Here is a 72,089-nt window from a genome sequence, read left to right on the forward strand (position 1 = left end):
CTTTAACTTATCCTCTCTACTCTGTTTTTTTTTTAAATGTTGTTTAACCTTGATATATTAAGAAACCATTTAACAGTATTAATTATAAGAACTACTGTATTTAACCGCGGTTGTAAAAAAAAAAAAGTTAAATGTGAATTTTATAATTTTTCTAATAGAAAATCAAGTTTTGTACAAAATCAAAAAATTAAACAAAAAAACATAGATTTGAGCAATCAAGACCATGAGCAATTGTCTGATGTATTTGAGCAATGTGAGGATTGTGTTTTGCGATAATGATGCTTGCCCGGAAGTATTTACCCTTCTTAAGAAATATTGTTAACGTGGATAATATATATTTTAATCATACCTTATTATACATGAGAGCACCTTCAAATAACAAAAAGAAAATAATCCATATTTTCATCTAAAATATTAAGTTATAATTGTCATTGGTACACTATTTTAGAGTGCCAGCTTGAGAGAAAGAAAGATGTAAAAATACATGATTTATCATTGTCTTAGGCTCTTTGTTGAGGCCAGAAAATAAAAAAAAGTAAATTTAAGTGAACAACATACATCATATCAACTACAATACATAAGCAAGAAATAAGCAAAACTTTTAAATATATGAGAATATAAGGCACCAAGCACATAATAATAGTAATAATAATAATAATAATTCTAAAATATTATACAACAATCTTTTTTTAAATGCTATAGAAGTTACTACTAACAACATAAGGGTGAAATTTTTTTTGTAGCCATAATAGAATAATTCTTTTATGTACTTAGCCCATGAAAAAGGTTTTTATTTTATTATATTGTCTGACTTGGTCGTGACGATCTCACACTTCAAGTACTTACTAAGTATGATACATCTTCTTTTACGTTAATGTGTAACTGGAATGACTGATAATGTTTGGAAAGTGCTGCATTAAAAATATGTAATGTATTTAATAACAGAAAAAGAAATGGCCAAACAATAAGGTAGAGAATTTATAAAGCTAATTTAAAAAATAATGAGTATAAAATTATGAAAAATAGAAGGTAGAGAAGTTTTCAGTTTGGCTTCCACTAATTCTAATATACATTAAAGTTTTCTACACGAAAACTCATATATAGAGTTCATCAATTAATCCAGTTATAAGTTTCTTAGTCCCATCATTCTCTTGCAATTAGTTGATCATCTCAACAATTGATATGGAAACACCATTATTGACACCATAGAAATTGACCAAAAAATGAAAATTTTAGGGCAGAAGCTACAACAAAAGAACTAACTTTGAGAAGAGGCAGTATTTGCTTTTTAGCTAGAATGTTTTTGGCAGACTAACAATTAACAAACGATACAAAAAAAGTTAGAATTATCAAAAATATTTCTAGAAAAATCAAACTTTACAAGTGTCACGATCCGAAATTCCAACCTTTGGGACCGTGATGGCGCCTAACATTTCACTTGCTAGACAAGCCAACGTTAGAATAATTTTAACCTTTTTTTAACAATTTAATTTAATTAATAATAAAGAAACTAATAACTGGAATAAAATCTGAAATAAAGTGAGTAAACCATAATAATAGCTATGTCTAAATATCATCCCAGAACTGGTGTCACAAGTGCACGAGCTACTAGAATAATACAAATAAGGGTCTGAATGAAAATAAAGTTGTCTGACATAAATACACAGCTAAAATAAAGTAGATGGGGACTTTAGAGCTGCGAACGTCGTGCAGCTATACCTCAAATCTCCCGTGGATAGCTGAATTCGAACAAATCTATTGTATGTCACTGGGACCAACTTCGGTATCTGCACAAAAAGTGCAGAGTGTAGTATGAGTATAACCGACCCCATGTACCCAGTAAATTCCGAGCCTAACCTCGACAAAGTAGTGACGATGCTAAGGCATGTCATTTACACTAACTTGTATGCAATAATAATAATAACAACAATATAGGAGAACGTGAATAGAAATTAAACCGGTAAATCATATCAATAATCAAGCCAACTCGGAAGTCATAACCAATTATTACTTAAATCACTTTCCGTTGCAGCGTGCAATCCGATCCTACAAATATATTCATATTCAATTATGTTGTTGCGTGCAACCCGATCCCACAATATATTTATTTTTATTTAATTTTGTTATTGCGTGCAACCCGATCCCACAATATATTCATTTTTATTTAATTCCGTTACGACGTGCAAACCGATCCTCAATATATCTTTTCAATCAATTCTGTTGCGGCGTGCAACCCGCTCCTCCAATATATTCACTTTCAATCAAATTTTGTTGCGGCGTGCAACCCGCTCCTCCAATATATTCACTTTCATTTCTGTTGCGGCGTGCAACCCGCTCCTCAATAATATAATTTACCAATTCTTATAAAAGAAATTATTCCAATAAATGCAACAATTAATATGAAATTGTAAGACAACAAGCATAGAATAATTATGATTTATTTAGAAACAAGTGATGACAAGTAGCAATGAATTCTGAAAATTAAGGAGGAAACATGCAATTTAATATTTAGTATGCTAAATGTCAAGTAACAATTAAGTCACATAAATCAAATAAGCATGTAGCAAATATAGCATGGATTCAAGGCATAATATTGAGCAAGGAATATGAGAGAAATAATTAATATAATAATTAATTCATAATTTAAAATAATTTATGATTTCCAGATAAATTTGCAAACAATCAATTTGACGACGTATAGGCACTCGTCACCTCGCCTATACATCGTTACACATGAAATTCATGTAACAATAATTCAAGGGTTCTATTCCCTCAAGTCAAGGTTAACCACGACACTCACCTCGCTTCGCAACCAAATTCAAGATTCCAATAAATCTTTGCCTCGCGAATTGATGTCCGAAAGTTTCAAATAAAATAGTCACAAATAATTCAATATTCTCAACACGAATCGTAGGAATTAATTTCATATGAAATTACTAATTTTACAGATTAAAATCCGAAATTTATTTCAAAAACCGACAGTGGGACCCATATCTCGAATCCCGAAAAAATTCACAAAATCTGAATACTCGTTCCGATATGAGTTCAACCATACAAAATTGTCAAATTCCGACATTGGATTGGCTTTCAAATCATAAATTTTTGTTTTTGGAAGATTTAATAAAAATCTGATTTTTCCTCCATAAATTCACGGATTAATGATGAAAATGAGTATGGAATCATGAAATATAACTAATTTCGGATAAAGAATACATACCCAACTCAAACTAGTGAAAACTTTCTCTGAAATCGCCCAAAACCGAGGTCGAAAACTCTAAAAATGAACAAAAATGTCGGACTCCAGACATATATATTTTGTCCAGGCAGATGCGACTTGTCTCAAAATTTTCAAGCCAAATATTGATGTACTATCCTTCAGTAAATTGATCATAACTTTCTGTACAAATGTCCAAATGATGAATGCTTTATCTTTCTAGAAACTAGAATCAAAGAGCAACAACTTTCATGTTTTGATATTTTTTAGTTTATTTATAGATTGTGAGATATAAGCTTTCAAAGTCATCCCGGTGCATCAGAAATTTCTGGCGGTGCACACTGACAGGCAAACAAAAATTGCATTACCAGCCTTCAGTCAATCAATCATAACATTCAGTACAAATATCCAAATGATAAATGGTTCATCTTTCTGGAAACTAAAATCAAAGGTCTACAACTTTTATATTTTGATAATTTTCAGAATCTTTATAGATTGCGAGATATAAGCTTCCAAAGTCAGATATGCGCATCAGAAATTTCGCACACTGCTGTCAAAAACCAGCAGTTAAAAATTACCTAAAAATGATCTGAAACCACTCTGAAACTCACCCGAGCCCCTCAAAACCCCGTCCGAACACACCAGCAAGTCTCAAAACATATTATGGACTTACTCAAAATCTCAAATCACACATAACAACGGCAAAACTACAAATCGCGCGTCGATTCGGACTTATGAGTTTATGAAATTTTGAATTCTATAACTCGCGCCGAAACATGCCAAATCAATTCGGAAAGAACTAAAATTTTGCATGCAAGTCATAAATGACATAATAGAGCTGTTCTAATTTTCAGAATCAAAATCCGACCCCGATATCAATAAAGTCAACTCCCGGTCAAACTTTCCAAAAATCTTTTATTTTCCAACTTATGCCAAAATGCACAGAATTGTCCTACAGACTTCCAAATCCAAATTCGAACATGGGCCTAAGTCCGAAATTACCATACGAAGCTATTGAAATCATAAAAATTCTATTATGGGATCGTTTGCTCAAAAGTCAAATCTCCGGTCACACTTTAGAAATTCAAACTTTATAAAATCAAACCTTTTATTTATTTTTTCAAAAACTAACGAAAAACGTGCCTACGTACCTCAGAATAACTTCAAATTTTGTACATAAGTCATAAATATTGTTATGAAGCTTATCAAACTCTCGGAATCTAAATCGGAACTCGTATCAACAAAAACCCAATTATGACTAAATTTAGGAATTCTTAAACCTTTAAATTTCTAGTTTCTGTTAAATACCGATAATTTGAGCTAGGCTTCGAATTCGATTTCGGACATACGTCCAAGTCCTAAATCACGATATGGACCTATCGGAACTGTCAAAATACTGATCCGGGTCCGTTGGCTCAAAACGTTGACCAAAGTTAACTCAGTTGAGTTTTAAAGCTCTATTTCACATTTTAATTAATTTTTCATACAAAAACTTTCCGAAAAATTTACGGACTGTGCACGCAATTCAAGGAATGCTGAATAGTGCTCTTCGAGGTCTAAAAATACAGAAATGAATATTTAAAATTAAAGATGACATATTGGGTCATTACATTCTCCACCTCTAAAACAAACGTTCGTCCTCGAACGGAATTAGAAAAATACCTGAGCTGGTGAAAAGGTAGGGATATCTACTCCACATGTCCGGCTCGGACTCCCAGGTAGCTGCCTCAATTGGCTGACCTCTCCATTGCACCCGAACTGAGGAATAACTTTTAGACCTCAACTGTCGGACCTGCCGAGCAAGGATAGCTATCGGCTCCTCCTCATAAGTCAAATCTTTGTCCAATTGGACTGAGCTGAAATCTAACACATGGGACGAATCACCATGATATTTTTGGAGCATAGATACATAGAACACCGGATGAACTGCTGATAAACTAGGTAGTAGTGTAAGCTTGTAGGGTACTTCACCCACCCTTTCAAGAATTTCAAAGGGTCCGATATACCTAGGGCTTAACTTGCCCTTCTTTCTGAATCTCATTACACCTTTCATAGGTGAAATCCAGAGAAATACTATTTCTCCAGTCATGAATGCAACATCACGAACCTTTCTGTCGGCATAACTCGTTTGCCTAGACTGAGTTGTGCGAAGTCGATCCTGGATAACCTTGACCTTATCCAAGGCATCCTGTACCAAATCAGTGCCCAACAACCGAGCCTCTCCCGGTTCAAACTAGCCAACAGGCGAACGACATCGTCTCCCATATAATACTTCATACGGAGCTATCTGAATGCTCGACCGGTAGCTGTTATTATAGGCAAACTCTGCAAGTGGCAAGAACTGATCCCAAGAACCTCCAATATCTATAATACAAGCGCGAAACATATCTTCCAATATCTGAATAGTGCGCTCTGATTGTCCGTCACTCAACTCAACCCCCGTGCCTAACTCACGTTGTACAGCCTTCCAGAAGTGTGAGGTGAACTGCGTACCTCGATCTGAAATAATAGACACGGGCATACCGTGAAGGCGGACAATATCACGAATGTAAATTTCAGCTAACCGCTCTGAAGAATAGGTAATTGCCACTGGAATGAAATGTGCTGACTTGGTCAACCTGTCCACAATTACCCATACTGCGTCGAACTCCTTTTGAGTCCGTGGGAGTCCAACAACAAAATCTATAGTGATACGCTCCCACTTCCACTCAGGAATTTCTAACTTCTGAAGCAAACCACCAAGTCTCTGATGCTCGTACTTAACTTGCTGACAATTCAAACATCGAGCTACATATGCAACTATATCCTTTTTCATTCTTCTCCACCAATAATATTGCCGTAAATCTTGATACATTTTGGCGGCACCCGGATGAATAGAATACCGGGATTGTGGGCCTCTTTAAGAATTAATTCACGAAGCCCATCCACATTAGGAACACAAATACGACCATGCATCCACAGAACTCCATCATCTCACACAGCAACCTGCTTGGCACCACTGTGCCGCACCGTGTCCTTAAGGACAAGCAAATGAGGATCATCATACTGTCGCTCTCTGATGCGCTTATATAAAGAAGTCCGAGCGATTGTGCAAGCTAAAACCCGACTAGGCTCCGAAACATCTAACCTCACAAACTGATTGGCCAAAGTCTGAACATTTGCAACTAGCAGCCTCTCACCAACTAGAATATACGCAAGGTTGCACATACTCACAGTCTTTCTACTCAAAGCATCGGCCACAACATTGGCCTTTCCCGGATGATACAAAATGGTGATATCATAGTCCTTCAACAGCTCCAACCATCTTCTCTGCCTCAAATTGAGATCTTTTTGCTTGAATAGATACTGTAGACTACGATGATATGTGAATACTTCACATGACACGCCGTAAAGGTAGTGCCTCCAAATCTTCAGTGCATGAACAATGGCTGCCAATTCTATGTCATGAATAGGATAATTCTTCTCGTGAACTTTCAACTGCCGCGACGCATATGCAATCACCTTGCCATTTTGTATCAATACTGCACCAAGTCCAATACGAGATGCATCACAATACACCGTGTACGATCCTGAACATGTGGGCAACACCAACACTGGCGCTGTAGTCAAAGCAATCTTAAGCTTCTGAAAGCTCAACTCACACTCGTCTGACCATCTGAATGGAGCACCCTTCTGGTCAGTCTGGTCAATGGGTTTGCTATAGATGAAAACCTTCCATGAACCGGCAATAATAACCTGCCAGACCCAAAAAAAACTCCGAATCTATGTAGCTAAAGTATGTCTAGGCCAGTTCTGAACTGCCTCAATCTTCTTAGGGTCCATTTTTATGCCTTCTGGCGATACAACATGCCCCAAAAAGGCAACTGAGTCTAACAAAAACTCGCATTTTGAAAATTTGGCATATAATTAATTATCCCTCAAAGTCTGAAGCACAATCTGAAGATGTTACTCATGCTCCTCTCGACTGCTGGAGTAAATCAAGATGTCATCAATGAATACAACCACAAAGGAATCCAGATAGGGCTTGAACACCTGGTTCATCAAATCCATAAATGCTGTTGGAGTCAGCCCAAATGACATCACTAAAAATTCATAATGCCCATACCGAGTCCGAAAAGTTATCTTAGGGACATCAGATGCCCTAATCTTCAACTGATGATAGCTAGACCTCAAGTCAATCTTCGAAAATACCTTGGCACCCTGAAGTTGATCGAATAAGTCATCAATTCTTGGCAACAGATACTTGTTCTTGATAGTAGCCTTGTTCAACTGTCGATAATCTATACACATCTGCATTGAACCATCTTTCTTCTTCACAAACAACAACACTGGTGCACCCCAGGGCGAGACACTAGGTCTAATGAATCCCTGATCAAGCAAGTCTTGTAACTGCTCCTTCAATTCTTTCAACTTCGGCGGGGCCATACGATATGGTGGAATAGAAATAGGCTGAGTGCCCGGAGCCAAATCAATACAGAAGTCAATATCTCTGTCGGTGGCATCATCGACAAATCTGCAGGAAATATTTTTGGAAATTCACGAACAACTGGTACTGAGTCCATAGAAGGAACATCCGCAATGGGATCGCGAATATAAACCAAATAGGTTAGACACCCCTTCTCGACCATACGTCAAGCCTTCATATAAGAAATAACCCTGCTGGTAGAATGACCAGGAGTTCCTTTCCACTCTAATCGAGGTAACCCCGGCATGGCTAAGGTCACCGTCTTGGCATGACAATCCAATATAGCATGATAAGGTGACAGCCAATCCATAACCAGGATGACGTCAAAATTAACCATGTCGAGAAGTAGAAGATCCACACTAGTCTCAAGACTCCCAATAGTAACCACGCATGAACGATAGACATGATCTACCACAACAGAATCTCTCACCGGCGTGGACACATATACAGACGCACTTAGAGAATCACGAGGCACAACCATATATGAAGCAAAGTAGAAGGACATATAGGAGTAAGTAGATCATGGATCAAATAGAACTGAGGCATCTCTATGGCAAACTGGAACAATACCTGTGATCACAGCGATGGATGACTCGGCCTCAGGCCTAGCTGGGAAAGCATAGAATCGGGACTGGGCTCCACCAGTCTGAACTACATCTCTGGGATAGGCCATAGCTCGCTAGCCTCCACCTCTAACAGTCTGACCTCCACCTCTAACAGTTTGACCCCTGCCGTTAGTTATTCAGGCGGGCGGTGGAGCAATCGGTGCCGGTATGATGGCACGAGAATTATGCTGAGATCTGTTGCTCAACAACCTAGGGCAATGCCTCCTGATATGACCAATGTTCCCATACTCATAACAACAATCATGTTGTCATGACTGCTGAAGCTGAAGCTGACCCGAACGGGTCGGATAACCGCTATAGTGACTCTGGAGTGGTGATGCACTAATAGGAGATGAATGTGCACTGAATGCTGGCTGTCCAGGGTAAGGAACATAAGGACCTTGACTCTCTGAAGCACTGCGAGAAGTCTGAAGTGCTGAATAAAATAGCCTGGGAGAATGACACCTACCATAAGTACTCTTTCCTCCAGATGAGGCACCTCTGAAATTACCAGAATGACGGGGCCTCTTATCTGACACTGGCCCTCTCTCCTATGAAAGAACCATCTCGATCCGCCTGGCAACATTAGCAGCCGTCTGAAAAAAAAATCTCAGTCCTGGTTTCCTTGGACATCTGTAGCTTGATAGGTTGAACGAGTCCATCAATGAACCTCCTTACCCTCTCTCTATCGGTAGAAAGCAGAAGAAGAGCATGACGGGCTAGATCCACAAAACGGGTCTCATACTGAGTGACTGACATACTGCTCTACTGGAGACGCTCAAACTGTTTGCGGTAATTCTCTCTCAGTATGATAGGAAGGAACTTCTCCAGAAATAGCTGCGAGAACTGCTCCCAAGTAAGTACAGGCGAACCAACTGGTCTAGTACATACATAATCTTTCCACCACCTCTTGGCGCAACCAGTCATCTGAAACACAGCAAAATCAACCCCATTGCTTTCGACTATCCCCATGTTCTGCAATACTTCATAGCAGCGGTCACGAAAATCCCGTGGGTCCTCAGAAGGTGTACCACTGAAATGGATTGGAAATAGCTTGGTAAACTTGTCCAACCTCAACAAAGCCTCAGAAGACAAAGCAGGCCTATCACCGACCTGTGCTACAACAACTAGTTGAACTACCCCAACTGGATGGGCTACTAGAGCCTGATACTGGGGAGATGTTTGCCCCGGAGCAGGAGTAGTGGGAGTTTGTGCTCTTCCCCAGCCTGTGAGAAGGCTGGTGCCACTGGAAATGTACCATTTTGGACCACACCCTCCATAAGACTCACCAAACGGACTAGAGCGTCCTGAAGTACTGGAGTAGCTATGAATCCTCCCGGAACCTGAACTGGTCCAACATGTACCGTCTGAGATGGAACCTCTGCTTCTAAATCCACCTGAGGTTCTACAATAGGTGTTGCTGCTCGAGCTCTAGATTGAGATCTGCCTCTGCCTCTACCTCGGCATCGGCCTCTGCCCCCTCTGCCCCTAGTCGTAGTTGTCACTGGGGGCTCTGGCTCCTGTCCGGCTGTAGATGCAGTGCGTGTTCTCGCCATCTACGAGAGGACAAGAATAGAAGAGTTCAATCGTCAATGATAGAATAAAATCGCATGACAAAGTAGAATATAAGTGAAATTATTCCTAAACTCTGTAGCCTCTGAAAGATAAGTACAGACGTCTTTGTACCGATTCTTCAGACTCTACTAAGCTTGCTCGTGACTCGTGAGACCTATGTAACCTAGTGCTCTAATACCAACTTTTCAGGACCCGAAATTGCCACCTTTGGGACCGTGATGGCGCCTAACATTTCACTTGCTAGGCAAGCCAACGTTAGAATAATTTTAACCATTTTGTTTTAACAATTTAGTTTAATTAATAATAAAGAAACTAATAACTGGAATAAAATCTGAAATAAAGTGAGTAAACCATAATAATAGCGATGTCTAAATATCATCCCAGAACTGGTGTCACAAGTGCACGAGCTACTAGAACAATATAAATAAGGGTCTGAATGAAAATAAAGTTGTCTGACAGAAATACACAGCTACAATAAAGTAGATGGGGACTTTAGAGCTGCGAATGTCGTGCAGCTATACCTCAAGTCTCTTGTGGATAACTGAATTCGAACACATCTACTGTACACCGCTGGGACCAACTTCGGTATCTACACAAGAAGTGCAGAGTGTAGTATGAGTACAACTGACCCTATGTACCCAGTAAGTGTCAAGCTTAACCTCGTCGAAGTAGTGACGAGGCTAAGGCAGGTCACTTACACTAACTTGTATGCAATAATAATAATAACAACAATATAGGAGAACATGAATAGAAATTAAACCGGTAAATCATATCAACAATCAAGCCAACTCGGCAGTCATAACCAATTATTACTTAAATCACTTTCCGTTGTGGCGTGCAACCCGATCCCACAAATATATTCATATTCAATTCTGTTGCTGCGTGCAACCCGATCCCATAATATATTTATTTTTATTTAATTCCGTTGCTGCGTGCAATCCGGTCCCATAATATATGAATTTTTCATTTAATTTCATTGCGGCGTGCAACCCGATCCTCAATATATCTTTTCAATCAATTCTGTTGCAGTGTGCAACCCGCTCCTCCAATATATTCACTTTAAATCAATTCTGTTGCGGCGTGCAACCCGCTCCTCCAATATATTCACTTTCATTTCTGTTGCGGCGTGCAACCCGCTCCTTAATAATATAATTTACCAATTTTTATAAAAGAAATTATTCCAATAAATACAACAATTAATATGGAATTGTAAGACAACAAGCATAAAATAATTATGATTTATTTAGAAACAAGTAATGACAATTAGCAATTAATTATAAAAATTAAGGAGGAAATAGGCAATTTAATATTTGGTATGCTAAATGTCAAGTAACAATTAAGTCACATAAAACAAATAAGCATATAGCAAATATAGCATGGATTCGAGGCATAATATTGAGCAAGGAATATAAGAGAAATAATTAATATAATAATTAATTTATGATTTAAAATAATTTATGATTTCCAGATAAATGTGCAAACAATCAATTTGACGACGTGTAGGCACTCGTCACCTCACCTATACGTCGTTACACATGAAATTCACGTAACAATAATCCAAGGGTTTTATTCCCTCAAGTCAAGGTTAACCACGACACTTATCTCGCTTCGCAGCCAAATTCAAGATTCCAATAAACCTTTGCCTCGCGAATTGATGTCTGAAAGCTTCAAATCTAGTCACAAACAATTTAATATTCTCAACACGAATCGTAGGAATTAATTTCATATGAAATTACTAATTTTCTGGATTAAAATCTAAAATTCATTTCAAAAACCGACAGTGAGACCCACGTCTGGAATCCCAAAAAACTCACGAATCCGAACACTCGTTTCGATATGAGTTCAACCATACCAAAATTATCAAATTCCGACATCGGATTGGCTTTCAAATATTAAATTTTTGTTTTTAAAAATTTTTATAATAATCTGATTTTTCTTTCATAAATTCACGGATTCATGATGTAAATGAGTATGGAATAATGAAATATAATTAATTGCTGATAAAGAATACTTACCCAACTCAAACTCGTGAAAAATGCCTCTGAAATTGCCCAAAACCAAGTTCCAAAACTCTAAAAATGAACAAAAATGTCGGACTCCGGACATACATATTTTGTCTAGGCAAGTTGCATCTGTGAGATGCGACTTGTCTCAAAATTTTCAAGCCAAAAATTGCGGTACCAGCCTTCAGTCAGTCAATCATAACTTTCTGTACAAATATCCAAATGATAAATGGTTTATCTTTCTGCAAACTAGAATCAAAGAACTACAACTTTCATATTTTGATAATTTCCAGATTCCTTATAGATTGCGAGATATAAGCTTCCAAAGTCAGCCCGGTGCATCAGAAATTTCTGGCGATACACACTGCTAGGCAAAAAAAAAAACTGCATTACCAACCTTCAGTCAATTGATCATAACTTTCTGTACAAATATCCAAATGATAAATGGTTTATCTTTTATGGAAACTAGAATAAAAGGACTACAACTTTTATGTTTTGATAATTTCTAGATTCCTTATAAATTATGAGATATAAACTTCCAAAGTTAGCTCTGCGCGTCAGAAATTTCGCAAACTGCTGTCAAAAACCAGCAGTTAAAAATGACCTAAAAATGCTCTGAAACTCACCCGAACCCTCGGGACCCTGTCCGAATACACCAACAAGTCTCAAAATATATTATGGACCTACTCGAGGTCTCAAATCACACATAATAACGACAAAACTATAAATCGCGTGTCGATTCAGACTTATGAGTTTATGAAATTTTCAATTCTATAACTCGCGCCGAAACATGCCAAATCAATTCGGAATGAACTCAAATTTTGCATGCAAGTCATAAATGATATAATGGAGCTGTTCCAATTTCCAGAATCGAATTCCGACCCTGATATCAATAAAGTCAACTCCCGGTCAAACTATCCAAAAATCTTTTATTTTCCAACTTTCGCCAAAATGCACTGAATTGTCCTACGGACTTCCAAATCTAAATCCGAACATACGCCTAAGTCTGAAATCACCATACGAATCTATTGGAATCATCAAAATTCTATTACGGGGTCGTTTGTTCAAAAGTCAAATCTCCGATTAAACTTTAGAAATTCAAGCGTTATAAAATCAAACATTTTAATTTTTTTTTTCAAATTCTAATGGAAAATGTCCCTACGTACCTCGGAATAACTTTAAATTTTGTACATAAGTCATAAATATTGTTACGAAGCTAATCAAACTCTCAGAATCTAAATCGGGACCCAGTATCAATAAAAACCCAATTATGACCAAATTTAAGAATTCTTAAACTTTTAAATTTTTAGTTTCTGTTAAATGCCGATAATTTGAGCTAGGGACCATCGATTCCAGGCATACACCCAAGTCTCAAATCATGATACGGACCTACCAGAACTATCAAAACACTGATCCGGGTCTGTTGGCTTAAAACGTTGACCGAAGTCAATTCAGTTGAGTTTTAAAGCTCTATTTCACATTTTAATCAATTTTTCATATAAAAACTTTCCGAAAAAATTTATGGACGGCGCACGCAAGTCAAGGAATGCTGAATAGTGCTTTTTGAGGTCTAAGAACATAGAAATGAATATTTAAAATTAAAGATGACATATTGGGTCATCACATTCTCCACCTCTAAAACAAACGTTCGTCCTGGAACGGAGTTAGAAAAATACTTGAGCTGGTGAAAAGGCGGGGATATCTACTCTGTATGTCTGACTCGGACTCCCAGATAGCTGTCTCAATTGGCTGACCTCTTTGTTGCATCCGAACTGAGGGATAACTTTTAGACCTCAATTGTCGGACCTGTCGGGCTAGGATAGCTACCGTCTCCTCCTCATAAGTCAAATCTTTATCCAATTGGACTGAGCTGAAATCTAACACATGGGATGATTCACCATGATATTTTCAGAGCATAGATACATGAAACACCGGATGAACTGCTGATAAACTAGGTGGTAGTGCAAGTTTGTAGGCTACTTCACCCACCCTTTCAAGAATTTCAAATGGTCTGATATACCTAGGGCATAACTTGCCCTTCTTTCCGAATCTCATTACACCTTTATGCCCTTAAATAGTTAAATAATTTATTAGAAGATATCAGACAAAATAATAATATATAGACTTTGCCTAAATAGACGTTGAATTGAACTAAACTTCAGACTAACATGAAATTGTATGGCCTTCTAATATCAATCCACTTTGGCTTTCTATACGTAAAACAAATAACTACAAAATTAGTTTTTTTTCTCAAAGAGCGCTAAGTTCATCATTCCAAAGGGTTAGGAATATTGAGATTTGGCACTAAATTTCCGCAAAGCAGATGTACTCTATTCATCAGTCCGCCTAAAATATGCTAAGAGATCTCTTGCCATTGGTATATGAAAACAAGATCTATTATTTATATTTTGTCGTTCTGGCTTTAATCTTCTATGTCACATTGACAATGTGATCTCACCCTGCTGGTTGTTATGAAGTTTGCTTATCTTAATTTATACAATTTGCAGTTCAGAATATAACTTGGATGATATGATGAATTGACTTTATTATTGCAGGTTCTAATTAGTGTGATGGTTGGACTGAATATTATAAGTGAAGAAACTAATAGAGGTTCTGATCAAAATTTTCTAACGAGTTATTGGCCCCCATATGAAAGTTGACAATTACAAGGTTTATCAAGGGAGGGGATCTTTGATCAATAAATAAAAGTCATAATGAAATGCTCATGGTGTGAATATATTAGCTAAACAGTTGCATCTTTGACATTTTAATAAGCTGCATGAAATCAACTTTTTTTTTTTGTAATAAGAGTTATTGCTATGTATCTCTAATATCTACGATGTCATGTTGCCCTTTTATTTTCTCATCTTTCTCTTCTTAGTTCTAAGGTTTTACTTGTGAGGCACGTACATAGAGACTAGTTATTATAAAAGCATGAATACAATGTCGGTTTACAAAAATAACCTTATAATATTAAATATAATAACTCATAATAAAAGGACATAACTGGAATTCTAGATATTAGAATTATAATCCTATTAGTTTTAGGACATAATACTACACGTTATGAATCCTACATGATTACCTTTAGGAATCCTATTAGTATAATTACTTTCGGGCGGTCTAATTCATATAAAATAGAACAAGTAAATATTTTTAGTCATACAATCCTTCTTAAAAATTTCTATTAATAAATTAATTCAAAAATATGTTATAATGTCCTATTACTAATTTAATTTGAGAATGTATTATATTGTCCAAATCCATTTAGAAAAGGGAGAGTCTATTTTATTATAAAAGCATAAATACAATATTAATATACCAAAATAGCCCTAAAATATTAAGCGGAGGAACTCATAGGGAAAGGACATAACTGCAATAATCTATTCTTTGGAATACAATACTTTCTTTGCTAATTTTTAATATTTAAGATTTTAAAATTAACAAAATTTTGTCTATTAAATTCTTATTAAAAATATGTAGGAAGGTTTAATAAAATCATAAGAATCCTCCGTATTGGCAATATATTAATGTCCAATACCAAAAAAATATAATATTAAATGGATTGCATAAAGAGTTGAAATTGAGAAAAAATACCCCCACGACAATAGATTTTTATATTATATTTGAACTATTCTCCTACTCAAATAATATTTTTTTAATCAATTTTTAGTGTAATATTGCAAAGGACAACAACAACAACGACGACGACGACGACCCAGCGAAATTACACTAGTGGGGTCTTACTATTGAAAAATACTCAATTATTAAACAACAACTAAGAAAATATTTAAGAATATAAATGTGTGAGAAAGAGAAAAAAATGGTTGGTAAGAGTCAATACCACTAATGATTCTACAAACATAATGATCTAAAAGTCAAATGTCATATCAATCTTTTACTCTTTGAAAATAAAATTTATAGTGGATAAAATTATAATTAAGATTAAATATTCAGAATAAGAGATGAACTAATATTAAGAACTGAATCAACATAGAATAAATTATTTTTTATATTAAAACTAAATAATTAAATCTTTTAATTAATTATTTAGCAAGAGAATCCAATTCAATTTTTTTAAATTCATCATATGAGTAAAATTCTTATTCAAGTTAAAAAAAATCTTAGGTGTCATGACCCGAAATACCCACCTTCAGGATCATGATGGCGCCTAACATTTCACTTGCTAGGCAAGCCAATGTTAAAATAATCTTAACTATTTTAAAGTAAATTTAATTAAATAGAAGTTAAATTACTGAAATAAAGTGCGGAAGACCATAAATACCGAATTATCAAAATACATCCCCGAATCTGGTATCACAAGTGCGCGAGCTACTAGGATAATACAAATAAAGGTCTGAATAAAATTCAAGTTGTTTGAAAGATAAGACACATCTAAGATAAGATAGAAGGGGACTTCAGAAATACAGACGATGTGCAGTTATACCTCAAGTCTCCTCTGGGTAGTTGAATTCGAGCAAGTCTATGGTACGCCGCCGGGACCAACTCCAAAATCTGCACAGTAAGTGCAGAGTGTAGTATAAGTACAACCGACCCCATATACTGGTAAGTGCCGAGCCTAACCTCGATGAAGCAGTGACGAGGCTATGACAAGACACGTACGTAAAGCACCTGTTGTAACGACCCGGCCAGTCGTTTTGAATATTATAACCCCGTTCCCCATTTACTGCTCAATTTATGCCTTGCAATTGATTTATGACTTATCGGGTTAGTTGGTTCGGGTACGGAAGAAACTCGGAGTTAAATGAGACACTTAGTCTCATAATTGAAAAATATTTAAGTTAGAAAAGTGGACCGGATATGGATCTATGTGTAAACGACCTCGGATTCGAATTTTGATGATTTCAATAGCTCTGTATGGTGATTTTGAGCTTAGGAGCGTGTCCGGAATATTATTTGGAAGTCCATAGAGGAATTAGGCTTGAAATGCCAAAAGTTTTATTTTTAAGAAGTTTGACCGGGGGGTTGACTTTTTGATATCGGGGTCGGAATGGAATTCCGAAAGTTGGAGTAGGTTCATAGTGTCATTTGTGATATGTGTGCAAAATTTGAAGTCAATCGGACGTGATTTGATAGGTTTCGTAGTCGTTTGTAGAAATTAGAAATTTTAAAGTTCATTAGGCTTGAATTGGGGTGTAATTCATGGTTTTAGCGTTGTTTTAGGTGATTTGAGGATTCGACTAAGTCAGTATGATGTTTTAGGACTTGTTGGTATATTTGGTCGAGGTTCCGGGGGGCTTGGGTGAGTTTCAGATGGTTAACGGGTTGGATTTTGGACTTGGAACTCTGCCGGAATTTTTCTGATGCTCCATCTGGTTTCCTTCATCGCGTTCGTGAGTGGAGCGTCGCGTTCGCGAAGAGGAACTAAGAGGCTGGCAATATTTGCTCTTCGCGTTCGCGAAGAGAAGCACGCGTTCGTGAAGGGTGGACTGGGTGTGCATCACGAACGCGAGAGGTGTTACGCGTTCGCGAAGAAGAGAGGAAGCAGCTGAGGACTCCAGACAATTGGTCTACGTGTTCGCGTAGTGTGTGTCGCGTTCACGTAGTGAGGAGGAACGAAACATCGCGTTCACGATGGGTTGAACGCGTTCGCGTAGAAGGCATTGAGGCAGAGGCATTTTGTGCTTCGCGAATACGAGGGTGATGTCGCGTTCGCGAAGAAGGAATTGGACGGGAGATATTTTGTGCTTCGCGAACGCGAGGCACTGACCGCATTCGCGAAGAAGAAAAAGCCTGGGCAGTGAGTTTAAGTTCTAAAAATCAGTTTTTGACGATTTGGAGCTCGGATTTGAGGCGATTTTGGGTGATTTTCAGAGGAAACCACGGGTTAAGTGATTCTAACTCGGTTTTGGTTAAATTACACAAATTTATTATTGTTTTTATCAACAAATTAGTTTTTTGGGTTGAAAATAGTAGAAAAATTCATAGACTTTAATTGAGGATTTGAAGGCCGAGTTGTGGTCAGATTTGAGTAATTTTGGTATGGTTGGACTCGTGGTTGGATGGGGGTTCGGATTTTGTAAGTTTTATCGGATTCCGAGACGTGGGCCCCATGGGTGATTTTTGGGGCGTAATTTCAAATTTTTGGAAAATATTAGTATTTTGATATGAAATTAATTCCTATAATTTTTGTGAGCTGAATCAAATTAATTGTGAATAGATTCAGAGCATTTGGAGATCGAGTCCATAGACGAGGGCATCCCGGAGTAGGATTTTTACGCTGTTAAGGTAAGTAACAGTTTTAACTCTGGCTTTGAGGGTATAAACCCGGAGAATTTGATATCGTGTGACTGTTTGGAGGTGGTACCCATGCTAGGTGACGGGCGCGTGGGTGTATACCTCGAGGGATTGAGACTTGGTCCGTCCCGTGAGGCCTCAGGGCCATCATTTATGTTTACATAGTTACTTGTTGTTGAACTTGTCTGCCTTCGTGTTAGAGATCATGCTTAGGCTTTATTCATGCTCACATTATTTGTACTCAGTCATAAAAATTATTGTACATGTTTACCTCAGTCTCTATTATTTGCTAATATGCTGTGATACTTGATGTGGGTTGTGTTCCCTTATTTGTTGATGATGGTGAGGCTAGTGAGGTACATGATTGAGTGAGGCCGAGGGCCTGGTTGTGAGGATATTAATACCATAGTGCGTGAGTTGTCCGCGTAACATGTGAGTTGACCGTGCGGGTCCAGGTATTGATACCATAGCGCGTGAGTTGTTCGCGTAGCACGTGAGTTGACCGTGCGGATCCAGGTATTGATATGATGGCACGTGAGTTGTTCGTGCTTAGCGCTTGGGCTTTGAGAGCCCCTCCGGAGTCTGTACACACCCCCAGTGAGCGCAGAGTGTTGAGTGTTTTGAGTATTGAGTGCTGAGTACGAGTGATGAGTGATGGAGTGACACTGCTGTGAGGTTGTATTTATTTGTGTTGTTGCTGCATTTATCTGTTAAATTTCTTTGTGGCATTTACTGAGTTATGGAATCTACCTGTTTATTTCTGTTTATTTTTAAAAAAAAATTGTGAAAATAAATAATTGGACTATTTTACTTAGCTCGTCACTATTGCTCAGTTCCTTAGTTATTTCTGTTATTTGCTGAGGTGGTTGTACTCATGCTACACTCTGCACTTTATGTGCAGATTCAGGTGAGTTACAGCGCGGCGATCATTGAGTTCAGGCCGACTATCTGTGGAGATTGCAAGGTAGCTGCTAGCGTCCGCAGGACCTTGTCACTCCTTTTATCATTTCGTCTTTTGGATTGTATTGACAGTTAGACAGTTTCATTTCTTAGTTCATAGATTTAGACGCTCATGACTTAGTGACACCCCGATGTTTGGGGCTCGTTTCCATATTTTCTATATTATATTTAGAGTTGATTTAGTTTATGTTAAAATATTTTATTAAATTCTTATAATCGATTTAGTAGTAATATTTTGGGAAATAGGCTTGCCTTGTAACACGATAGGCGCCATCACGACCATGATTAGATTTTGGGTTGTGACACATGTACAAGTATATACAAATACAAAGTAACAATAATACAATAAATAATAATTTATAAATTGGGAGGGAACATGCGAAGGGGAATGATATAATAATTTCAGCAGAAGAAGTATCACTTAGCAGCCATTTAATTTATCAACAATAAAATGAGCAATTGATAATATGAAAAGGGCACGGCACCACCCGTCGTGCTTTTACTCTCATTTGGCACGGCATCACCCTTCGTGTTTTTACTCTTTCTGAAAATGACACGGCATCACCCTTCGTGCTTTTAAACTCACAAATGGTACAGCAACACCCTTCGTGCTTTTACACTCTTCCTTACCATGACAATGATATTATAAATAATAAAAAGTGGCACGGCATCATCCTTCGTGCTTTTACACTCTTCCTTACCATGCAGATAATAATATAAATTTGGAAGAGCATTTAAATGCGGGGATATGCACTTATCAATCAATTCAATACCAGAATACCGACTTCACCTTCCGAAGTATTCAACAATAATTAAATGAATAATAATTTCACGAATAATGATCATATAATTAATAATAAACTAAAAAAAGAATGTCTAAATTAAATAGACAATTATTCATAATAAATAAATTCCACTCGCATGCTTTGACTCAACCACAATGCATGAGTACTCGTCACCTCACATATACGTTGTACCCGCACATTAAATCACGTAGCAAATAGACAAATAAGTCTTACTCCTTCAAGTCAAGGTTAACCACGACACTTACCTCGCTTTGCAACCAAATTCAAGAATCCAATACACCATTCATATCCGAAATCTTCAAATCTAGTCATAAACAATTCAACACACTCAATATAAATTGTAGGAGTTAATTTCATATGAATTTACTAATTTTTCGGATTAAAATCCGAAATTCATCTTAAAAATCGACAGTGGGGCCCACATCTAGAATCCCGAAAATACTCACGAAATCCGAACACCCGTTCCGATATGAGTTCAACCATATAAAAATATCAAATTCCGACATCGGATTGTCTTTCAAATCTTCATTTTACATTATTGGAAGATTTTATAAAAAACTAATTTTTCTTCCATAAATTCACAGATTCATGATGTAAATGAGTATTGAATCATGAAATATAATCAATATAGGATGAGTAACACTTACCCCAATATTTTTCCGTAAAAATTGCCCAAAAATCGTTTTATCCTAGCTCAAAATCGAAAATGGTAAAAAATGGGGCGAAACCCTATTTCCAGAAATGAAGTTTTGTTTGCCTAGATTTTTACTCATCGCGATCGCGTAGAACAATTTTTGCCTAGGTCCATTTTACTCTTCGCGATCGCGGATAGCTTTTTGCGATCGCGAAGCATATTTTGGCTGCCCAGATAATTAACTCTACGCGGTCGCGTAAATGGTCATGCGATCGCGGAGAACATTTTTTCAGCCTTAAACGATCGCGTACTGACTTGTGCGATCGCGAAGCACAAATGGCGTGCCCAGCTTCTGCCTTCATTCCTTCTACGCAAACGCGGCTTGGCCCTCACGTTCGAAATGCACTGGGAGCTAACCTTCCGCGATCGAGTGCCTATCTTCGCGAACGCGAAGGGCAAAACTCACATCTCACAATTTCCTCTTCGCGGTCGCGGGAATGGCTTCGCGATTGCGAAGCACAATGCACCAGATGACAGCTGAAGCTAAAAACTAGATTTTTTCAAAGTTCAAATGGTCTGTATGCCATCCGAAACTCACCCGATCCCTCGGGGCTCCAAACCAAACATGCACACAAGTCCAAAAACCTCATACGAACTCGCTCGCGCAAACAAAACACCAAAATAACGCCTAGAACTACAAATCGGACACCAAATCAAATGAAATTTTTAAGAAAACTTTAAAACTTCTATTTTTACAACCGAACATCTGAATCACGTCAAATCAACTCCGTTTCTCACCAAATTTGACAGACAAGTCATAAATGACATAACATAGTTATTCCAATTTTCAGAATCGAATTCGGCCTCGATATCAAAAAGTCAAATCAGTGGTCAAACTTTGGAATTCTTTAGCCTTTAAATTTCTAATTTCCGTTAAATGGCCATAACTTGAACTAGGGACCTCCAAATTAAATTTCGGGCATACGCCAAAGTCCCAAATCATGATACGGACCTACTGGAACTGTCAAAATACTGATCCGAGTCTGTTTGCTCAAAATGTTGACCAACATCAACTCAGTTGAGTTTTAAGGCTCTATTTCACATTTTAATCCATTTTTCACATAAAAACTTTTCGAAAAATTATACGGACTGTGCACGCAAGTCGAGGAATGATAAATAGTGCTTTTCGAGGTCTTAGAACATAGAAGTTACTATTAAATTTAAAGATGACCCTTTTGGGTCATCACATTCTCCACCTCTAAAACAAACGTTCGTCCTCGAACCTAATTAGAAAAGTACCTGAGCTAGTAAAAAGGTGTGGATATTTACTCCGCATGTCAGACTCGGACTCCCGGGTAGTTGTCTCAATCGATTGACCTCTCCATTACACCTGAACTGAAGGATAATTCTTAGACCTCAATTGTCGAACCTGCTGGTCTAGAATAGCTACCGGCTCCTCTTCATAAGTCAAATCTTTGTCCAATTGGACTGAGCTGAAATCTAACACATGGGACGGATCACCATGATATTTTTGGAGCATTGACACATGGAACACCGGATGAACCGCTGATAAACTATGTAGTAATACAAGCTTGTAGGCTACTTCACCCACCCTTTTACGAATTTTGAAGGGTCCTATATACCTAGGGCTCAACTTGCCATTCTTTCCGAACCTCATTACACCTTTCATAGGTAAAATCCGGAGCAATAGTCTTTCTCCAACCATGAATGCAATATCATGAACTTTACGGTCGGCATAACTCTTTTGCCTAGACTGAGCTGTGCGAAGTCAATCCTGAATAACCTTGACCTTATCCAAGGCATCCTGTACCAAATCGGTACCCAACAACCGAGCCTCTCCTGGTTCAAACCATCCAACTGGCGAACGACATCGCCTTCCGTATAATTCTTTTTATGGAGCCATCTGAATGCTCGACTGGTAGCTATTATTATAAGCAAACTCCACAAGTGGCAAAAACTGGTCCCAAGAACCTCTAAAGTCTATAACACAAGCGCGAAACATATCTTTCAATATCTGAATGGTGCGCTCTGACTGTCCGTCTGTCTGTGGATGAAATATTGTACTCAACTCAACCCCCGTGCCTAACTCACGTTGTACAGCCCTCCAGAAGTGCGAAGTGAAATGCATACCTCGATCATAAATGATAGACACGGGCACACCGTGAAGGCGGACAATCTCACGAATGTAAATTTCAGCTAATCTCTCTGAAGAATAGGTAACTGCCATTGGAATGAAATGTGCTGACTTGGTCAACCTGTCCACAATGACCCAAACTGCGTCGAATTTTCTCTGAGTCCGTGGAAGCCCAACAATAAAATCCATAATGATATGCTCCTACTTCCACTCAGGAATTTCTAACTTCTGAAGCAAACCACCAGGTCTCTGATGCTCCTACTTAACTTGCTGATAATTTTGATATCGAGCTACATATGCAACTATATCCTTCTTCATTCTCCTTTACCAATAATGTTGCCGCAAATCTTGATACATTTTGGCGGCACCTGGATGAATATAATACCTGGAACTGTGGGCTTCTTCCAGAATTAATTCACGAAGCCCATCCACATAGGCACACAAATACGACCCTGCATTCGCAGAACTCCATCTTTCCCCACAGCAACATGTTTGGCATCACCACGTCGTATCGTGTCCTTAAGGACAAGTAAATGAGGATCATCATACTTTCGCCCTCTGATGCGCTCATATAAAGAAGACCAAGTGACTGTGCAAGCTAGAACCTGACTGGGTTCTGAAACATCTAATCTCACGAACTGATTAGCCAAAGTCTGAACATCTGCAACTAACGACCTCTCACCAACCGGAATATATGCAAGACTGCCCATACTCACAGCCTTTTACTCAAAGCATAGGCCACCACATTGGCCTTTCCAGGGTGATACAAAATGGTGATATCATTGTCTTTCAACAACTCCAACCATCTTCTCTGCCTCAAATTAAGATCTTTTTATTTGAACAGATATTGAAGGCTACGATGATCAGTAAATACCTCACACGAGACACCGTAGAGGTAATGCCTCCAAATCTTCAGCGCATGAACAATGGTTGCCAATTCTAAGTCATGAACAAGATAATTCTTCTCGTGAACTTTCAACTACAGCTACGCATATGCAATCACCTTGCCATCTTGCATTAATAGTGCACCAAGCCCAACGTGAGATGCGTCACAATATACCGTATACGATCCTAAATCTGTGGGTAACACCAATACTGGCGTCGTAGTCAAAGCACTCTTGAGCTTCTGAAAGCTCAACTCACACCCGTCTGACAATCTGAATGGGGCATCTTTCTGGGTCAGTCTGGTCAATGGGCTTACTACAGACGAAAACTCTTCCACGAACCGGCGATAATAACCTGCCAAACCCAGGAAACTCCGGATCTCTATAACTGAAGTAGGTCTAGGCCAATTCTGAACAGCCTCAATCTTCTTAGGATCCACTTTTATGCCTTCTGCCGATAAAACATGCCCCAAAAAGGCAACTGAGTCTAACCAAAATTCACATTTTGAAAATTTGGCATATAACTAATTATTCTTCAAAGTCTGAAGCACACTCCGAAGATGTTACTCATGTTCCCCTCGAATGCTGGAGTAAATCAAGATATCATCAATGAATACAACCATAAAAGAATCCAAATAGGGCTTGAACACCCGATTCATCAAATCCATAAATGTTGCTGGGGCATTTGTCAGCCCAAATAACATCACTAGGAATTCGTAATGCCCATACCGAGTCCGAAAAGTTATCTTAGGGACATCTGATGCCCCAATCTTCAACTGATGATAACTAGACCTCAAGTCGATCTTTGAAAACACCTTGGCACCCTGAAGCTGATCGAATAAGTCATCAATTCTTGGCAGTGGATACTTGTTCTTGATAGTAGCCTTGTTCAACTGCCGATAATCTATACACATTCGCATTGAACCATCTTTCTTCTTTATAAATAATACTGGTGCACCCCAGGGCGAGACACTGGGTCTAATGAATCCCTGATCAAGCAAGTCTTGTAATTGATCCTTCAATTCTTTCAACTCCGGCGGGGCCATACGGTATGGTGGGATAGAAATAGATTGGGTGCCCGGAGCCAAATCAATACAGAAATCAATATCTCTGTCGGGTGGCATCCCCGGCAAATCTGCAGGAAAAAATATCTGGAAACTCACGGACAACTGGGACTGAATCCATAGAAGGAACATCCGCACAAGGATCGCGAATATAAGCCAAATAAGCTAGACACCCCTTCTCGACCACACGTTGAGTTATCACATAAGAGATAACCTTGCTAATAAAATGACCAGGAGTTCCTTTCCACTCTAACCAAGGTAACCCCGGCATGGCTAGGGTCACTGTCTTGGCATGACAATCTAATATAGCATGATAAGGTGACGACCAATCTATACCCAAGATGATATCAAAATCTACCATATCAAGAAGTAGAAGATTCACACTAGCCTCAAGACTACCAATAGTAACCACACACGAACGATAGACATGATCTACTACAATAGAGTCTCCCACCAGTGTAGATACACACACAGAAGCACTCAGAGAATCAAGAGGCACAACCAAATATGAAGCAAAATAGGAGAATACATAGGAATAAGTAGATCCTGGAACAAATAGAACTGAAGCATCCCTATGGAAAACTGGAATAATACCTGTGATAACAACAACAGATGACTCGGCCTTAGGCCTAGCTGAAAAAGTATAAAATCGGGGTTGGGCCCCACTACTCTGAACTGCGTCCCTGGGACGACCTCTAACTGACTGGCCTCCACTTCTAACGGTCTGACCTCTACCTCTAATGGCCTGACCTCCACCTCTAATGCCTGACCCCTACCTCTAGCTGGCTGAGCAGGCGGTGAAGCAACCAGTGCTGGAATCATAGCACGAGAGCCCTGCTGCTGCATGCTGCCCTGAGACCTGGGGCAAAATCTAGCAATGTGCCTCGGATCACCACAAGTATAACAGGACCTCAGCTACTGTGACTGCTGACCCTGAAATTGTCCCTGTTGACCTGAGTAACCACCCTGAAAACTCTGGATTGGAGGTGTACTGATAGAAGCTAGTGGTGTACTGTAGGATGCCTGGAGTGCTGAATGAAATGGCCTGGGAGGATGACCCCTACCAAAATTACCCCTGCCTCCAGACGAGGCACCACTGAACCCACCGAATTGACGAGGCCTCTTATCATACCCCTGCCCTCTCTCCTGTGCAAGAACCATCTCGATCCTCCTAGCACCATTAGCAGCCGCCTGAAAAGAAATCTCACTTCCGGTCTCCTTGGCCATCTGAAGCCTAATAGGATGAGTAAGTCCCTTAATAAACCTCCTCACTCACTCTCCCTCGGTAGGAAATAAAAGGAGAGCATGACGGGCTATATCCATAAAACGGGACTCATACTGAGTAACAGTCATACTGCCATGCTGTAGACGCTCAAATTGCCTGCGGCAATCCTCTCTCAATGTGATCGGGGGGGAATTTCTCTAGAAATAGCCGTGAAAACTGCTACTAGGTCAATGCAGGAGATCCAACTGGTCTGGTCAATGTATAATCTCTCTACCACCTCTTGGCGGAACCTGTCATCTGAAATACAGCAAAATCGATCCCATTGGTCTCAACTATACCCATGTTCCGCAGTACCTCATGGCAGCGGTCAAGATAGTCCTGTGGGTCCTCAGAAGGTGTACCACTGAAATGAACTGGAAAGAGCTTAGTAAACTTATCCAGTCTCAATAAGGCCTCAGAAGACATGGCGGGCCTATCATCGGTCTGTACCGCAATAACTGGCTGAACTACCCCAACTGGCGGGGCTGCTGAAGCCTGATTTTGGGGAGCCATCTGCTCCGGAGCGAGAGTAGTGGGAGTTTATGCTCCTCCCCCAGCCTGTGAGACGGCTGGTGCCACTGGAAATGTACCATTCTGGGCCATGCCCTCCATAAGACTTACCAAATGGACTAGAGCGTCCTGAAGCACTGGAGTAGCTATAAATCCTTCTGGGACATGAACTAGTCCAACCGGTACAGTCTAAACGGGAACCTTCTCCTGAAGATCTACCTGAGGTTCTACAACAGGTGTTGCTGCTCGAGCTCTAGACTGGGCTCTACCTCTGCCTTTGCCTCGGCCTCTAGCACAACCTCGGCCTTGACCTCTACCCCTGGTCATAGTTGCCACCGGGGGCCCTGGCCCTTGTCCATCGGCAGATGTATTACGTGTTCTCGCCATCTGCGAAAGAATAAAAATAGAATGGTTCAATTATCGATGATAGAATAAGATCGCACGACAGAATAAGAAAGAAGTGATATTGTTCCTAAACTTTATAGCCTCTGAAAGATAAGTACAGACGTCTCCGTACTGATCCTTCAGACTCTACTAAGTTTGCTCGTGACTCGTGACCTATGTAACCTAGTGCTCTGATACCAACTGTCATGACCTGAAATTCCCACCTTCAGGATCATAGTGGCACCTAACATTTCACTTGCTAGGCAAGCCAACGCTAAAATAATCTTAACTATTTTTAAGCAAATTTAATTAAATAGAAGTTAAATTACTGAAATAAAGTGCAGAAGACCATAAATACCGAATTATCAAAATACATCCCCGAATCTAGTATCACAAGTGCACGAGCTACTAAGATAATATAAATAATGGTTTGAATAAAATTCAAGTTGTTTGAAAGATAAGACACAGCTAAGATAAGATAGAAGGGGACTACAGTAGAACTGCGAACGTTGTGCAGTTATACCTTAAGTCTCCTCTAGGTAGTTGAATCTGAGCAAGTCTATGGTACGCCGCTGCGACCAACTCTAAAATCTGCACAATAAGTGCAGAGTGTAGTATCAGTACAGCCGATCCCATATACTGGTAAGTGCCGAACCTAACCTCGACGAAGTAGTGACGAAGCTTTGACAAGACACATACGCAAACCACCTGTACAAGTATATACAAATACAAAGTAACAATAATACAATAAATAACAATTTATAAATTGGGAGGAAACATGCGAAGGGGAATGATATAATAATTTCAGCAGGAGAAGTATCACTTACCAGCCATTTAATTTATCAACAATAAAATGAGCAATTGATAATATGAAAATGGCACGTCACCACCCTTCGTGCTTTTACTCTCATTTGGCACGGCATCACCCTTCATGCTTTTACTCTCATTTGGCACGGCATCACCCTTCGTGCTTTTACTCTTTTCTGAAAATGACACGGCATCACCCTTCATGCTTTTACATTCACAATTGGCAAGGCAACACCCTTCGTGCTTTTACACTCACAAATGGCACGGCAATACCTTTCGTGCTTTTACACTCTTCTTTACCATGACAATGATATTATAAATAATAAAAAGTGGCACGGCATCACCCTTCGTGCTTTTACACTCTTCTTTACCATGAAAATAATAATATAAATTTGGAAGAGTATTTAAATGCGGGGATATGCACTTATCAATCAATTCAATACCAGAATACCGACTTCACCTTCTGAAGTATTCAACAATAATTAAATGAATAATAATTTCACGAATAATGATCAAATAATCAATAATAAACTTAAACAAGAATGTCTTAATTAAATAGGCAATTATTCATAATAAATAATTTTCACCCACATGCTTTGACTCAACCACAACGCATAAGTACTCGTCACCTCACATATACGTTGTACTCGCACATTAAATCACGTAGCAAATAGACAAATAAGTCTTACTCCTTCAAGTCAAGGTTAACCACAACACTTACCTCGCTTTGCAACCAAATTCAAGAATCCAATATACTTTTGCCTCGCGAATTCGTGTCCGAAATCCTCAAATCTAGTTATAAATAATTCAACATACTCAATATAAATCGTAAGAATTAATTCCATATGAATTTACTAATTTTTCGGATTAAAATCCGAAATTTATCTCAAAAATCGACAGTGAGGCCCACATCTCGAATCTCGAAAAAATTTACGAAATCCGAACACCCGTTCCAATATGAGTTCAACCATATAAAAATTATCAAATTCCGACATCATATTGGCTTTCAAATCTTCATTTTACATTTTTGGAAGATTTTATAAAAATATGATTTTTCTTCCATAAATTTACGGATTCATGATGTAAATCAGTATGGAATCATGAAATATAATCAATATAGGATGAGAAACACTTACCCCAATGTTTCCCCGTGAAAACCGCCCAAAAATTATTTTATCCGAGCTCAAAATCGAAAAAGGTAGAAAATAAGGCGAAACCCAATTTCCAGAACTTAAGTTCCATTTGCCCAGTTTTTTACTCATCGCGATCGCGGGAATTCGTTCGCGATCGCGTAGAACAATTTCTGCCTAGGTCCATTTTACTCTTCGCAATCGCGGATAACTCTTTGCGATCGCGAAGCATATTTTGGTTGCCCAGATTATTAACTCTACGCGATCGCGTAAATGGTCATGCGATCGCGGAGAATATTTTCTCAGCCTTACGCGATCACGTACTGACTTGTGCGATCGCGTAGCACAAATGGCGTGCCCAGCTTCTGCCTTGCGTTCGCAGTGCACTGGGAGCTAACCTTCCACGATCGCGTGCTTATCTTCGCGAACGCGAAGGGTAAAACTCACGGCTCACAATTTACTCTTCGCGATCGCGAAGCACAATGCACCAGATGACAGCTGAAGCTAAAAACTAGATTTATTTCAAAGTTCAAATGGTCCGTAGGCCATCCGAAACTCACCCGAGCCCTCGGGCTCCAAACCAAACATGCACACAAGTCCAAAAACCTCATACGAACTCGCTCGCGCGAACAAAACACCAAAATAACGCCTAGAACTATGAATCGGATACCAAATCAAATGAAATATTTAAGAAAACTTTAAAACTTCTATTTTCACAACCGAACGTCCGAATCACGTCAAATCAACTCTGTTTCTCAGCAAATTCGACAGACAAGTCATAAATGACATAACTGAGCTATTCTAATTTTCAGAATCGGATTCCGGCCCCGATATCAAAAAGTCAAATCCGTGGTCAAACTTTGAAAATCTTTAGTCTTTAAATTTCTAGTTTCCGTTAAATGGCCATAACTTGAGTTAGGGACCTCCAAATTAAATTTCGGGCATACGCCCAAGTCCTAAATCACGATACGGACCTACTGGAATTGTCAAAATATTGATCCGAGTTCATTTGCTCAAAATATTGACCAAAGTCAACTCAGTTGAGTTTTAAGGCTCTATTTCACATTTTAATCCATTTTTCTCATAAAAACTTTCAGGAAAATTTTACGGACTGCACACGCAAGTTGAGGAATGATAAACGGTGCTTTTCAAAGTCTTAAAACATGGAATTTATTATTAAATTTAAAGATGACCCTTTTGGGTCATCACATTAGGATACATAAATTATTCCATAAAAAGAGCGCTAGAACACAAAAAAAAAATGTTAGTATATTATTAAGAATCAAAATGCTATACAAGTGACTGAGAAAGCACAATCAAGGCTAAATCCTAATCAAGAACAAGCTTTCAAGACTATATTATAAAAAGTCGACTCTGGTATAACGAGATTATTCTTTATAGATGCCTCCGACGGAATCTAAATAATATTTCTATGTCATGCATTACTTGCAAATATCATATCAAGAGGCATGCTACTGTTAGCAATAATAGCAAGTGGTGTACCAACAACGATTTTATTGTGAGGCCACCCACTTTAGATTTGATATACCTCTTCAAACAACTTAAATAACTATCACAAATATATCAAAGCAGAGCAATAGTGCTAAATTTATAAGGAAAGCAAAATTGATAATATGGGATGAAGCACTTATGGCAAAGTGTCAAACGATCGAAATAATTGTCCGGAGTTCTTATTAATGAACCATTTGGTGAAAAATTAATGGTTTGGGAGGTGATTTATGTCAAGTACTACCAGAAGTTTCAAAATCGACAAAGCAGAGACTGTAAAAGGTAGCTTGCCAAAGTTATACTTCTCGCCTCAAATGAAAAAGGTTCAACTGGCAAGAAATATAAAGTAAGAACAGATCCAGTATTCAGTGTCTTCTTGCTTCGTGTCGGAAACGAAGAAGAGCATCCAATAAAAGATGATTTGATTTTTTCTGAACACTTGGTTATCAATCCCAATGGTAATAGTGTGCATTTAACAAGAGAAATATTTCTATCAGTAGATTAAAATGCAATTTGTGCAAATCGCATGATAGAATTAAAAAGATATCTTAGCTAGCAGAAATGAATATGTTGATCAACTAAATAAAAGATTGATTGCAAGATTTTATTATAAAAATAAAATATTTTTTAGTTTTTGACTCAGCAGAAAATGATACCAATAATTACTACCAAGAAGAATACTTAAATACTTTAATACCAAATGGCCGTCTACCATACATGTTTGTTGTCAAGTTTATTATTTCTTACGTATGTTAGTGTCATCGTATATATAATAGACTAAGTTAAAATTAATCTTCCATTGTATATAGGTTAATTTTGAAAAAAAATATGTCTGTCATGCTACTGAAAAACTTAGATACGCCGAATAGCTTATATAATAGCACACAAATGGTATATAGAAGTTTTGACAATAACGTCATACATGCAAAAATTATGATACTGGTCAATGTGCTTCTAAGTATATTCTTATCCCTAAATTTAACTTTCGTCTTCCGAAACTAAGGAGTATCCTTTTAAATTTGTGTGAAAATAAATTTTAGTATGTTTATGTTTTGCAAATATAACAAATAAAGTACAAGGACAAATATCCTAAATATTAAACTATTTTTATCGCAATATATTTTCTTGCACGAACAACTGTATGTTGCACTTTCAAGGAGGATATCAAGATCGACAACAAGAGTTTTGGTTAAGGCGGAGCAACCAAAGCATTAGGAGGAAACATACATAAAAAAAAAATATTCTCCACAAAGAAGTGTTCGTTAAGATACCATCACATTAAATACTTTTAAACTATAATACATAATTATCTAACTAATATGATAAAATTGATCATTTGTGTAAGTTTTGATGATGTCCTTTTATTTTAAATTCATGTATTATGCTAATGTAATAATATTTTTCGGCATTTAAATGATTGTTGTATTATTATACATAATATTTCTCTCATTAATTAATTATTTTTGTTCCTTCATATAAATAAATGTTTAAATTATCACATGTCATTATTAACGTGCAATGCACGTTCATATATATATAGAGAGAGAAAGAGAGATTATCTGCTTAAATTATCTTTGTTGGGCACGAGACGGCAATAAAGTCATATTTGGTAGGGAGAGTTTTATTCTTAAAGTGATACTTTCCAATTCGGATCCTATTAGTCGAGCCTGGCTAATGAACAACAGATGGAACTTATATAAACTACTATTTCATTAAACTACCATTATTTTTTTCTTAAATCACTAATTAATAAATATACCGTCTGGAGTAGTCGAGTTGAATTTTTATAAATAAAATTAACATTTTCTTAATTTTCTAAAATGACATATATTTAGCATCTAATATTTAACTAAGGTGACATAAAAAATATCGATGGGAGTATTACTTACAATTTCAAGTGTTGTAACATTTTACTTATTATACTCTTCAGGTAGCTAACATATTTAATATAATCAATAATTCTTAGTTATTTTTAAGAATACTTACATGCATTTGAGGTTTACACTTTACAGTACATCAATAACGTTAGCAGCAAAAAATTAAAGCGATAACACATATTCGTTAACCATATTGAAGTTTATATATTTGATATAAATATCAAGTAGGAATAATTTTTTACCACTCTGTAACCAAGTGCTTCAAATAGTAGAAGCTTGGACATTGAAAAGTTTCTTCAAGCATACTTTTCTATCTTTTTTACGTGACGATATTTGCGTGAACATGAGTCCGTTTGAATTGGCTTAAAAAAATGGCTTTTTAATAGAAATAACTTTTAAGCAAAAAAGTAATAAGTTGGGGTTGTCCAACTTATTTTTTTGACTTGTTTTAAGCCGCTTTTAATTTATTTTAAATAATTTTTGACTTTGCCAAATACTAAAAAAAACTAAAAAGAGCTTAAAAGCTGATTTCACCAGCTTAAAAGCCAATCCAAACACCATCCATATAATTAAACTATTAACTTAACTTATATATTGGTATATGTAGTAGTGGAAAATGAAATTCAGCACAGTCTTTATACAAATAGCCGATCAGATTTATTATTTACTTTCCTAGCTAGTATTTACATATTATATACTTATTATACACGGTTACACATACATATATATATTATTATACATAAGTCGATTATTTTTAGTTTAAGCGACTGGGTGGGTGAGTGATTATTTAGGTTAATTCTTCAAAAATAAAGTTGGTTACAATAAGAAAAAATGATTAGTGCTATGGGCCAAACTTGCCCTGCTATATGAGCTAATCTTCATTTCTACCCAGGTCAATCAGGCCCAATTCTACCGCACCAACAAACCCTAGTCCTTATAAACCTGACCCCTTCTTCTCCACCTTCACACTTCATCTATCTGCAGCATCCGCTGTATTTACTAAAACCCTAGCCGTTGACAGCAAACAACCATGGCAGAGAGGGGAGGGGAGAGAGGAGGCTTTGGCCGTGGCTTCGGAGGACGCGGTGGAAGAGGCGGAGATCGCGGCGGACGCGGCCGTGGTGGCCGTCGTCCCCGCCGTGAGACAGAGGAGGAGAAATGGGTCCCAGTCACAAAGCTCGGAAGGCTCGTGAAGGACAACAAAATCCGTTCACTGGAACAAATCTACCTCCACTCACTCCCTATTAAGGAGTTCCAAATCATCGATACACTCATCGGACCATCTCTAAAGGACGAGGTGATGAAAATCATGCCGGTTCAGAAACAGACCCGGGCCGGTCAGAGAACCCGGTTCAAGGCTTTTGTTGTCGTCGGTGATGGGAACGGTCACGTTGGTTTGGGAGTTAAGTGTTCGAAGGAAGTGGCGACCGCTATACGTGGCGCGATTATATTGGCTAAGTTATCAGTGATTCCAGTGAGGAGAGGGTACTGGGGTAACAAAATTGGGAAGCCACACACAGTGCCATGTAAGGTAACTGGGAAATGTGGGTCAGTGACAGTGAGGATGGTGCCTGCTCCTCGTGGTGCTGGTATCGTGGCTGCTCGTGTTCCTAAGAAGGTGCTTCAGTTTGCTGGTATTGAGGATGTCTTCACCTCTTCTCGTGGATCCACCAAAACCCTTGGCAACTTCGTTAAGGTTCGATCCTTTTAATAAATCTTGCAACTACCTTTTATGGTGGGATATATTGAATACAGCATTAAATTTTAGTACATGTAGTGATCTTATAACATGAGAATTGTTGCGGTTGTATTTGTCTAACTTTATCATTGAACCAGGAAAGAAAATTTGGACTATACATTTTGCTAAAAATAATTCTGAAATAGGCAATGTGGTGATGATTAAATGTAAAGTATATCATTGACCATGGAATCTGCTCTAGTGAAATGTTTTGTAAATAGCCATGAACTTCTGTAGTTTCATGTTAATAAAAATTTGACCTTTCCTATAAGAAATGTACAATTATACTAAACTAACCATTATTTTACCTCAAAATTCCAAATTTTAAAATATAATATTGAGACTTTATAGAGTAGGATATAAGTAGTACTAGTATTATGTTTTACTAGTTCCAGATGGCTGGGATACAGTAAAGAGCAGTTAATTTGTGACAGTATGATTGAATGCAGTGCAAGAGAAGTCAAATTAGGGAGCAACAATATTGATTCTTATAACCATTCTTGTACTTGTGTTTATTCCTTCTAGCTGGGTTAAGTTTAAATCTTGATGTGGACATGCTGTGATGGCTCTTTGTTTTTAAGAAATTGGCGAAAAAAGACGACTGATTAAATTTTGTTTAAAAAGACCCTAAACTGTAAATTTTGCTGTAGCCATGTATTGTCTTGTAACATAAATATATTCTGATCTAGAATAAACTCTCTTATTCTATATACGTTTGCTCTTATACCATATATTTTATTGGTGGTTTAACGCCATTCTTTATATGTGCAGGCTACATTTGATTGTTTGATGAAGACTTATGGGTTCCTGACTCCAGACTTCTGGAAGGAGACTCGCTTCACCAAATCTCCTTTCCAAGAGTATGCTGATATCTTGTCTAAACCTACCAGTAAAGTTATTATCTCCACCACTGAGGAGGCACCAGCACCTGAGAGGGTGGAGGCTTGATGATTGTTTAGATGTCATGCTCCCCTCTTTTGGTTCTACTTGGTAGCTTTCTATTATGAAATGTTAGTATTCTAAATTTTGTTTTCTGTTTCGAGGGATATTTTCTGCAGTCTTCTAAAAGATACTGCTTTCTTTTTTCACATCAATATAAATGAATTTTCTGCCTGCTTGATTGATCTCATGTTTTACAGGAACATCTTTCTTATTAGCTCTAGGATAGCGCATTTCTGTACTTTTCAATTGTTCTATGATGGGAATAAAGATGTGATTCCTGGTTGATATGGTAGATCTTTTTCAAGGCGATAAGCTCACTATTTTTGTTCATTGATAGTCTGCTTTTGGCTTGAACCAAACAGTAAATCAGTGGGTTTGCACTGCGCACTTGCATGACCCGATAATACGAGATATTTGTATAGAAATGAATGATTCGAACAACCCATATGATTTAAGTCATAGAGACCTTAGTGAGGCACGGTCAAATTAATCCTACAGCCCTGGAAGAAACTAGACAAGAACAAGATCTTTAAGCAATCAACCGCAACATCCAATGTATAGACCTTGATCCTTGCAATTAGAATGCTAACAGACCAAGTTCACACAGTAGGAAGGATTTATAGAAATATAAAGAAGCACAAAATATCAAAATATAACAAGTTTCTATAGAGGTGGCTCCGGACAGGTCTCTTGCAATCGCAATGTAGAGATCCTACAATTGCGTGTCATAACTGATCCCACTGTCTTGATGATCTTCTTCAGTTTTACGATCGCAACATTAAGAGCCAGTTCGGACATAAGAATTTTTTTTAACTTGAAATCAGCGTTTGTTCATAAAATTTTCACTTGAAGATGCATTTTGTAATTTTTCGAAATTTTAAAAAACTCCAAAAAACTGTTTTTCAAAATTTTAACTTAGATTACTCACAAAACTTCAAAAACAACTCAAAATTATATTCGTGTCCAAACAAACTCTAGTTTTCAAATATCATCTTCACTTAAAAAAAAATTTCACTTTTTTTTGGAATTTTATAATTCTTATGTCCAAACGCCCACTAAGGACTGCGGAGTCGGGAATTTTGTGCAAGAGGATTAAAAAAATTACTAGGATGTCACACTTGGGATATGAACCTATGACCTAAAGAAGTTTTTGAACTCCTTTTCCACTACATTAAAATCTTCTCTCATGTGGGGATTCAACAATTTATATAAAACTGAAAATATATGAGTTTCTATGCAGTGTATTTTTCCACGAACCCTTGGCTCTGCATAGCTTCGCCCCTTATCGCAAGTCCAAGATGCTACCATCGTGAGTTCCTTTGTTTACTGATTGGTTGCCGCACTGCGCAAGGCTGCGATTATATCACAATCTCCCTTTTCAGCTCGATCTCAAACTTGTTGAAATCCTTGTCATGATCTTCTAAGATCTTGAAAGATTCTTCGAGCTTATGTCCCACATACTTTTTGGTGAAGGCTTGTAGGTCTTGAAGCTTCAAGGCCATTGATCTTGTGATATATTCTTTGGTGCCTTTAGAGTTGCCTTCACGCCTCTTTGGCAAGAGTGCATTATTCCTATCAATCTCTCCATCTTGAAAAGTTTTTTCCGCATATTGGAGTCACCTACATTAGAAAGAGATAAAGAACTTCATTAAAGTTGGTGCTCACTTGATAACACCAACAAGGTCTAATTTGTGGGCATTGTGGTCAGTCCGTTCAACCACTTGAAATAATCCATCCTTCATTATGTAGCTTGGATTTTCTTTTGTCGGGAAGTACCCAAACCAAATCTCTTTGGTGAAAGATCACTATCAAAGGATTTTCTTGGATTATTTCTAGTATGGAATGAGTCAATCATCCACTTTAGTATCTTACTAAACAAGAATGGTGATATTGTTACTCCATTTTAGTATCTTATTGAACAAGAATGCTGATATTGTTTCTTCATTAATCAAGAATTTTGATTTTTGGGAAGTATCATGATCGTTTGATAATAAGGGTCTTAATTATACGAATGAACAATTTGAAGGCCTATTGATTATAACAATTGATTGCAGTATTGATTATTCAAACCTTTCAATTCTTAGATGTAGATCTTGTATACATGAATAAGAATATTTTCGAGACTCGCCGGGAAAATAAGAAGTGAGTTAGACAAAAAAAAAATGACTTGAAGAAAAAAAAGTTGACTTTGACAAATCTTTTTTTATCAAATACTCAAACCAATCAATCAAATATTGATAAATACATTATTGTTTCCTTCCTTGCTAGTTCCTCTTGGCCACGTGTTGATTTGTTCTTTCAAGTTGAATTCGCACTTGTTCATGGTGTCTTTCATTGCTTCCACTTGTTTTTTCATCTAAATTAACATCATTTAAAGGTAAGAGAGTTAAATCCAAAGGAGCGAAAGAATTAAAATCATAGACAAATTCAAATAGTAATTTGCAAATGGTGGACCGGATAATACAACTATATGCAAATTCAATCTATAGCAAACACTCTTCCGAAGAAGCAGCCCTCAAAATATTCCTGAAGATCCTACTTTCATTATTTCCATCCATTTGAGAATAATAGAAAACAACAATTTTGTTCCCAACCTTCTCCACGAGATTTTCCAAAATTGACTCAAGAATTTAGAGTCCATATAATTAATAATAGTCATAGAAATTCCGAACAACTTACACAAAAATTGACACGAACTAATCGACAATATGAGACATGTTACGAAAATATTATTGTAGATGTCCATTTATTACTATTATCCATTTAGTACTCCATTGAAGTTTATCTATAAGCAGCTGATGCAGGCAGGTTGCAAGCAACTCAATGAAATGACTTGCGGCAGTTTTTTATTAAATAGGCACGTTGCGAGCAGCTCATACAGACAGCTTACAAGCAACTCAAGAAAAGTCTCGCAGCTACTTCCTGAAAAGCCTTACAGCCGCTTCCTGAAAAGCCTCGCAACTGCTTCCTTTCTTCTATATTTAGCAAGAGATTTCAGTTCATTATGTACATCAATTTGATATATATATCTCTCTCTCTATACTTATCTTCAGTCTTCGGTTTATTTACTTTACCGTTTTTATTTTATAACACGTTGTCAACACGAACTCTACCATTTTGAGCACTTACTTCGAATTTAATTTCTATTTCAGTGTTCATCTCCGATGAAAGGCGACGCTTTACGTCCATGGTTAAATCCTGTTCATTCTGAGCATCATAAGGCAGATTATATCTTTGAGGTGGTGAGTTTTTCTTCTTAACATTAGTGATGTAGATATCACTTACGTCTGAAGTGGCCAAATTTGTGTCAAGTAATTTGAGCATTTTGCTTATATTTGATTTAATATCTTTATCATTAATTGCTTGGCTGTATGTTACGTATACAGTACCTATTTTACTTTTTATTTCCATCCTAATTATCTTAATAAATGATTACAAAGTGGATAACATTGTTAGATTCATTTAAACTCCAACAGAGTTTGCAAAAAATATACAACCATCAGAAATGGTTGTGTTTCGTATATCTCATTGTAACTAAATTTTGTTAACCACCAGAAGTGGTATATGCATATGACCACCAGAATTGATAATTTAGGCTTGCTATGGTTACAATGAAGATAAGTTAGAGAAAATCTCTTTATATTACATACATACCTCGATTTTCTCTTGAAGTAGCAAATATATTAAAAGAGGTCAGACGCCATCACAATTTAATGTGGTTATTGCACGTTCAGATAATTATTCCATCTCCTGAAGGAAGAGAACTTTTGATAATATTAATCTATTCCCTGAAGTGAATGTGACAATATTAATAAAGCTTGTAAATATGAACGCGCTCTTAACGTAAATATACTACGATTCACCTCCAAAAGAGATAATATGATTGAGAGAATATATACTCAATATTTCGTATTTTAAATTTGCTCTTGAAGTAGTAAAAAAAATTGAATTTTTTTCATGAAGCAGGAAAATATTATGAAACTGTGTCTTTCTGTGCTTAAATAAAATAATGACCTATTCAAAGTTACTTTTAAGCACATTTTCATTCCCTGGAGTGAATGAAGAAATATCATAACTCACCTCCTGATGAGCTAGAATAACAGATGATATAAATATTATTTTTGTGGCATAAAGATCATTGCCGCACATACCTGTTGTACGTAAATCATTATGGATAATTTTATTAAGTATCATTCTAACCACATTAATATATTATGGTTAGTTATTGAGTATCCCGAAGGAAATAACAACTCGTGTATCTTTCCTTAAAGGATGCAATGACTATGTGGTTACCGCATTGATACAAAATATTCTAATGTTAATGGTATTTCTCCTCGAAGGAGATATTTGTCACAAAGTTAGTGGTAGAAATATTAAAATTCTTAATTTTTGCCATTTTTAAATTTAGAATTGGCTTTATATTGTTCATTTGATTATGATTTTCTCTCATGACACCATAAGTGTCTGAACAATATTTGGTAGTATAAAATTTATCAAAAGCTCCCGAAGAGCTAACTGTTTGTCTAGAAGACACATGACACAAGTAGTGTCTGAATAATATTTGATTGTGGACAATAAATTGAAGGCTCCCGAAGAGCTTATTTGTCATTATTGTGGTCAAAACATATGTTATGATAAACTCGAAGTTTACTAATACAAATGACAATCATACTGAGACTATAAATGATTGAAAATCTTCATATTTTCACAATCATAGGGGGTAAATATGTATGTGAGAAGCTACCCGCCTTATTCTTCAATTTGTACTACATCACGTAGCAGCCACAGTAAACTAGAAATTTTTACTGAGGCAAAAGTAGCTACAGTAAATCAGAAATTTACTGATACAAAAGTAGCCATAGTAAATCAGAAGTTTACTGATATAAAAGTTTATGCCATAGTAAATCAGAAGTTTACTAAAATATAGCACATGCCATAATAAACTGGAAGTTTTTATTTTCTATCTGGTTTAAATATGATGAGCTAATTGAGAATTCTGATAAGCATATATTGAAGAACTAGAAGATTCTTCAAGAATTCTCTTGTGTTGCTTGTTCTCATAATAATATGATTATACTAACTAAAGTTGGGACTAAGATCCCTAATTCTGAAATATATAAAAAGTGAATATGGGCCCATTCACCTATCATGTGAACCACTTAGAGATGCCTATATGAGATGGTTACACGCGCGATTATTGTCAACCTGCAGTTTGGCATTTGAAATTGCTTTTATCAATTAAGAGCATAATTTTCAGATTATGAAATCAAGACAGTTCATCTTGATAACACTGGTTTAGCATTGAATACCTCCTATTAATGGCTAAACTATTGCTTATGAGAACAAAACTTCATGTGTTGGTCTAAGATTTTCTAAATTGCATACAACAACACTTGTATGTATCAGACCAACAATATATGATAATTCCTCCCCTCACAATTGGTTTAGAATCAGAAATCAAATATTTTTACTATCTAATAACTTTTGATGCGTGGTATATGATTAATTTCTCTACCACAAATCACAAAGATAGGTTTCCTAAAGAAGATTTGGGATATATGTTAGTTTTTCTAACACTAGGGGGATGGAATAAGCAGTTGAAAAATATGTTATATGAATCGAATTATCATTAGTGCGATCCTCATTCAGAATATAATTCAAGTCAAATGCTAGAATCATTTGTTGATCCAAAATAAAATAAAATATCATAATTCAGCTGCAAATGCTCCTATTAAAATTAAAGTCCCTAAAGGATAGAGTTTATTGTACGCATAAAGCATGGTAGACCAATCGGTTCCAAAGGTAACAATCCTTGAAAGGATAGGATCAAATGATCAAAATGATCATAATAAGGAGGAAATAAGCTCTAGAAGATCCCACGACATAACGTTTCATAAAACTCCAGAAGAAGTTCAGGTACCTGAGAATAAAGAAAGTGATGAGATCTCAACAAGTTATGTTGCTTGCGAACCGATACGAAATGATAGTCTACGGTCTATTTGATATAATATAGTGCAAAATATTATAAAAGATTGTGAGGATCGGACCTGCAGTCCAGACACCCGAAGATTTCATGTCATTTAAATGCAAGCCATAACCTATATGACTCATTTGATTAAATCTCTATAAAAATCTCTGAAGGATTTAAAATGCCCGAAGCATATAGTTCAAAGTCTCGAGAAATGTACTCGGTCAGGTTATAAAGGTTATTGTACGGTTTAAAGGAATCTGGGCACATGTGGTATAATCGTCTTAATGAATATTTGCTGAAAGAAGGTTACGTAAGTGATGTCATTTGTCCCATCTGAATTTGTTATACTTGTTGTTTATGTTGATGACATAAATCTTGTTGGAACCCCAGAATAGCCCCAAAAGACAATTGAATATCTTAAGAAAGAATTTGAGATGAAAGATCTTGGAAAGACAAAACTTTGTCTTGGTATACAAATTGAACATTTAGCATATAGAATCTTTATCCATCAATCCGCCTATACAAAAGGGGTCTTAAAATGCTTTTACATAGACAAAGCACACCCATTGAGTACACCAATGATTGTTTGATCACTTGAAGTGAATAAAGATTTGTTCCGACCTCCAGAAGAGGATGAGGAACTCTTTGATCTTGAAATATCCTATCTTAGTGCAATTGGTGCACTTATATATCTTGCTAATGTTAGAGGGCCTGACATAACATTTTCTGTTTATTTACTAGCAAGATATATCTCTTCTCCTACACGGAGACATTGGAACTGGATTAAGCATATATTGTGATATTTAAAGGGAACTCTTGATATGAGTTTGCTTTATGCAAATAAAGGTAGTGCAGATCTTGTTGGTTATGCAGATGCAGGTTATATATTTGATCCTTATAAAGCTCGATCCCAACCCGGCTACGTGTTTACATGTGGAGCAAGTAGGGAATGCGCATGGTTGAGATCAGTGATTCATTTCATTCGAGAAAAATGTGGTTTGGAATGTGATAGAAGACCACAATTTTATGCGAAGACAATGCTGCATGCATAGCCCAATTGAAGGAAGAATTTATAAAATGAGATAGAACGAAACACATTTCACCAAAATTATTCTACACTCATGATGGTCAGAAAGAAATGGTGAGATTGATGTGCAACAAACCTGTTCAACTGAAAATCAGCCAGATTTGTTCACCAAGTCTTTGCCAACTACAACCTTCAAGAAGATGTTATACAAGATTGGAATGCGGAGACTTAGGTATTTGAAAAAAAACGTCTTTATCAGGGGAGTAAAGTATGCACTGTACTATTTTTTCCTTGCCCGGGTTTTTTCCCATTGGGTTTTCATGGTAAGCTTTTTAATGAGGCAACTTGCTATGTATATTATTAGTATACTTTTTCCTTGACTGGGATTTTTTTCCCACGGGATTTTTTCTAATAAGGTCTTAACGAGGCACTTAATAATGAACATCAAAGGGGGAGTGTTATGAAAGTATTATTGTGAATGTCCATTTATTACTCTGTTGTAGATAATCTTCCTGAAGAAGGCTATCCATTTAGTACTCCATTGAAGTTTATCTACAAGCAGCTGATGCAGGCAGGTTGCAAGCAACTCAATAAAATGGCTTGCAACATCTTCTTATTAAACAGGCATGTTGCGAGCAGCTCATACAGACAACTTACAAGCAACTCAAGAAAAGCCTCGCAGATGCTTCCTGAAAAGCCTTGCAGCTGCTTCCTGAAAAGTCTCGCAACTACTTCCTTTCTTTTATAAATAGAAGAGATTTCAGTTCATTATGTTCATTAGTTTGAAATTGAATAATATATCAATCTCTCTCTATATTTGTCTTCGATTTATTTACTTTACAGTTTTTATTTTATAACAAGACCCATCACTTTTATGACAAAATAAAGTGTGTCATTTTTGAAAGATGATCTACCACGACAAAAATAATATCTACACACGTCCTAGAATAAGATATTCATGGCGCCCCCGAAATAGATAATGGAGTGTAACACCTTTCACTTTGTTGTCTTACATTTAGGGGTGTCAAACGGGCGAGTCGGATATGGGACGAATCGAAAACGGGTAATGAAAAAATGGAGAAATAATCCGACCCGATCCATATTTAATACAGATAAAAAGTGGATTAACCGACAGATAATATGGGTAATCATGTTGTCTACGTATTTTTATATATGATCACTTTCGGGAGAATTCTTAGTCTCCCAAATTTGAGAAACCCTCAATTTGAGTCTTTACACATGTAAAAGTTAAATCCGTTAGTTATCAATTGGTTACCCATTTTTTAAATGGATAATATATTTCTTATCTATATTTGATCTATTTTTAAAAAGTTCATTATGTAACCTATTTTTTTGTGAATAATACGGGTGATTAACTATTTTCAATTTGCTTACTTGCATTCCGTACATGAAAGTAAGGTGGGGGCACAGAAAAGTAGGGTACAGCCTACAACGACTTGTCTATTAAGTAGACAAATCATCTAAGCTAGTGAGAAGTGATGTTAATTAATTTTTCGCCACAGTCAAAACCGAATCTAGCGCTGTCAATGAAATGGTATTACTATATTTTTGAGTCTCTAAACTGACAGTAAGAATTCAGTTTTCCATGCGACTTGCATGGGCATAAACGCAGCCTCCGTTCTGAACCATCTCATCAATGGCGAACCCACCACCTCCAAAGCACCAAGGTCTCAAGAAGCAAAAGCCTTAACCACCACAATCCTCAACCACCTTCGTTTAGGCCGACTTGGAAAGGCCGTCTCTGTTTTATTCTCAGCTCCAGTACCTTTCCCTTTTGATCTCTATGCTCATCTCTTCAGAATCTCTGCCTCTAAGAAGGCCATTGTCGAAGTCCGTAAAGTGGAGTCCCATTTGGTCAGCTTCGCCCCAACCCCACCTGTGTTCTTGCTCAATCGAGCCATTGAGGCGTACGGTAAGTGTGGGTGTTTGGCTGACGCTCGAGAGCTGTTTGATGAAATGCCTCAAAGAGATGGTGGGTCTTGGAATGCTATGATTACTGCTTATTCACAAAATGGGTATTCCGGGAAGGCATTGGGCGTTTTCTCTGATATGCATAAGTCTGGGATTTTTGCTGCTGAGGTCACTTTTGCAAGTGTTCTTGCTTCGTGTGCCTCTACCTTGGCATTTTGGCTTTCTAGACAGGTGCATGCCCTCATTTTGAAATATGGTTTTGGCGGTAACGTGATTTTAGGGAGTTCACTTGTGGATGTGTATGGCAAGTGTAGGAGAATGGGTGATGCGCGGAGAATGTTTGATGAAATTGAGAGTCCAAATGCTGTTTCTTGGAATGTGATTGTTAGGAGGTATCTTGAGATGGGTAATGGAAAAGAGGCTGTCTTTCTGTTTTTCAAAATGATTAGTCTTAATGCGAGGCCGCTGACATTTACAGTCTCAAATGCTCTAGTTGCTTGTTCTAGTTTTGGAGGATTTCGTGAAGGAATTCAAAGTCATGGATTTACAATCAAGATTAATTATGAAGAGGATGAGGTGGTTTCATCCTCTCTGATTGATGTGTATGTCAAATGTGGGGATTTGGTGAGTGCTCGGACGATGTTTGACCTGCTATCCCCTAAAAATTTGATTCATTGGACTTCTATGGTGTCAGGATATGCCATGAGTGGGAAAACCAGGCAAGCAAGGGAGCTTTTTGATAGGATGCCTGAACGCAATATGGTTTCATGGAATGCAATGCTAGCAGGATATGCGCGTAGTTCACAATGGGATGAAGCAATGGAGTTAATTGTTTTAATGTGCAAAGATACGAGGGACATTGATCATGTGACTCTCAGTTTGATCCTAAATGTTTCTGCAGGGCTTTCTGATGTTGAGTTGGGAAAGCAGGTTCATGGATATATATATAGGCATCGTTTCTACTCAAACTTATCCGTTGCCAATGCACTTCTTGATATGTATGGAAAATGTGGGAACTTGAGAAGGGCTAGAGCTTGGTTTTATGAAATGAGTCATTTTCGAGATATGGTTTCTTGGAATGCTTTGTTGAGTAGCTATGCTCGTCATAGGATGAGTGAAGAAGCTTTATTAATTTTCTGGGAAATGCTAGGAGAGGCAACACCTAGTAAATTCACTTTTGCTACTCTCTTGGCGGGTTGTGCAAATATCTTTGCTCTTGAACATGGTAAACAAATCCATGGATTTATGATTAGAAATGGTTATGATTTGGATATCGTGATTAAAGGAGCTTTGGTTGACATGTATTCCAAATGTCGTTGTCTTGACTATTCACTGAATGTTTTCATTGAGACTCCTGTGAAAGATGTTGTTCTCTGGAATTCTCTGATGCTGGGATGTTATTATAATAAACGAAGTGAAATATTATTTCAGTTGTTTGAGGTAATGAAGGAGGACGGTGTGAAGCCAGATGGTACTACCTTCCAAGCTGTATTGCTTGCATGCATTTCTCACGGTTGTGTGAAATTGGGTAGGCTGCTTTTCAATTCAATGAGTGGTGATTACTTTATTATACCACGTTCGGAGCATTATGAATCTATGATTAAGCTGTATGGTCTGTATGGATTCTTTGACGAGCTTGAAGATTTTGTTAAGAAGATGCCATTTCAACCAACAACCCCTATGTTAGCAAGAGTTTTTGACTCTTCCAAAGAGCACGGGAATACAAGGTTAGGAGAATGGGCTGCCAGACAACTTAATCTTCTGAAGGAAAGAAATTTTCTATTCCATTCTGCTTCAAAGTATGGATGAGAACTAACTTGTAACAAGGTTGGCCAAGGCTATTGTCACTAAAACATGTAGACACAGCCTGCTTGTTGATTTGGAACTTTTGCAACAATATTTTGATTGCTGTCAGACCAATACTTTACTGGAGCCAAATATTGCAGACACAGTCGAATCTATGTTGGCCCAACTGACCACCCTTCGCCAAAAAATTATAGTACGTATAAGGTAAAATACTACTTGTTATTGATTAAAAATAGACTTTGAACACCCTTGCATAGCCCACTGGCAAAGGGTGTTCAAATTTCTTATTGAATTTCCTGGCTTCGCCACTGATTGCAGACTCAGATCTCGGGAAAGTGCTTGAACCTATGAGTATTTGCATAATTCAAACACAACAATATTTTGAACAGAAACACATAGAAGTTGCAGTTTAGGTGGCCGCTGCATAACTCTTGGTAATATAAATGCTGATCATCTGTGGTGGCTTTGGCATTTGCGACAAGGAAATGGCTGCATGATGGCTGTTTCTAACAGATAAATAGGGAACATATCTTTCTTTTCCTGGTATGTATGTTACACCACTCATTTCTTCTTACCTTTGTATGATACATGTTTGAAAATTTAATGAAGAAAATTTCTTAAGACTTCCTTTGAAGTGTGGAACTCCGATTAGATCATTGTTTACCGTACTAACAGAAGGGACAGGTAGAAGTGGAATTATGTTGTTGGGAAAAAAAAGGGACGGCTATTAAGTGTTAGTATTTTCATTTAGGTGTATAGATGTTCTCCCTATGCATTATATAAGTTGTACTTTTTGTACTGTTATGTGCTCTCTTGTGTATTCCCATTTTTTCTGTAACTTTTAGTTGTTTTTTCTGTTAAAGCATCTTACCTTGAGGATAATTTGGGTGGAGGAAAATGTGGTTGCTCCCTTTTAGTGCATATGATGCTGTACCTACTGCCTTTAATATATGCTTATTTATGAAATTTCTTTTGTCCAGTGAAGATATCTAATTCCCTAGTCCTCGTCTACAGCTTAATGGTTTCACAATTGTTATACAGTTCTATTTTAATGTTTATAATAAATGGTTCCGGAAGCCAACATACAACTTCGGATATACTCTTCATATCGCAATTCATATGTCATGGTTTGACCATTTTGGGTCATGTTGATATTTCAAAAGTACATCTTCAGTCCTAGGGTGTCAAATGGGCCAGTCCGTCAAATTTGGTCGGGTTAAATGAGTTAAGGCTATAAGAAGGTCATGCGCAACATGTCCAAAGTTTGTTTAGACAAGATGAATTGGATCAAGATGCACTAAGTAATAGCTAATAGATCACAGCGCGACCCACCCAATTTGACCATGCTTTTACCTTTTCATACCAAGCACCTACATTGTACCAGCTACTAAAACAAGAAGGAATAACAACAACAATAACAAGCCCAGTGAAATCCCACAAGTGGGGTATGGGGAGGGTGAAGTGTACGCAGACCTTACCCCTACCTAATGAAGGTAGAGAGGCTATTTCCGAAAGACCCTCTGCTCAAAAGAAGTGAAAATGAAGCAATAAACAGACAGTAGCAACAACCAGGTAATTAGACATGGGCACAAATGAAGATACGTGCAACAACATATATCTAAGAATACGAGACTATAAAAATAGGTTCAGTCTTGCTGGAAATAATGACACAATATGAAATAGCAATGGGCTAGGCATAGAAAAATACAAGACTAGTACTAATACTATTAGGATGCCTAGACGAAACTCTAAACTGTCTGTCCACCCACAACCCTAATCCTCGACCTCCACACCCTCCTATCGAGGGTCATGTCCTCGGTAAGCTGAAGTAGCGTCATGTCCTGCCTAATTACCTCACCCCAGTACTTATTAGGCCTTCCTCTATCCCTCCTCTGACCCGCCATGGTCATCCTTTCGCACCTCCTAATCGGGGATTCAGGGTCTTTCCTCTTCACATGTCCGAACTATCTCAGCCTTGATTCTCGCAACTTATCTTCTATAGGAGCCACACCTAACTTGTCCCTAATATACTCGTTCCTAATCTTATCTCTCCTGGTATGCCCACACATCCATCTCAGCATCCTCATTTCCGCTGCTTTCAACTTCTGAACATGGGATTTCTTGAATGGCCAACACTCGGCTCCATACAACATGGACGGTCTAACTACCGCTTTATAGAATTTGCCCTTACATCTAGGTGGCACATTCTTGTCACACAAAACACCAGAAACGAGCCTCCATTTCATCCATTCCACTCCAATACGATGTGCGACATCCTCATCGATCTCCCCGTTACCCTGTATCACAGACCCAAGATATTTGAAACGATCTCTCTGGGGGATGACTTGTGTATCCAACTTCACGTGCACTTCTGCTTCATGAGCCCCAACACTAAACTTACACTCCAAGTACTCTGTCGTCATCCTGCTCAACTTGAAACCTTTAGACTCCAGGGTCTGTCTCCACACCTCTAGCCTAGCATTAACCCCACAACGCATCTCATCAATCGGCACTATGTCATTTGCAAATAACATACCATGGCACCTCTCCTTGAATGTGTCGCGTCAACACATCCATCGCCAGGGCAAATAAAAATGGGTTAAGAGTTGATCCTTGATTCAACCCCATCTCCATTGGGAAATAGTCCGAGTCACCTCCTACGGTCCTCACCCGAGTCTTAGCTCTATCGTACATGTCCTTAATCACCCTAATGTACGTTACCGGGACACCGCTAATCTCCAAACATCTCCATAAAACCTCCCCAGGGACTATATCGTAGGCTTTTTCTTAGTCAATAAATACCATATGCAAGTCCTCCTTCCTCACCCTATACTGTTCCATCAACCTACTTACCAGATGAATGGCTTTTGTAGTCGACCGCCCTGGCATGAAATCGAACTGGTTCTCCGAAACAGACACAATCCTTCTCACCCTCTTCTCTACCACCCTCTCCCAAACTTTCATGGTGTGACTCAGTAGCTTGATACCTCTATAGTTATTGCAATTCTGGATATCACCCTTGTACTTGTACAACGACACTATCAAACTCCGCCTCCACTCTTTGGGCATCCTCTTCGTCCTAAAAATAACATTAAACAAATCAGTAAGCCACTCCAAGCCTGCCCAGCCCGCGTTCTGCCAAAATTTTACCGGAATCTCGTCTGGTCCGGTCGCCCTACCCCTCATCATCTTTCGCATAACCTCCTCAACCTTAATACGTCTACAAAACCCGAAATCGCGCTGGCTTTCCGAGTCTTCCAACTTCCCAAGCTCAATGATCCAATCCCATCCTCGTTCAAGAGTTTATGAAAGTACGTCCGCCACCTTCGCCTAATACAGGACGCCTCTACCAAGACCTTACATTCCTCGTCTTTGATGCACCTCACTTGGTCCAGGTCCCAAGCCTTTCTCTTCTAGCCTCGGCTAACCGGAGCAGTTTCTTGTCACCACCTCTACCCCCCAGCTCCTCATACAAGCATTCAAATGTTGTTGTCTTGGCAGCCGTGACTGTAGGAAAAGGTCCAAATTTGCCCGTAAATTATGCCGAATGGTCTAACTTTTCCCTCCATTAATAGTTGGGATCAAAATGAGGCCCTGTCATGAAAAGAGCTCACCTATACCCTTATTTCGAGACGTAGCATTATTTGTTCAAATTAACTTCTAATTACACTTATTAACACCTGGGATTGCCATGTGTCCCCACGTGGCGAAATTTTAACCCATCTATTTTCACCAGCTCCCCTCTCCACCTCCTATCCCCATTTCCCTCCCCCACCCCCAATACCACCATAAATCTGAAACCCCTTAAAAGAGGCAAGAGCACCTTCACTACCTCACTGCCACCTCCCATCCAGTATGTCTGAGATTCCATGGCCACTCTTTCTTGCCAACACCATCCTTCAACCAAAAAAGACAACCATCATCCCGCAAAACAACTATTAAACCCATCAATACCCCAACCCGACATCAGCAATGAGAAAAGAACCACCAGTTTCATCACTGTTGATGGCTTTCATAGTAACTATCGTAGCATCTCCTCTCCTTTTCACCTCCTCAACCAGATTCCACCGGAAAATTGAAACCACTAGAAAAATCGGAACCACCACCTCAAAACTAGACCAGATACCACCCAACAACCACAACCTCCATCACCTCTCTGTCGGTCGACCCGATCTCCTTCACTGCTCCATCACTTTCTTCAACTCGTTCCTCATCTCCACCAAATTAGAAATCTACTATCACCACTCCACTGCAATTTCTTCACATAAATCAACCTTTACCAAAAGCTTGGCTGAATACTTGTGATCTATATAAAGCGGTTGTCATAGGGGATCTATGTACTATTCTTCGCATTTATAATGAAAAACTCTCCGCTTCTGCCCTGAGGACGCAGGCTTGGTCGAATCTCGTTAAATCCTTGTATTATTTCTTTTTCTCTATTTGCTTTGTGTCTGATTGTGTGCTAGTAAAACCATGATCTTCTGCAACAAGAAATCGTAGCAAGTTGGAGGGAAAGAAAGTTGAACGCGGGAAGAAAAGAACTTTTGGAGATTGACCTTTTTGTATTTTTTGGTTGATTTGGAGGGAAGAATTAGAAGAATTTATGAGGTGTAGAAAACCTTTTTCTGGAGGGTTAAAATTTTTATTCCATTTATACTTCTGATGTGAGACAACTTTGTTGTATTTATATACTTCTGTAGTGCCACACCATGTTAGTTTCTTCTTTTGATAAAGGTAATGCGCCACCATGGGTGCCACATTAATGAAATACTTCTATTTTTAAATTTTTTTTTTGGAAATATTCATACTCCTTTTCTCAGTCTCATAGCTTGTCAAGACATGTATTTTTTTAAGTACGGGGAAGCAATTTTGGTATTTTTTAGTTATGTCCACAACTCTCGTGAAAATAAAAATTATTGTTTTAAGCAACTACATTTGCTAAATACTTTATTAGTTTTGGTTTTTCTCTTTTTAACTAGGCAAGTGCTCTGAGATGAGGGCTTTGTTTAGTGTTAACAGTGCAGCACACGTGATGTGTGGGTTAGGCGAATGTCATGGGTTCGAATCCTGCCACAGAAAATGCATGCATGTACTTAAGTGGAGAATGGTAGATGAGCGGGTCCCTTTATCCACTAAGTTTTGAACCATGCGCCATTGGCCCTTGAGAATTTTTGGCCAGAAAAAAGTAAGCAAGTATATGACATGGATATGTGTGTATCTTTCTATGAATAATTTTAGAAGAGAATTTTGAAAAAGCTGATTGGAGTTTCTACAATCAAAGTTGGGTAAGGATATAAGAACTTAATTTAAGGAGTACCTCCGAATTTATTGTATCATTTGCTTGTACCTATTCAGTATATGTTTGGCCGCATGGCAGATGAAAAGCTAGCTGTCTTACTTGCTGAATCTTCTTTTTTCACCTGCAATAGGATATCCAATTGGGGCAGAAACAGATTGATGGCCAGTGAAGAATAGAAAGCTATTCAATCAAACAACAAGTCGAGGTCAATCCCCATAGAAGGAGGATGTAGTGTTGCTTCAGAGAAGGAACTCGGCTCTATCAGCCTTTTCACTTGTGCATGGTAGAACTATTCTAAGGTGAACATGGGCGAAGAAATTGTTCTTAATTAAGATGTGGTATAAGTAAATGTGTGTGAAAGAACCATTGTGGACTGCACTCCAGTTGCTATCATTGGACCAACGGACGACTTCTCAGACAGATGGGTGAAAAGATGACACTGGATTGGGTTAAGCTGAAAGTTAAGCTGACTTCAGGGTTCTTCGTAGTGTATCTGACTAGAGGCCAATAGAAGAGTTCATTGTAGTACTACAAGCAGTGGAATAAGGCTGGTGATAATAAGTCTAGTTCTAAGTCATATAAGAAAGTGAAAACAACAAATTCAAGGACATCCCGGTACTACAATATCTGCTATGGATGAAAGGGGAGAATTTCAAATTTTGTTAAGTTAAAAGTGATTCTTCTTCTATTCCTTTTTTTGAGAGTTAAATATGTTCTTCTGTTTATACTTTGCTCATTTTTAGTGTTGATTGAAAAAACTTTTTTTTTTTCTGTTGGTTGACATAACAATTAAAGGTAATAATGTTGGAGGGCGAAAGGATGACGATTTTTGGTGATTGTGGCTAGTAGTACAAAGTGAATATTATGTTTACATGTTGGAAGCAAGTGATGAAGTAAGAGAGTTCAAGAAATAACGCAGGGAAGAGTTGCATTTTTTAAAGACCGACCCTTCTTCTTTATAAGAGGTTAACCCTTTAAAGAAGTTGCATTTAAAAGATATAGGGAAGTGTTGCAATTTTAAAAGATTAATCCTCCTCCTCCTTTTCCGGGGGAAAGAAATAGGCCAAATACATTGATTTTTTTGCTATGCTTGCAGATGTTTTTGTAAAGGCACACACCGGAGCCATAAATGTCGAGACTGGAAAGTCGGACCTTTTCAAGGTAAGACAGAAAGATAACGAGATGCTTAGAGAGTTTGTGTCTCGGTTCCAAAAGGAACGAATGAATCTACCACAGGTCGCCGATGATTGGGCTGCTCAAGCTTTCACTCAAGGACTCAATGTACGAAGCTCAGTGGCTTCACAACAGCTGAAGCAGAACTTGATTGAATACCCGGCTGTTACCTGGGCCTATTTACATAATCGGTATCAATCGAAGATTAGAGTCGAAGACGACCTGCGGGGAGCTCCTTGCGGGTCCGTTTATCCTATCAGGCCCGTTGACAGAATCAATAGGGACATTGATCGAGAACCTAGGTTGAACAGGGATCGATACCAGCCATATAATGGAGATCGTAGGAGCAACGGATCTGGGCGAAACCCTGTACGAAGTGAAAGGAGAAATGACCGAGGTCAGAGCTCTCGAGGGCTCATGAGCAAGAATGGCTTCGACAGGCATATCAGACCTAAAGAAGCACCACGATTGTCAGAATATAACTTCAATGTTGACGCAACTGCCATCGTATCGGCTATCGGACGCATCAAAGATACTAAATGGCCTCGACCTCTGCAGACTTATCCAGCCCAGAGAAATCCCAACCAAATGTGTAAATAGCATGGCACCCATGGCCACAAAACGGAAGATTGTAGACAGTTGAGAGAAGAAGTAGCCCAGTTATTCAACGACGGGCACCTTCGGGAGTTTCTGAGTGATCGAGCTAAGAATCATTTCAGAGACAGAAATTCCAACAAACAAAACAAACAAGAAGAACCTCAACACATCATTCACATGATTGTCGGAGGGGTCGATGTTCCCTAAGGGTCAGTGTTAAAATGCACCAAGGTGTCGATCACAAGGGAGAAACAAACTCGGGATTACGTACCAGATGGAACCTTGTCCTTCAACGATGAGGACGTAGATGGAATCATGCAACCCTATAACGATGCACTGGTAATATTTGTACTAATGAATAAGACTCGAGTTAAATGTGTGTTAATTGATCCAGGTAGTTCGGCCAATATCATTCGATCAAGGATCGTAGAACAGCTCGACCTACAGGGCCAAGTTGTGCCCGCAACCCGAGTGCTAAACTTATTGAACATGACTTGTGAGACTAGTAAGGGCGAAATAACTTTGCCAGTGAACGTGGCCGGGACCATCCAGGAGACCAATTTCCATGTGATCGAGGGCGATATGAGGTATAACTAGGGGTGGGCATTCGGTATTTCGGTTTGGTATTAGGAATTTCGGTTTATCAATTGTGTATACCAAATACCGTACCAAATTAATTTGGTACGGTTCAGTATTTCTTATTTTGGTTTAGTACGGTTTCGGTTAAACCAAATAATCTTCACTGTCTTCCCACTCCATTGACTAATGTAATCCATGTTGTTTGAGATTCCACCAGGCAATTCATTAATGGTATGGAACGCACCTGCCTTTTGTGTAAGCTGAGAAGTCTCTGATATGAATGAATGACCCATCGATTTCACCTTTGCACTAGGTATTTACTTGCTGTAGTTGAGCTCCTCTTGAGTTCTTACCAAAAAATATTTGGTGAAAGATATACTTTTTCTACAATGGTTGTGCAAACGGCAAAGGGCCCCTTTAACGGGGTTAATATTTGGTCTTAAGCCATGCTATGCTAAGGGTAAGGGATTAGGGAATTAGGGGTTTTGGACTTTTGGGGTGTGGGCTTAAGGTTCTTGGGCTAAAAAATAGAAATAAAATGGCCTTGGACTAAACTATTTCGGTATACCGAAATACCGAAATATCAAAAATCCAATACCGTATACCGTACCGAAATACCGAAATATCTGTACCGAAATAAACCAAAATATTGAAATCGATATACCAAATTAATTTGGTTAGGTTCGAAATTTGATCTTTCGGATTTTATGCCCACTCCTAGGAAAGACCGTACCAGATTCTCGAGGTCACTGGGAAAGGGTCCTACAAGCTTGGAACTATGAATGGAGAACAACTATCGAGTAATTGGAATATATCTCACCTAAAACGGTATTACTGCTAAGGTACGATCCCATTTCATTTCCTTTTTTCAGACTAACACTTGCAGGTCGTCAACGAGAAACGACAATGGATTTTTCGGCGAACGGCACGAAGTCTTTAGGTCTGAAAGCATGTGTTGCACTCTTTTTTCCTTACACCGGTTTTGTCCCAAATGGGTTTTCGGCGAGGTTTTAACGAGGCAACAATGAATCGCGCTAACTTAGAATCAAGCTCGATTAGAATCGGCACCGAAGATCAATTCAACAATATCCGAGGTTCCTTTGCAATCAACCTCGAATACTAGGGGGCTACCCTCGGATATGCATTATCTTCGAATATCAACTCTAGCGAGGAAACTACTTCATAAAGGAAGGGTCTCGATAGATAGGATTTATTGTAAGGGCCAAATGGTCTAACGTAGATTGCTCGAGCCCTGACATAAATCCTATCTATCGAGCCCTGGCATATCCGGTTATGTATTGCCCTTGGGCTCGTTATTTTCGGAAGTACGAAGCTCTTTAAGGGATGCAAAGAGGAAATTTTTTAAAACATAAGATGATTACAAGGAAAGTACTTCTCTTTATTCTCGATCAAAACAGTCATACATGTGTACATGTTTTATGCCAGGGCTCGAGAAACCTACGTGGGCACGGTTCGTTTTGACCATTTGGCCCTTACAATAAATCCTATCTATCGAGACCCTTCCTTTATGAAGTAGTTTCCTCGCTAGAGTTGATATTCGAAGATAATGCATATCCGAGGGTTTTTGCATAATATTTCACAATGGATAAGTTATTACAACACATATGGGGTGACATTGAAAGTACGTTTTTAGTTTCCTAGAGGCGCTTATCAAAGTGATCACCGATATTTCTAGGTGGGAATATCTAGTTTCGGCCTCGCCCAAGGTTCGGCTAACATAATAAATCAGAAATTGCGTACCTTGTTCTTCCCAGACTAGGACTCCACTTACCGCTATCTCCGATACTGCCAAATATAAGTACAGTTGTTCGTCTTCCCTCGGCGTGTGAAGCAGCGGCGGGCTCGATAAGTATCGTTTTAGATCTTCCAAGGCCTCCTGGCATTCCAGAGTCGATGTGAAGTTATTTTTCTTCTTCAGCAACGAGAAAAATCAATGGCTCTTATCTGAGGACCTCGAGATGAATCGCCCCAGGGCGGCTATGCGCTCGGTTAACCTCTGTATGGCCTTTACGTTGTCTACTACCGTGATATCCTCGATAGCTTTGATCTTGTCGGGGTTAATCTCGATTCCTCGGTTGGATACCATGAATCCGAGAAATTTTCCTTACCCGACCCCGAACGCGCATTTTTCCTGGTTCACTTCATGTTGTATTTTCTCAATATACTAAAGGTTTCCTGCAAATATTTCAAATGGCCCTCTGCTCGCAGGGGCTTAATTAACATTTCATCAATGTAAACTTCCATAGATTTCCCTATTTGTTATTCGAACATCCGGTTTACTAGGCGTTGATAAGTGGCTCCAGCATTTTTTAATCCAAATGACATTACGTTATAACAGTAGGTACCATACTTAGTGATGAACAAGGTCTTTTCCTGATCATCTGGGTTCATTGTATTTGGTTGTACCCGGAATAGGCATCGAGAAAACTGAGGGTCTCGTGGCCGGCCGTGGCATCGATCATGCGATCGATATTTGGCATCCTCGGGGCATGCTTTATTTAAATCTTTGTAATCTACACACATCCTAAGTTTGTTCCCTTTCTTAGGGACTACTACTACGTTTGCTAACCATTCAGGGTATTTTACTTCCCGGATGGACCCTATTTTAAGAAGCTTGGTTACCTCGTATTTGATGAAGGAATGCTTGATCTTGGACTGTGGTCTCCTTTTCTGCTTCACCGGATGAAACTTCGGATCCAAGCTTAGTTTATGAGTGGTTATTTCCGGTGGGATCCATGTCATGTCGAGATGGGACCAAGCAAAACAATCCATGTTAGCTATAAGAAATTGAATAAGTTTTTTCCTGAGCACGGGAGTTAACCCCGTGCCCAGATATACCTTTCGTTCGGGCAAATGTTCGATTAGTATGACTTGCTCCAGCTCTTCGACCGTTGATTTGGTAGCGTCAGAGTCATCGGGGACCATGAAGGATCGAGGGACCCCATAATCATCATCTTCGTCGGTCCCCTGCATCTCTAGTTGGGTCGAGGCCGTCGTTTGTGATTGCTATTTGGCCTCCTGTTTTTCCTTCGAATTTGACCACCTTCTCGGTGAGAGTGCCGATACTGGAATCACTTCGTCAACAACAAACATTAACTTTGCAGCGGGTTGCTCCCAGTAAATTGTTTTGATTCCCTTTGGTGTCGAGAATTTTAGAACCTGGTGAAGGGTCGAGGGCACTGCCCTCATATTGTGGATCCATAGTCTCCCGAACAGGGCGTTATACCTCATATCGCCCTCGATCACATGGAAATTGGTCTCATGGATGGTCCCAGCCACGTTCACTAGCAAAGTTATTTCGCCCTTACTAGTCTCACAAGCCATGTTCAATAAGTGTAGCACTCGGGTTGCTGGCACAACTTGGCCTTGTAGGCCGAGTTGTTCTACGATCCTTGATCGAATGATGTTGGCCGAACTACCTGGATCAATTAACACACATTTAACTTGAGTCTTATTCATGAGTACAGATATTACCAGTGCATCGTTATGGGGTTGCATGATTCCTTCTACGTCCTCGTCGTTGAAGGACAAGGTTCCTTCTCGTACATAATCCCGAGTTCGTTTCTCCATTGTGATCGACACCTTGGTGCGTTTTAACACTGGCCCTTGGGGAACATCGACCCCTCCGACAATCATGTGAATGACGTGTTGAGGTTCTTCTTGTTCGTTTTGTTTGTTGGAATCTCTGTCTCTGAAATGATTCTTAGCTCGATCACTCAGAAACTCCCGAAGGTGCCCGCCGTTGAATAACCAGGTCACTTCTTCTCTCAACTGTCTACAATCTTTTGTTTTGAGGCCATGGGTGCCATGATATTTACACATTTGGTTGGTATTTATCTGGGCTGGATCAGTCTGTAGAGGTCGAGGACATTTAGTATCTTTGATGCGTCCGATAGCCGATACGATGGCAGTTGCGTCAACATTGAAGTTATATTCTAACAATCGTGGTGCTTCTTTAGGTCTGATATGCCTGTCGAAGCCATTCTTGCTCATAAGCCCTCGAGAGCTCTGACCTCGGTCATTTCTCCTTTCACTTCGTACAGGGTTTCGCCCAGATCCGTTGCTCCTACGATCTCCATTATATGGCTGGTTTCGATCCCTGTTCAACCTAGGTTCTCGATCAATGTCCCTATTGATTCTGTCAACGGGCCTGATAGGATAAACGGACCCGCAAGGAGCCCCCAGTAGGTCGTCTTCGACTCTAATCTTCGATTGATATCGATGATGTACATCGGCCCAGGTAACATCCGGGTATTCAATCAAGTTCTACTTCAGCTGTTGTGAAGCCACTGAGCTTCGTACATTGAGTCCCTGAGTGAAAGCTTGAACCGCCCAATCATCGTCGACCGATGGTAGATTCATTCGTTCCTTTTGGAACCGAGACACAAACTCTCTAACCATCTCGTTATCTTTCTGTCTTACCTTGAAAAGGTCCGACTTCCTAGTCTCGACCTTTATGGCTACGGTGTGTGCCTTTACAAAAGAATCTGCAAGCATAGCACAAAAAATTAATGTATTTGAGGACCTTGAGATGAATCGCCCCAGGGCGGCTATGCGCTCGGTTAACCTCTGTATGGCCTTTACGTTGTCTACTACCGTGATGTCCTCGATAGCTTTGATCTTGTCGGGGTTGATCTCGATTCCTCGGTTAGATACCATGAATTCGAGAAATTTGCCTGACCTAACCCCAAACACGCATTTTTTCGGGTTCAAATTCATGTTGTATTTCCTAAATATACTGAAGGTTTCCTGCAAATATTTCAAATGGTCCTCTTCTCGCAGGGACTTAATTAGCATATCATCAATGTAAACTTCCATAGATTTTCCTATTTATTCTTTGAACATCCGGTTTACTAGGCGTTGATAAGTGGCACCGGCATTTTTGTAATCCAAATGACATTTCATTATAACAGTAGGTACCATACTTAGTGATGAACGAGGTCTTTTCCTGATCATCCGAGTTCACTTGTATTTGGTTGTACCGTAATAAGCATCGAGAAAACTGAGGTTCTCGTGGCCGGCCGTGGCATCGATCATGCGATCGATATTAGGCAAGGGAAAAGAATCCTTGGGGCATGCTTTATTTAAATCTTTGTAATCTACACACACCCTAAATTTGTTCCTTTCTTAGGGACTACTACTACGTTTGCTAACCATTCAGGGTATTTTTACTTCCAGGATGAACCCTATTTTAAGAAGCTTGGTTACCTCGTCTTTGATGAAGGCATGCTTGATCTTGGACTCGAATCTCCTTTTCTGCTTCACCGAATGGAACTTCGGGTGCAAGCTTAGTTTATGGGTGGTGATTTTCGGTGGTATCCCTATCATGTCGAGATGGGACCTAGCAAAACAATCCATGTTAGCTATAAGAAATTGAATAAGTTTTTTTCCTAAGCTCGGGAGTTAACCCCGTGCCCAGCTATACCTTTAGATTGGGCAGATGTTCGATTAGTATGACTTGCTCCAGCTCTTCGACCGTTGAATTGGTAGCGTTAGAGTCATCGGGGACCATGAAGGATTGAGGGACCCCATAATTATCATCTTCGTCAATCCCCTGCTTCTCTAGTTAGGTCGAGGTTGGCGTCTGTGATTGCTATTTGGCCTCCTGTTTTCCCTTCGAATTTGACCACATTTTCGGTGAGAGTGACGATACTAGAATCACTTTGTCAACGGCAAACATTTCCTTTGCAGCGGGTTGCTCACCGTAAATAGTTTTTATTCCCTTTGGTGTCGAGAATTTTAGAACCTGGTGAAGGGTCGAGGGCACTGCCCTCATATTGTTGATCCATGGTCTCCCGAACAGGGCGTTATACCTCATATCGCCCTCGATCACATGGAAATTGGTCTCATGGATGGTCCCAGCCACGTTCACTAGCAAAGTTATTTCGCCCTTACTAGTCTCACAAGCCATGTTTAATAAGTGTAGCACTCGGGTTGCTGGCACAACTTGGCCCTGTAGGCCGAGTTGTTCTACGATCCTTGATCGAATGATGTTGGCCGAACTACCTGGATCAATTAACACACATTTAACTTGAGTCTTATTCATGAGTACAGATATTACCAGTGCATCGTTATGGGGTTGCATGATTCCTTCTACGTCCTCGTCGTTGAAGGACAAGGTTCCTTCTCGTACATAATCCCGAGTTCGTTTCTCCATTGTGATCGACACCTTGGTGCGTTTTAACACTGGCCCTTGGGGAACATCGACCCCTCCGACAATCATGTGAATGACGTGTTGAGGTTCTTCTTGTTCGTTTTGTTTGTTGGAATCTCTGTCCCTGAAATGATTCTTAGCTCGATCACTCAGAAACTCCCGAAGGTGCCCGCCGTTGAATAACCAGGCCACTTCTTCTCTCAACTGTCTACAATCTTTTGTTTTGAGGCCATGGGTGCCATGATATTTACACATTTGGTTGGTATTTATCTGGGCTGGATCAGTCTGTAGAGGTCGAGGACATTTAGTATCTTTGATGCGTCCGATAGCCGATACGATGGCAGTTGCGTCAACATTGAAGTTATATTCTAACAATCGTGGTGCTTCTTTAGGTCTGATATGCCTGTCGAAGCCATTCTTGCTCATAAGCCCTCGAGAGCTCTGACCTCGGTCATTTCTCCTTTCACTTCGTACAGGGTTTCGCCCAGATCCGTTGCTCCTACGATCTCCATTATATGGCTGGTTTCGATCCCTGTTCAACCTAGGTTCTCGATCAATGTCCCTATTGATTCTGTCAACGGGCCTGATAGGATAAACGGACCCGCAAGGAGCCCCCAGCAGGTCGTCTTCGACTCTAATCTTCGATTGATATCGATTATGTACATCGGCCCAGGTAACATCCGGGTATTCAATCAAGTTCTACTTCAGCTGTTGTCAAGCCACTGAGATTCGTACATTGAGTCCTTGAGTGAAAGCTTGAACGTCCCAATCATCGGCGACCAGTGGTAGATCCATTTGTTCCATTTGGAACCGAGACACAAACTCTCTGAGCATCTCGTTATCTTTATGTCTTACCTTGAAAAGGTATGACTTCCTAGTCTTGACCTTTATGGCCCCGGCGTGTGCCATTACAAAAGAATCTGGAAGCATAACAAAAGAATTAATAGAGTTAGGTGGTAAATTGTGGTACTATATTCCCTCAGTAGGATGTCGTGATAGCACCTAGTCTCTAAGACTAGGTAAGCCTATCAATGCGAAATAATAATAAATAACTGAAATAAATAAACTACAATTCAAACAATTTTAACTCCCAAAACCCGGTAGAAATAAGTCACAAGCTTCTAAGAATTTATTCTCAATGTCTGTATACATCAAGGTCTAAAGTAAAATAAGGAAGCAACATAAAAATTATAGAAGGGGACTCCGGAGTCTGCGGACGCTGGCAGATATACCTCGAAGTCTCCGTGCGCAGGTAACTCACTGACGTCTAGGCTGCTAAGATATACCTGGATCTGCACAAAAAGATGTGCAGAAGTGTAGTATGAGTACACCACAGCGGTACCCAGTAAGTGCCAAGCCTAACCTCGATAGAGTAGTGACGAGGTCAGGTCAGGCCCTACTGAAAAATAATAATCGGCATGATAAAATGTTTAACAATATAATAAAATAAAATGACAATGGAAATGAGTCAAGTAGCATGTTACCGTTTAATTACACAAAATAATGGCAAATAATATCTCGTGAAAACAAATTAAAATATCCTTTCAACTTCAAGAAAAGTCACAACAAATAATCAAAGGCGACTGCGGCCATCAATCAATATCAACAAGGGCACTCCCGAGATACTGCCTCGTAGTCCCAAATCATAAATAAACTCACAATATCTCATTTTCTTATCTCACCGCGGGAGCCTTCACAATTTATTTTAAAGAAATCTTTTTTCCGAAATAGCATCCCGCGTTTTAGCCATCTTTATCACACCGCATGACTTCTAGTAGTTTTCCCTACTAGCCATGCGTATCAAGCCACCCTTATCTCACTGTATGTGTTTCAATACCTAGACTTTATACCACCGCATGCGTATCAATATCACAATTTGCACCTCAAGTACTCAAATAATTTAACTTGCCAAAATAATTCAACAATAATATATTTTCACAATAAAGAGCTCACTCCTCATGCCAAAATAAATCACCAATAATATTTTTTCACAATAAGAGCTCACGGCTCCATCATAATGAGTACGAAAATCTTACAAAAATATTCAGGAATAAATAATTCAGGAAAATAATATTTAAAAAAATTTAATACGTTGCTTCAATATCAAATTTAAAAATGTCAAATACTTCATATTAATAATATTTAATTTAAAGAAAACCAATCTTCAAATAATGCACAAAATAAAAGAAACCAAGTTTCAACTAACAAGTAAAACAATTAGCAAGAGAAAGTCAAACAAATTTAAAATATAAACATTTAATCAATGATGAAGAATATAACAAGATAGAATATTTTAATAAATGCGCAACAATGATCTACACAATTTAAAAATATAATCCTTCACATCTAGCCCGTGTACACACTCGTCACCTCGTGCATACGACTTTCAACACATTGCAATAATCACATCAATACCAATCCTAGGGGAAATTTCTCTCACACAAGGTTAGACAAGTCACTTACCTCGACTTGCTCCAATTTAACCAAGTATTATACTTTTTCCTCGATTTTTCGACTCCGATTGACTCATATCTAGTCATAATTAATTCGATACAGTCAACAAAATTTATAGGAATCAATTTCATAAGAAAATATTACACTTTTCAATAAAATCCGAAATTAGCTCAAAAATTGTGTGTGGGGCCCATATCTCGGAATCCGGCGAAACTTACAAAATCCGACAACCCATTCAATTACGAGTCCAACCATACCAGTTTCACTCAAATCCGATTCCGGATCGACACCGAAATCTCAAAAAATCGTTTCTATGAGATTTCTAAAATTTTCTCAAATTTCTATCTCAAAACACTAATTAAATGGTGAAAACAATGATGCATTCGTGTATATTGACCAAATCCGAGTTAGAATCACTTACCCAAATGTTTTTCCTTGAAAATATATCAAAATCGCCTCTCCTCAAGCTCCAATTCGTCAAAAAGGCAAATGGGACGAAGTCCCCTATTTTTATAACTTACAGATTTGTCAGGGAGCTCGATTTGTCAAGGAGTCAGGGAGCTCGATTTTGTCAGAGAGCTCGATTTTGTCAGGGAGCTCGATTTTGTCAGGGGGCTCAATTTGTCAGGGGGCTCGATTTGTCAGGGAGCTCGATTTTGACAGGGAGTCCGATTTTGACAGGGAGCTCAATTTTGACAGCATTTCCAGCAGGAAAATTGCAGTAGCTTTTGCAACAGCTAAGTCTCATTTTTGATCCGTTAACCATCCAAAACTCACCCGAGGCTCTCGATACCTCAACCCAATACACCAACAAGTCCTAAAACATCATACGAACTTATTTGAAACCTCAAATAACATCAAACAACGCTAAAATCACGAATCATGCTACAATTCAAGCTTAATGAAACTTAGAATTTCCAACTTCTACATTCGATGTCGAAACCTATCAAATCAAGTCCGATTGACCTCAAATTTTGCACCCAAGTCATAAATGACATAACGGAGTTGTGAAAATTTTCAGAACTGGATTACGACCCTGATATCAAAAAGTCAACTCCCCAAACGGACTTTCAAATAAAATTATGATCACGCTCCTAAGTTCAAAATCATCATACGGAACTGTTGGAATCATCAAAACTCTATTCCGGGGTTGTTTGCACATAATTCGATATCCGGTCACTATTTGAACTTAAACTTTTAATTTAATTTTTTTTAATCAAAATTCCGTATCTCGGACCAGGGAACTCGGAATTTAATTTCGGGCATATGCCCAAGTCCCAAATCACGATACGGACGTACCGGAACTGTCAAAACACTGATCAGAGTCTGTTTGCTCAAAATATTGACCAAAGTCAACTTAATTGAGTTTTAAAGCTCAAATTCACATTTTAATCCATTTTTCACATAAAAACTTTTCGAAACATTTTACGGACTGCGCACGCAAGTCGAGGAATGATAAATAGTGCTTTTAGAGGTCTTAGAACACAAAATTAAATATTAAATTTAAAGATGACATTTTGGGTCATTACATTCTCCACCTCTAAAACAAACGTTCGTTCTCAAATGGAGTTAGAAAAAGTACCTAAGCTGGTGAATAAGTGTGGATAACAGCTGCGCATATCATGCTCGGTCTCCCAAATCGCCTCCTCGACCGGATGACCCCTCCACTGAACCTTCACGGAAGCAATGTTCTTTGACCTCAGCTTTCGAACTTGCCTATCTAAATTAGCCATTGGTTCCTCAACATAAGATAGATCCTTGTCCAACTGAACCGAACTAAAGTCTAACACATGAGACGGATTGCCGTGATATTTCCGAAGCATGGAAACATGGAATACCGGATGAACCGCAGAGAGACTAGGTGGTAGTGCAAGTTTATAAGCCACCTCTCCAACTCTCTCAAGAATCTCAAAATGCCCAATATACCTAGGGCTCAACTTGCCCTTCTTCCCGAACCTCATCACACCCTTCATAGGCGAAACCCGGAGCGATACCCGCTCACCAACCATGAATGCAACATCACGAACCTTCCGATCCGTATAACTTTTCTGTCTAGATTGGGCTGTACGAAGTCGATCCTGAATCAACTTAACCTTTTCCAAGGCATCCTGAACTAAATATGTACCCAATAGTCTAGCCTCGCCCGATTTGAACCAACCCACTGGAGCTCGGCACCGCTTACCATACAAGGCCTCATACGGAGCCATCTGAGTGTTTCACTGGTAACTGTTGTTGTAAGCATACTTCGCAAGTGGTAAGAACTGATCCCAAAGGACCCCCAAAATCTATCACACAAGCACAAAGCATATCCTCCAGTATCTGAATGGTGCGTTCAGACTTCCCGTACGTCTGAGGGTGAAATATTGTACTCAACTCTACCCGAGTACCTAACTCACGTTGTACTGCCCTCTAGAACCGCGATGTAAACTGCGTACCCCGGTCAGAGATGATAGATACCGGTACGCCGTGAAGTCTGACAATCTCGCGAATATAGATTCGAGCCAATTGCTCGAAAGAGTAGGTAGTCATCACAGGAATGAAATGAGCTGACTTGGTCAATCTATCCACAATCACCCAAACTGCATCGAACTTCCTCTGAGTCCGTGGGAGCTCAACAGCGAAATCCATAGTGATCCGCTCCCATATCCATTTTGGAATTTCCAACTTCTGAAGGAATCCACCCGGTCGTTGATGCTCATACTTCACCTATTAACAATTTAGACAACGAGCTACATACTCTACTATGTCTTTCTTCATCCGCCTCCACCAATGGGTGTTGTCTCAAGTCCTGATACATCTTTGCAGCACCCAGATGAATGGAGTACCGCGAACTGTGAGCCTCCTGGAGAATTAATTCACACAAACCAACTACATTAGGCACACATAGCCTGCCCTGCCTCTGTAATACACCGTCATCTCCAATTGCGACTTCCTTGGCATCACCGTGCTGAACTGTGTCCTTAAGGACAAGCGGATGGGGGTCATCATACTGACGCTCTCTGATACGATCATAAAGAGAAGACTGAGAAACCACACAAGCCAAAACTCGGCTCGGCTCAGAAACATCCAGTCTAACAAACTAGTTGGCCAAGGCCTGAACATCTAAGGCTAAAGGCCTCTCTGCTATCGGTAATTATGCCAAGCTGCCCAAACTCTCTGCCTTATGACTCAAGGCATCGGCCACTACATTGGCCTTCCCAGGATGATAGAGAATGGTGATATCATAATCCTTAAGTAACTCCAACCATCTTCGCTGTCGCAAATTAAGATCCTTCGGTTTAAATAGATGTTGTAGACTCCGGTGATCGGTGTAGACCTCACAATGGACACCGTACAAATAATGCCGCCAAATCTTCAAGGCATGAACAATAGCTGCTAACTCAAGGTCATGTACAGGATAATTCTTCTCATGCACCTTTAACTGTCTGGACGCGTAGGCAATCACCCTACCGTCTTGCATCAACACTACGCCGAGACCAATACGCGATGCATCACAATACACAGTATAAGCCCCTGAACCTGTAGGTAATACCAATACTGGGGCTGTAGTCAAAGCTGTCTCGAGCTTTTGGAAGCTTTCCTCACATTCCTCGGTCCATCTGAACGGAGCACCCTTTTGGGTCAAGTTGGTCATAATAATTGTTCATAATCAATTACAGAATCGGCAATTAACTTCATGTTAACAAAAATCTCGTTTCAAACCTTCACAATACTGATAACGAGACACGACACATGAAAACCTCATAATTATTTACCCAAATTAATGAGTCACATTTAACGTCACCTGGGCGGGAACATATCTCGTAGGTTAAAACTCAATAATTACAACACAAATTTGGCAAGTATGCACAGAGAAATTCATATAAGAATTTTCAAATAAGCCTAACAGGCATGACTCCTTATTAGTACTATAGTACAAATTGGATCTCACAAGGGAGAACTTAAACATAAGATTTTTTCTCACAAGGATCTCGTCCTTATATAACTTTCACCACAACTCGTAGCCCGGTTTAAACATATCAGTTTATTTTAAAATGTGAGAATCTCGTCCTCAGTTCTGAATCACAAGTAATATGCACATCGTGCCAATCGAAACTTTCCATTTGCTCCTTCTAAATAATTTTTGTTAAACAAAATCACAACATATAATGAACCCCCACACTGGTAGGGCATATAATTCACAATTTGCAATTAATTATTCAGAATTTACATCAATACTTACTGAAATGAGTAACATAAAGCCACATTTATCCTCACAGCTCTTATTAGTGACAAACATGGAATGATAGGCGTAGTTATCTCCATAGAATCTCCCAACATGAGTAACCACATAAGTAGATTATGGAATTACGAAGCTCACTCATAAGTGGAGCACCATAGGAGGACTCGTTTCGATACTGAGAACCGAATCAAGTTAAGAAAATTATTCCTTTATATTATAACAAGGTCATATCTGTAACGACACCAACTGATGTAGCGACCTCCGCCATACCATAAAAATATATCAACGGCTGGGTCTCCACCTCTAGGACGCCTTCTACCCGCCTGTCCTCCGCTCCTAACTAGTCGTGTGGGTGATGTAGTAACTGTAATGGGGCACGTAGCCTGAGTACTTTGATGAAATATGTCTCTCCCAAGTTTGGGACAATTTTCTCATGATGTGCCTGGTATCACCGTATTCATAACAACGCTTTGCGAGTTTGGCTGCTCATATTGAGTCTGTGCCACATAACTGTAATAACCATTGTAGGAAACTCATATCGGTGGTGCATTAAAAGAATTTACTAGAGCACCCCGAGTAATCCGATGTATGGACTGAGCTGGCCGACCGCCCGAGCCACGCCATAATGATTTATAATTTCAGAGTAGAATCCACTGAATCTCCCAGAACCTCGAGACGTCTTGGTCTCCTTAGGGTTTTTTTTCCTCACCCTGAACACGTTCTAATATCTTGGCAATTTGTACAACTAGCAGAAATTAAGTATCAGCTTGTAGCTCCCGAGTCGTACAAAATTTTATGATCATAATTGAGTCCTTTAATAAGTCTGTGAACTCGCCCTCTGGCTGTAGGAAGAAAAGTAGGAGTATGCCGGGCTAACTTATTGAACTTAATGGTATATTCTGACACCGTTAATGGTGACCTGACGCAACCGTTCATACCCTATATGCCACGCATTACGGAGAGTCTGGGAAACAAACTCATACAAAAGCGTTTATGAGAACTGAGCCAAGTGGGCGGTGTTGCATTGACTGGTCTGCCCTCTTTATAGGCTTGCCACGAACACCGGTGGAGAATTATCTCTCCCAAGGCAAATTTCTTCTTTTGTTATGTTGACTCAACACTTTTGAGCTGACCCATTTCTTAACATACTCTTCGATTCTTCTTTGGGGTAACCCTTACCCCTATTTATACACAACGATCACAAAAGTAGAGCTCCATACAGACAAATCTTGGCAAGAACCACATAGTGCAGAATCTCGTCAACAACTGTACTAACTCCGAAGCACCCCAAAATCCGCAACCGTGTCGTCCACGCAGAGTAGACCTTCTGTAAATTTAGAGTTGTTTTTATAACTCCTTTGGTACTGAAGTATATGATTATTAAGGAAGCGGACATACCGCAAGTCCCGACCTTATCCTCTACAAAATCTCAGGCCTTAAACATGTGTAAATTTTAGGAAACTTTTCAGTACCACATATATACATTTCAGGCCAAAACTAACACATAACACCGCAATCCACCCATTGATAGTGGACTTCCCCCACTCAGCGCGAAGTAATAGGTCACGACGTCCGATGATCCACAATAATAACCTTCACAGCTCGTATAAATCAACCAAACGCCAACGTCCGTTGCACCCCCCACTTGATTCACTAGGTGATCTCTCAATATGCTCGCATCTTCAGTCAGAACCACACGTTGAGGCAATGTTTGAGCTTCTCTCGCTCCCTCCTAATCTATCTGCGGCATCACGAACCGTCGACGCACAACTAATACCGAGTGCGCAATGTCATACACGAGTAGATACAAAGGAATATAAGATATATGTTTCAAGCTAAATCAATGCCGCACGATAAGGAATCAAAGAAGTGAATAATTCCTAACAGTTCCATATCCTCTCGAAGATAAGTACAGACGTCTCTGTACCGATCCTCAAGACTCTACTAATAATGCTTGTGACTCATAACACCTATGAACCTAGAGCTCTGATACCAACCTGTCACGACCCAAATTCCCTCCGTAGGATGTCGTGATGGCACCTAGTCTCTAAGACTAGGTAAGCCTATCAATGCGGAACAATAATAAATAACTGAAATAAATAAACTACAATTCAAACAATTTCAACTCCCAAAACCTGGTAGAAATAAGTCACAAGCTTCTAAGAATTTATTCTCAATGTCTCTATACATCAAGGTCTAAAGTAAAATAAGGGAGCAACATAAAAATGATAGAAGGGGACTCCGGAGTCTGCGGACGCTGGCAGATATACCTCGAAGTCTCCGTGCGCAGGTAACTCACTGACGTCTAGGCTGGTAAGATGTACTTGGATCTGCACAAAAAGATGTGCAGAAGTGTAGTATGAGTATACCACAGTGGTACCCAGTAAGTGCCAAGCCCAACCTCGGTAGAGTAGTGACGAGGTCAGGTCAGGCCCTACTAAAAATAATAATTGGCATGGTAAAATATTTAATAATATAATAAAATAAAATGACAATGGAAATGAGTCAAGTAGTATGTTACCATTTAATTACACAAAATAATGGCAAATAACATCTCGTGGAAACAAAACAAAATTTTATTTCAAATTCAAGAAAAGTCATAACAAATAATCAAAGGCGATTGCGGCCATCAATCAGTATCAACAAGGGCACTCCCGAGGTACCACCTCGTAGTCCCAAATCATAAATAAACTCACAATATCTCATTTTCTTATCTCACCGTGGGAACCTTCACAATTTACTTTAAAGAAAATATTTTTTTCGAAATAGCATCCCGCGTTTTAGCCATCTTTACCATACCGCATGACTTCTAGTAGTTTCCCCTACTAGCCACGCGTATCAAGCCACCCTTATCTCACCGCATGCATTTCAATACCCATACCTTATACCACCGCATGCGTATCAATATCACAATTTGCACATCAAGTACTCAAATAATTTAACTTGCCAAAATAATTCAACAACAATATTTTTCCACGATAAAGAACTCACGGCTTATGCCAAAATAAATAATCAATAATATTTTTTCACAATAAAGAGCTCACGACTCCATCATAATGAGTACGAAAATCTTATAAAAATATTCAAGAATAAATAATTCAGGAAAATAATATTTAAAAATCTTTAATACGTTGCTTCAATATCAAATTTAAAAATGTCAAATACTTCATATTAATAATATTTAATTTAAAGAAAATCAACCTTCAAATAATGCACAAAATATAAGAAACCAAGTTTCAATTAACAGGTAAAACAATTAGCAGGAGAAGGTCAAACAAATTTAAAATATAAACATTTAATCAATGATGAAGAATATAACAAGATAAAATATTTTAATAAATGCGCAATAATGATTTACACAATTTAAAAATATAATCCTTCACATCTAACCCATGTACACACTCGTCACCTCGTGCACACGACTTTCAACACATTGCAATAATCACATCAATACCAATCCTAGGGAAACTTTCCCTAAAAGAAAGGTTAGACAAGTCACTTACCTCGACTTGCTCCAATTTAACCATGTATTTCCTCGATGTTTCGACTCCGATCGACTCGTATCTAGTCATAATTAATTCGATACAGTCAACAAAATTTATAGGAATCAATTTCATAAGAAAATATTACACTTTTCAATAAAATCCGAAATTAGCTCAAAAATTGTATGTGGGGCCCACGTCTCGGAATCCGACAAAACTTACAAAATCCGACAACCTATTCAATTACAAGTCCAACCATAGCAGTTTCACTCAAATCCGACTACGGATCAACACCAAAATCTCAAAAATTCGTTTCTATGAGATTTTTAAAATTTTCCCAAATTTCTATCTCACAACACTAATTAAATGGTGAAAACAATGATGTATTTGTGTATATTGACCAAATCCGAGTTAGAATCACTTACCCAAATATTTTTCCTTAAAAGTATATTAAAATCGCCTCTCCTCAAACTCCAATTCGTCACAAAGGCAAATGGGACAAAGTCCCCTGTTTTTATAACTTACAGATATGTCAGGGAGCTCGATTTGTGAGGGAGCTCGATTTATCAGGGAGGTCGATTTGTCACGGGGCTTGATTTGTCAGGGAGCCCGATTTTGTCATGGAGCTCGATTTCTCAGGGGGCTCGATTTGTCAAGGAACTCGATTTTGTCAGGGAGCTCGATTTGTCAGGGAGCTCGATTTTGTCAGGGAGCTCGATTTTGACAGGGAGTATGATTTTGACAGACAGCCCGATTTTGACAGCATTTCCAGCAGAAAAATTACAGCAGCTTTTACAGCAGCTAGGTCCCACTTTTGATCCGTCAACCATCTGAAACTCACCTGAGGCCCTCGAGACCTCAACCCAATACACCAACAAGTCCTAAAACATCATACGAACTTATTTGAAACTTCAAATCACATCAAACAACGCTAAAATCACGAATCATGCTCCAATTCAGGCTTAATGAAACTTAGAATTTCCAAATTCTACATTCGATGTCGAAACCTATCAAATCAAATCCGATTGACCTCAAATTTTGCACCCAAGTCATAAATGACATAACGGAGCTGTAAAAAATTTCAGAACTGGATTACGACCCCGATATCAAAAAGTCAACTCCCCGGTCAAACTTTCAAACTTTAAATTCCTATTTTAGCCATTTCAAGCATAATTTCACTACGGACTTCCAAATAAAATTCTGATCACGCTCCCAAGTCCAAAATTACCATACGGAGCTGTTGGAATCATCAAAACTCTATTCCTGGGTCGTTTGTACATAATTTGACATCCGGTCACTATTTGAACTTAAGCTTTTAATTTAATTTAATTTTTTTATATCAAAATTCCGTATCTCGGACCAGGGAACTCGGAATTTAATTTCGGGCATATGCCCAAGTCCCAAATCACGATACGGACCTACCGGAACTGTCAAAATACTGATCCGAGTCAGTTTGCTCAAAATATTTACCAAAGTCAACTCAGTTGAGTTTTAAAGCTCAAATTCACATTTTAATCCATTTTTCACATAAAAACTTCCCGGAAAATTTTACGGACTGCGCATGCAAGACGAAGAATGATAAATAGTGCTTTTAGAGGTATTATAACATAAAATTAATTACTACATTTAAAGATGACAGTTTGGGTCATCGCACTCCCTTTGACAGGGTCTCCCCGAATATTTTTTAGTAACACGGATTCGATCTCGTCGTCCTCTAAATCATTCCCTTTAATTGCACATGTGTAAGAGGTGACATGCTCGTTTGGGTCGGTCGTTCCATTGTACATAGGAATCTCGGGCATGCGGAACTTCTTGGGGATCGGTTTGGGAGCCGCGCTCGGGGGGAGGGCTTTTATACGAAGTTTTTGGAATCCAAACCCTTCAATATTAGTGGTGCCCCGGGGATTTGATCAACCCTGGAGCTATAAGTTTCACCTTCTTGTCATTTGCTTTGATCTTCTTTTCCCCCGACTCAAATCGTTTCGTTAGTTCTTCGAGCATCTTTATGATTGCGGGATCGGTCCCCTATTCATTCTCATTCGATTTCCTTGACAACTTCCTGGGACGGCTCGGGCTCGATCCTGCTTGGTGCATGATTCTGGTTTTAGAGCTGGGATGTCACAGCTTGTTGATCCTGCAACATCTCAAATATCACCCGAAGACTGATTCCGCCCTCTTCGCCGCCATGTGCGTTCTGAGCGGCCGATCGAACATCCCTACGGACGCTACTCTCGGGATTGATGGCCGAATTTGCATTGACGGCTTTATGCAAGCTGATGTCGATTAGATCTAAAGTCGGAACTCCATCGAGGCCAACTGGAGGTATATCATTCCCTGGTGCTATGTTGTCATTTTCATCATGGTGACCGAAGTCATTGTCCACGTGTACGGGTGTTGCCTAAGAATTCGACATTTTGATCCTGGAATCAAAGATACTCACAAGAACAAGTGAAAAATAGTGTGTGTTACGAAAGTTAGTACCAGGAAATCACTGTTATCCTTAGCCCCACGATGGGCATCAAACTGTTTACCCTAAAAACCAACCGATAACAATTGAATTTATACTTGGTTTTAAGGATACGTGATAT

General features: G+C 38.8%; 3 protein-coding genes across 6 annotated transcripts in view; 2 read left to right on the forward strand and 1 right to left on the reverse strand.

Moving 5' to 3' along the window:
* The window catches only part of LOC107786010 (pentatricopeptide repeat-containing protein At1g43980, mitochondrial-like), a 4,669-nt gene extending 4,634 nt beyond the window's left edge, over positions 1-35 (reverse strand). Inside the window, exon 1 of the mRNA XM_016607439.2 lies at positions 1-35. This exon is cut by the window's left edge and continues 3,015 nt beyond it. The gene's annotated coding sequence lies outside the window, so the exon portion shown is untranslated.
* Positions 36-33,036: 33,001 nt separating this feature from the next.
* LOC107763157 (uncharacterized) lies at positions 33,037-34,959 on the forward strand. The gene is made up of 2 exons (XM_016581609.2): positions 33,037-33,800; positions 34,614-34,959. The coding sequence occupies exons 1-2, from the start codon at positions 33,135-33,137 to the stop codon at positions 34,788-34,790; spliced, it is 843 nt and encodes a 280-aa protein (XP_016437095.1). The 5' UTR covers positions 33,037-33,134; the 3' UTR covers positions 34,791-34,959.
* Positions 34,960-43,241: 8,282 nt separating this feature from the next.
* Positions 43,242-51,653, forward strand: LOC107763155 (pentatricopeptide repeat-containing protein At3g26540-like). Of its 4 annotated transcripts, none has more exons than XM_016581607.2 (3): positions 43,242-45,724; positions 45,839-46,063; positions 50,950-51,653. In XM_016581607.2, exon 1 carries the CDS (start codon positions 43,400-43,402, stop codon positions 45,521-45,523), a length of 2,124 nt encoding a protein of 707 aa, XP_016437093.1. In that variant the 5' UTR covers positions 43,242-43,399; the 3' UTR covers positions 45,524-45,724; positions 45,839-46,063; positions 50,950-51,653. The 4 variants fall into 4 exon arrangements, with proteins under 4 accessions (XP_016437093.1, XP_075082579.1, XP_016437094.1 ...); XM_075226478.1 differs by having other exon boundaries at positions 45,910-46,063; XM_016581608.2 differs by having other exon boundaries at positions 43,242-45,713.
* The last annotated feature ends 20,436 nt before the right edge of the window (positions 51,654-72,089 follow it).

The sequence above is a fragment of the Nicotiana tabacum genome, chromosome 12 (assembly GCF_000715075.1).
Source record: "Nicotiana tabacum cultivar K326 chromosome 12, ASM71507v2, whole genome shotgun sequence".
Taxonomy (NCBI): Eukaryota; Viridiplantae; Streptophyta; class Magnoliopsida; order Solanales; family Solanaceae; genus Nicotiana; species Nicotiana tabacum.

Coding starts and splice junctions, on each gene's coding strand:
- LOC107763157 (XM_016581609.2), top strand. CDS start 33,135: ATGGCAGAGAGGGGAGGGGAGAGAGGAGGCTTTGGCCGTGGCTTCGGA. Junction 33,801..34,613: donor CCCTTGGCAACTTCGTTAAG/GTTCGATCCTTT, acceptor TTATATGTGCAG/GCTACATTTGATTGTTTGAT.
- LOC107763155 (XM_016581606.2), top strand. CDS start 43,400: ATGGGCATAAACGCAGCCTCCGTTCTGAACCATCTCATCAATGGCGAA.